This window comes from Equus przewalskii, unplaced genomic scaffold (genome assembly GCF_037783145.1).
Source record: "Equus przewalskii isolate Varuska unplaced genomic scaffold, EquPr2 ChrUn-13, whole genome shotgun sequence".
Classification (NCBI taxonomy): domain Eukaryota; kingdom Metazoa; phylum Chordata; class Mammalia; order Perissodactyla; family Equidae; genus Equus; species Equus przewalskii.
Window position 1 is genome coordinate 13,560,821 of NW_027228750.1, and position 72,089 is coordinate 13,632,909.

Here is a 72,089-nt window from a genome sequence, read left to right on the forward strand (position 1 = left end):
CAATTGTTGGAGTCAGAGCATGAGAAGAACTCACGTGGTAAAATAGTGGCTGACAATCTGTCTAGAAATTGAGATTAGGGAAGAGAACAGCTATTGTTAATGACAAATCTAGGGCATCATTATAGATAGGACTGAGTAACTCAGTGTACACCTCAATAAGGGTTTATAACTAGGACAAGGCATAAGGTAAACAACGTGTCTGGATATTGAATTGCGGCAGGAGAGGTATTCGAGATCAAGGTGGAGCCAGCTACTAAAATCTCCAAGGAATGGAGAGGGAGGCCTGGGCAAGTAGTCAGTGTATAAATGCTGTTGGAGAGTTAATAGGTGATGTAGTTTGATGATATAAGATTCAAAGTGAAGTGACTTCATATCCCACTCTGGGAGACAGGCTCACTAAAAACAATTAGAGAGCTGCATGGGGATTAGGAAACTGAGATTTTTGTAATAACCAAAGGAAATAGAAAACATACTACAATAGCTGAGGTAAAGATGATGAAGTCTGGAGTTGCATAAATAAAAGTGAGAATGAAAATATATACTTAAAAACATACCTGACAAAATTAGGTGACAGAATGGATACGGTCGACTAGAGGATATTGAATAATCTGTTCAGTTTGGGACATGTTGAATTTGGGATGCCTGTAGTACATCCACTTGTTAACCAGTGCACAGCCTGAAACACGTGTCTAGAACTCAAGGAGGTGATACAATATTGAAAATCAGCGGTGGTACCCAAAACCACAGAAACCCATGGAAAATCCTTAGGTGAAGCACGGGCTTTGAGGCCTTAGCAGAGAAGAATGGCCCAATAAAAACTTTGTTGAAGGAATTCTTATTATTGAAATCGTATCGGGAGCAGTGATAGTGATATACAGATGGCTAGTGGTAGTGGTAACAATACAAATAAAATACTAATTATAAAGGAAAAGTTAAATCAAGAGCTGTTGTCCCACAGTTTTATTAAAAATCATGTCATATTTTATTTAGTTGTGTTAATCTTGATATCAAGTGCGTTGTCTGAATCCAAATAGGCATGCAATAAAGGAGTGTTGAGGGAAAAAAAAAAATGAACATTTTCCCCGAAAGAGTTGACCAAAGCTGTGTGTAACTGAAACATCATGAATGAAGCTTAAGGATCTTTGACCTTGCCCTTGGTCCAAAAGTTTTGCCACTTTATGCTCAGAGTAATTCAGAGACCCGTGTGTTACTCGGATCTTTCCTGTCTTCTTGAAGCCAGTCTCTAGGGTCATCAGAACGATGTCAGGGGAGCTGGACAAGGAGAGCAGCACCAAAACAGCAAAGGGGTCAAACTCGCCATTTCTGACCGCAACCACTGTGACTAAACCAGCCCGTGTCTCAATGTTCTCCGCGGATTTGTCCTATTCTTCTTCTTCCTGCCACATCTCCGTACCTGTGGAAATCCCAATGGTGAACATAGTTTCGGCTCAAGCTGAAACTCTCAATACATGGATTTTGCAGATGGGGAAAATGAAATTCAGAAGAGTAGTTACTTGTAAACAGCCAGGTAACTGATAAATTGTAGAGCCTTCATTTTCAGTTAGACTTGCTAACACCACAGCCTAAGTGTTGTCCATAGAATATATGGCATTTACAACTAAACAAAATTCTTAAAGCATACTCAATTTATAGTGATTTAAAATTTTACTAATTTGTTCTCAACACATGTTCCTAGCAACTCTGTTGGCAAAAATAGCATTGTCTTAAATATTGTAAACTAACAACAAATTATCTGTGTTCTACAATACCAAGCTATTTTAGAAATGTATTATGCAATGGGATTTGTCCTACAAATTATGCCTACAATAGAAGGTAAAGAGCTGACATCAATAATTAGCAAAAGACAGAATTTTGATTCATTGGTTCATGTCTGCATTGTTTATATAATGTTACTGCCACAATTCAAAACAACATGCAAACTATGTTAAAGTCCTGTTTAAATTATATAAATAGAAATTTGCACTCTGCCAACATATACTAGTGTGTGTGTATGGTGATAACTTTTGTTACTATCTATAACATACAATATTTTGCAGAGTTTAATTCATTTTTAAGAAACGATTAAGAACATAGGTAACTGGGACATGTTTTAAATTGTTCTTGACTTAGAGATGCTTGACAAATTAAAAATGGAAAAATGCCATTCATTATAACAATATTAAAATAAGCATGTACTATATATAAAAAAAACTTTTAAGTTCTAAAATGAAGTTTGCTATCCATTTGACATTTATTTTATAATTATTCTTAAAATTCACTGGAAGAATCTCCAAGGCTTCCCATGTAACAAAATTCTCTCTGAAGACTGCTATTTTGTTTCTGATAAATTATTACACAGGCTTTTAAAACCTGGAGGAGAATATCCAAGGGGGTTAACCAAAGTCAATAAATTAAGTATTACCAAGTTCAATATCTAAGGGAATAGTAGAAAAGTTCCATTTTCTTCGTTCACCATAGTTTGGTTAATTTTCTGATATATTTTAAAATGGTGACATTTCTTTTCTGGTTTATAGCAGGTCAATCCAGATAGTCTAATCTATCATAAAGGGTTTAAGGCTAATGGGTAGCAACTGGATAGGTTATGAAATAGAATGAGGGAAGAAAGGATCTGAAAGGAGCTCAAATTTGATAGATGTTGGCATAAAAACTTCTTTAAAATCTGAACTGTGCAGAAACTTGATGGTTAAATGGAGCAGATTTTATAAATGAATGTGGCGGTGTGATTGAACACAGTGGGGAATCATTGTATTCTTCTTTTTATTATGGCCCTTATTAAAAAGAAAATAGTAAAGGCTGTTACCTGGTAAAATAAATCCAATACATGTGCCTCTGTAAGTTTTTAAACCTGATAAGGGGGAAAGAAAAGAATATGTCAGTAACGAAATGAATCGAACTTTGGCAATGAAGGTACATTTGATACTTTGAATGAACAGACATCTTGTTTGACTAGAAATGATCATGGTTCCCATTTCTTGTCAAACATGTTAGCTTCTTGCTGTCAGAGAATGCTATTCCATTTCTGATATTTCAGCATCAGTCTTTTGCTATTAGAAAACCAATGCCGTTGGCTGTCAGGACTTTACAGTTTCAATTGGCAGACTTATCTGTCTTCAGCAGGATTAGACAGAAATATATCTCATTCAGAGGCTGCTCCTGTGGAAGACGGCTGCAGCCGCAGGAAATCTGAGTACATTAGCTTCAAAGGACCTATCTGCCACTCTTCTGACAGTAGGCTCTTCAAAGTACCTTCCAATCTCCTGCTCCTTGGGCGGTTTTCTCTGCATCTTAAATATGTATTCTTGGCATTACATATAAACTTCAACAATCTCTATGTTTTAACATTATTTACATAAATACAAGAACAAGTCATAGATTTTTACTCAGTTGGCACTAATGTTTATGATAAATTGCATAAAAACCATGGGAAAAGCTCATAGACAGTGTATCTCAGATAAAATCAATGTCTGTAGGACAGATTAAAATATCAGAGTGAATGAGAATTTTATACGAATGGCCTGTAAGTTTAAAATAGTGCTCTCCTTTAAAAAAAGTGTTAACTGGTAGTTTCAATTATTACTTAATATTTACAATACAGAGGAGTTGTCAGAGGAAGTCATGGTGCTTTAGTTATTTGAAAGAAAAAAGTGGTAATTTCTTCTGTTTTTCAGAAAGGGTGCAGACTGTTTCCAAGGATCCCATCTACATTTTCTCTTCCTATTCTGTCCTTCCTCCCTCCTCATCTCACTTCTCTTTCCCCTCCAAAAAAACCCCAATGAAGCTGCCAGAGGGTGACGGTCTGCATGTGTGTGCGTATGTGTGTTTCCTTTTCCTGAGAGACTACATCTCTTGGTATTTATATGCCTCTAAAATTTTTTATCAAGTGCTTTATAATCTATTCATTGAGTATTTTATTACTCTATGAAATCTGCAAACATCTTTACTCAGAAAATCCCAACTCTCTCTCTAGCATGGGAAAATAGCCTATATCACTGAAAAATGTCAGTGGCTCTAGTTGGGTTTGACTTTTTATTTTTGTGGTGACAAATAAATTCTGTAGAGACTATTTCTTTAATTCTCGATTTTAACACACTGTGTTGGTAAATCATAAGACATTTTTGGTTTATTTTATTATTTTTTCTCTCATTTCTTGTTTGTTTTGGTCACTCTTTCAGAAGGATACCAACGGTTGAGTAACTAGTATTGATAAGTAAGTCTTACTCGATGTTTTTGCATAACATAGTTTAGGGTCTTCTTTCTTTATTTGGATAAATTTTCGATAGACTTTTAAGGCATAGCCACAAAAATAGTTGATAGAACAGTGATAATCAGAAGCCCCTATGGTCCAAAAAGAAAAGTTCATTTAGCATCCTATATGCTTTGCTTCAAAGAGAGGTGAAAGCTACTCTTTTGTAATTAACACAGAATTTTTATGGTGTAAGGTATACTACAATCTATGGCTTTATAGCTCAAAGTAAATGGAAACCTAACAAACAACTGCTTAATTTGATCACTGGAAATAACTATACTGGATAATTGTTATTTAATACTGATTTATTTCCCTTGATGGCCCAAGAAAATACACAATGCAAACATGTGGGCCTGTCCCTAAGGGGCTTACTTCACATTCACAGATTTGACTATTATTAAGTACCTTGCCCTCACACACATTTGCAGTTATCCTCACTAAAACACAGTTACTAATTACAGAAGGATTTTCTCGTAGGAATTTTGTTTCCAATTTTATAATTATCTTTGGTGCGTTTCTCTGGCAAAGTCTTTCACATCTCAGTTAAGCTGCAGAATCTAAATTAAAAACAGTACAGTGATGTCATTTAGCATATTGTCCACTATGAAGTCCTCATATCTCTCCTTTATCTAGCATAAATCCAGGTAATTTATTCAGAAAGCATTTATTAAGCATTTAGTTTCTGCTAGGTCCTGAGGATTCTATCTACTTCTGCGAGAAACTCACAATTTGCGAATGAGAGAGGACATGTAGTGTCAAATTTTAATAAGGTTTATGTCTAGCTACCAATAAGAATTAAGCATTACAAATCAAAACTACACTAAGATATCACCTTACACCCATTAGAATGGCTAAAATAACCAAGACAAAAAATAACAAATGTTGGAGAAGTTGTGGATAAAAAGGAACCCTCATACACTGCTGATGAGAATGCAAACTGGTGCAGCCACTATGGAAAACAGTATTTCTCAAAAAACTAAAAATAGAAATACCATATGACCCAGCCATCTCACTACTGGGTATCTATGCAAAGAACTTGAAATCAGCAATTCAAAGAAACTCGTGCAACCCTATGTTCATTGCATCATTATTCACGATAGCTGAAAAGTGGAAGCAACCTAAGTGCCCATCAACTGATGAATGGAGAAAGAAGATATGGTACATATATATATATATATATATACACAATAGAATAGTATTCAGCCATAAAAAAGGATACAATCATTGCATTCACAACAACATGGATGGACCTTGAGGATATTATGTTAAGCGAAATAAGCCATATAGATAAAGACAAACTCTGTATGACTCCACTCATATGTGGAAGATGAACAAACACATGGACAAAGAGAACAGATAGTAGTTACCAGGGAAAAGGGTAGAGGGTGGGCAGAAAGGGTCAAGGGGTGCACGCACAATATAACTGACAAATAATAATGTACAGCTGAAATTTCACAAGGTTGTAAACTGTCATAACTTCAATTAAAAAAAAAGAATTAAGCATTATGGGAGTACAGAGGGAGACCAATTCATTCTTCCTGAAGGGGTTTGCAACGATTTACACAAAGTTCTACCTTAAAGGAAAAATATCAATGAATTTAAAAAGACATTTCATCTTTGAGTGCATTTCTCGTAAAATGAAATTACTCTTGTGTGTGTGTGTATATGTAGTGTGTGTGTGTGTGTGAAAACAGAAAATATTATTGGACAAAAAATCAGGGAAAATTATTTTTTCTTTATGGACCATAAACTACAGTATGTATATTTAGTCTTGTAAGAAGAATGACTTTAGATGGAGATGTTGGCATACCCTTTTGTACTCCTGGATAAACAATCAGAATCAGTTGTCTATCCACTAAAGGGCAGTGGTACATAATGCATCAAACTTTCTGAAAAATTGGCATAGCCAATTACTTCATTTATGTGTCTCTGAATTTACTACAAATATGTTTACTCATACGTATCATCAAAAAGGAAAACACGAATGAATTAGAGGTGTTCTGCTCTTATGTTTATCTAAAGGTTCTATGCTTGAATAGAGAGAAGTTCCAATTCAAAACAATATTTAAATATTTATCAGCCTGAAAATAGTGATATGCACATTGCTAGGCTTGTTACTTTTTGTGGCCATTGATTTATATAATTCTAATTTGTCTATTTTAGAAACTGACATTGCAGTGAAATGAAATCTTTGGGTAGGAGAAAATAAAAGCTGCAAATGAGACACAGTTCTAATACTATCACAGAAAATTATCTATTTTCACTTATGATACCTTAACTGTCATCCCCTAAATAGTGAAGCAGGTTATTCCCTAATATTTAATGCCTCACTAAGTTGTTTCTTATTAGAAATTGTATTGCTTAAAACAGACATTTTCCTAACGGTGTCATGGTTTTTCCTACATTTTATGTCATTAAAAATTATGCATGCCTCAACAACAGCATATCCCAGTTGAGTCATATCAATGTAAATAAAAATGCAAAGAGGCAAAGTCGATAATAGTACCAAAAAATTGGTGTTTAGGGTATAATCTGGAGATTCATACTGCACAGATGTTCAGCAGAAATGAGATCTGCACCTCAATTGAGTAAGAGTATTACCTGTTTTATTGCTCTGTCTATGTACAGCAGGCAAGGGTGCAGAGACTGTGACCTTGAATGCATCACAGAAGAACACGCTGCTTCAGGAAAACAAAAAAAATCCCTACTCAAAGGCAAGTATGTTCAAATAGTGAGAAAATAAAAGTAATAAAAAAAGTAAGAAGTTAAAAAAATTAAGCTAACAAATATTGCAATATCTAGTGTTTAGATCTAGGGTGGCAGCTGTGAATGCATCAGTTTAGTCAAGATAAAAAAAGTGAAAGAAAAGATATTTTATTTCTGCAGCGAGACTGGGGATTCAAAGAGCATGTCAATCCCTTCAATTTCTGCTGTTATCCGCAATGTGATTATTGTGCAGTTGGTCAGGGAGAGTCACTCAAAGGTACTTGATTTTGTGTAGTTTACAACCAACTTACTTTCTTCCTGAATGTGTCTGTTTATTTATCTTAGTTTAGATGTCTGGATCCCTGATGCTTTGAAAATAGTAGAAACAATAGTTACCACTTAACTTCAAAAGGAGCAAAGCTAATTTTTAATAAAATTTGAGCATCACCACTTCACACACACACACACACACACACACACACACACACAAAGCCTCTGATATTTCTCCAAATCAAGGAGAGCCACCTTGCTAAACTCCCTTCTTTAATTCAGCTTGACCTTCCTTCCAGTGACTACATATCTGGGGGAATTATAGCATTAATTGGGTTTTAAAGACGTACAATTTCCTTCAATTTGGCATTTCCTTCAATTGTGGGTAGAGGCTCTGTCGCCAAGAGGCAAAAGCAATATTTTTATATCACAGTATAGATATATCTTGCCAGAATGAAGACTGGAGCCCATGTTTACTCAAGCAAAAATCAGACTTTTTCTTCCTCTCAAAAAATTTTATCTCAACAACCATAGTGGTCCAGAAGAGTGTTAACAAATATCTTATGCATTTCCTATATTGATCAAAATAAATAACAAGAGCAAAATTGTCATGTCATCACAATATGCAAAATGTAGTTTACCATGACACTTCCCATCGTGACCCATTTCAAAACTCTTCTTAGCCACATTTACTCTTCTTCAAACGTAGAATTTGAAAGAAGGCCACTACTCCTCCAGGTGTCCTCTTTCCTTCTCACACTTCTATCATGAAATGTCACAAACTTATTCCTCATTTTCTATAACAAATCAATTTCCTTCTAATCGCAGGAGGAACAACTTCAACATTTTCATTAGTGTAGGCATCAGTTTATTCATCCCAGTATTCTAAAGGCTCAGTTCCATGTGAAGATAAGTTTGTCAAAGCAAATTTTAAAACAGACATATGGCTTCCTATTTTAAGCCCATACACTGCTTGATAAAAAATATTATTTTCTTTGTCCTTAATTCTATTAAAATTTTATATATTCATTTTTATTCATAAAAGAAATATCTCCAAGGTATTATGGGGAAAAAGAAAAAGAGAAGCAGAGAAAGAGAGAGAACGAGAGAGAGAGAAAAGGAAAGAAGTAACGAAAGAAAAGAGGGGCCAGCCCCATGGCATAGTGGCTAAGTTTGCACGCTGCACTTTGGCGCCCTGGGGGTTGTGGGTTTGGATCCCAGGTGCAGACTTACACACCACTCATCAGGCCGTGCTGTGGCAGCATCCTACGTACACAATAGAGGAAGATTGGCACAGATGTTAGTTCAGGGACAATCTTCCTCAAGCAAAAAGAAAAAGTTAGAAAGAAAGAAAAGAAAATTTGAAACACCTAAATATGTAAAACAAGCCTGATTTTAAAGCATGTTCTTCCAATTAGAAAATACAGATTTCAGGGGCTGGCCCCGTGGCTGAGTGGTTAAGTCCGTGCGCTCCGCTGCAGGCGGCCCAGTGTTTCGTTGGTTCGAATCCTGGGCGCGGACATGGCACTGCTCATCAAACCATGCTGAGGCAGCATCCCAGGTGCCACAACTAGAAGGACCCACAATGAAGAATATACAACTATGTACCGGGGGGCTTTGGGGAGAAAAAGGAAAAAAATAAAATCTTTAAAAAGAAAATACAGATTTCAAATTCCTTTGAGATATTTTGGATCTCCTGCCAAAAAATTCAAATAATGATTTGTCTTACTCTTGAAATCTTAAATATTATCCTTTAGTGTTATGTCATCCTCACACGTGAATATGTTTTTATCACTTTAGTATTTATTCTTTTGAAATGTATTACAGTTACCTATAGTTTGGTACTTGTAACTAACTAGAATTTTCCTTGAAATCCTTATGAATGAACAACTGTAACATTGTAGCTAGAAGGAAAAATTCATAGCACTTTTTAAACAAATCACAAAGTTTGCCAACAAAATCATCTACGAACAAAAACATTAAGATTGTTCTTGACAACGCATTTTGCCACAAATAAAAGATTACTTATTTGCTTATATGCATTCAAAATTTGGTTCCTCTGTGCCTAAATAATACCTAGGCACAAAATGTATTTTTTAACTTTAATCCTTTAGCTGTTACTGTCTCCTCATGCTTTAAATACCTTTCATGTCCTTTTTACCATATTGAATTTCTATTCACTGTGCAATATTTAGTAAGCGCTATAATCTATGAAGTGTTCAAAGATCTCCCTGTCAGAACGAATTATTCTTTCCTCTGGTTTCACTCAGCATCCTACATGTGCCTGGGTTCAGCATTTATATTAATTTGACTTTTAATTATTTTATTTATTTATATCTCTATATCTGTCTCTGACATATATTTAAAGACAGTAAGACTTATTATCTATGACTACCTTACATCCATTACTAACACAACATCCAGAATGATATGTTTTCTAAACAGACTATTTTTTAGAACAGTGTTAGATTCAAAGCAGAATTGAGCAAAAGGACAGGGATTTCCCACATACCCCGGCCCCCATCAAGCACAGCCTCCCCGACTATTCACATCCCACATGAGAGTGTACATTTCTGACAATCTATGAAATCACATTGACACATCATTATCACCCAAAGACTATAGTTTAAATTAGATGTACAATCTGTGGGTTTTGGTAAATGTGTAATGACGCAAATAACCCACTATTATAGTACGATACAAAAATAGTTTCAATGCCCTAAAAATTCTCTGTACTCTGTTTATTCATCCCTCCTGCCTTCACCAAAACTCTTGACAATGACTGATCTTTTTACTGTCTCCATAGTTTTGCCTTTTCCAGAATGTCATAGAATTGGAATCATATAGTATGTAGCCTTTTCAGATTGGATTCTTTCCCTTAGTAATATCCATTTAAGTTTCCTTCATGTCTTTTCATGGTTTCATAGCTCAATTTTTTTCATAGTTCATTGTTTTCTTTTTGATTGATTTTTTCCTTAGAATTCTATCTCTTTGCTTACAATACCCATCTGTTATTGCATGTTGTCTACTTTTTCCTTTGGATCCCTTAACCTTTTAATCATAGTTATTTGGTCTGATAATTCTAACATTTCTGCTCTCTCTGACTCTGATTCTGATACTTGCTGTGTCTCTTCAAACTGTGTATTTTTGCCTTTTAGTATGCCTTGCAATTTTTTGTTGGAAGCCAGACATTATGTACTAAGTAAAATGGACGGCATTAAACAGCCCTTTGATAATGTGGTGGTAAAGTGTCAGAGGAGGGGAAGCAGTCCTCAGTTCTATGTTCCATAGTTCTATGATTAGGTCTTAGTCTTTTAGTGAGCCTGTGTCCCTAGATTGTGAACTTCACAAGTGATTCTCAGATTTTTTTCCCCCTTAAGGGGGACAGGATGGTTTGAAGGAGCTGGAGTGGGGTATTTCTCTCTCTCTACTTGGAAGGTTAGACCCAGCTGGGGTTGGGTAATTCCCTCCTCCCAGGTCAGTTAGGGTCTGATAAAACTACAATAAGTTAGTCTCTGTTACCATAGTTTCTCTTGAGGGCAGTCCTTGTTAAGAAGAACAGAATGCTCTGGTGAATTTCAAAGTTGCTACCTTTCCCCTCCTCCTCCTGGAAGTATGAGAGTACTTTTCTCTCATCGTCAGTGAGAGAACCTACTAGAAATCCTGAAGGTAAAATCCCCAAAAGTGTGAATTTATACATCCACCTGTCTGTGTCTCCAATTTGGGAGGCAGCAGTTTCCCCTGTGACCTCAGTTCTCTGGAAAATCTAAGAAGAGTTTTTGTTTGCTTGTTTGCTTGTTTTTCCATTTGCCCAGCTATTTACTTCCAAGCTTCTTACATGCTGGGCTGGAAACCAGAAGTCCAAAATGATATTTTAAAACACAATAATTGGAGGTTACTCCCGTGTGTCAAACTCTTTGTGGTTTCTTATCTTACCAGAATAAGATCTGAGACCCTTACCATCCATTTAAAAGCTTAACATGTTCTGTTTCTTGATTGATTCTATAATCTCATATCTTATCACCTATCACTTTAGTCTGTAGATTCCCACAACACAAGCCTTCTTTCCAATCTTCAAACACACCAATATCGTACCTTATGGCCTTTGCATGAGTTCTTCCTGTTATCTTCAATGTTCTTTCCCCTTATCTTCAAAGGGTTCCTTCTTTTAGATTTTGCCTTGTTTCGAATATCAACTATTCAGAAAACTAACACAATGCTACCAATCTAACACACTACTTACCCAGACACTTGCTATTATATAGCTGTTTTATTTCCTATAGGATTTATTACTAACTGGTATTTTGCTGTTTATTTTTTTACTGACCTTAGTCACTAACATGAAAACTCTATTAAGCAAAGACCTTTCTTCTTCTGTTTATTGCTTTATCCCAGTACCCAAAATAGACACTCAAGGAATATTTTCTGTAAATTAATTAACTAATTAATGAATTAATAGCAGCACTGTGGCAGATTGGTTTCATTAATGATCTAATTTCTTCAACCTTCCCTCTATCTACACACTCTCCATGTGAATTTTTAATCTTCTTATATTAATGAGACAGGGTTTATTTCCCTTTCCTTGATTTTGGACTGACCTTTAACCAGCTTGGGCCAATAAAATATGGAAGAAATGACTTTGTCAGTTTTAAGCCTAGGTCGTGAGGCATGTGAATTTCCACTTGATTGCTCTTGTCCATCTAGCTTTGCCATAAGAACATGCCCAGGCTAGATTGCTGGAGGATGAACCACATGGAGCAAAGATGTGTCTTCCCAGTTGTCCTAGCTGAAGCCATCCTGGACAGGCAGCAAACATATGATTGCCAGAGATGTGAGAGAGTTCAGTTAAAGTCAGCAGAGCCTGATCTATAGCCAACCACATACATAAGTGCTCCCCACCAACACTCAGGCAATCTACAGATTCATGAGCCAAATGAATGACTGTTGTTCTAATCCACTGAATTTTTGGCGGGTTTATTTTGTAGAATTATTATGGCAAGAGATAATCCATATAACCACATACCACCATATCTTGCATATCATAGATTCTCAGTAAGTATTAGCTGAAATGCCTCTAAATTATATACTAGGCTGAACTTCTTCTTTTAGCTAAAATTTTGCATCTACAACTGCCTGCTATATTTCTAAACCGAAAAGAACAATTTTTATCAAAGTCAGCTTCCTTTCTCCGTTTACATTTCTCTTAGTAGCAGCACCATTGCCTCAGGCATGAAGTTCCAAACATTTTATCAGCATTGACTACTTCTTTGTTATCTCCTTATTCAATGTCACTATGTTTTATCAATTATTCCTACCTGGAAACTTTTTAATCTATACCTTCTTGTTTACTTTTATTGCTACCATGGTAGCCCAGTGCCACCAGACATCAAACCTAATAGACGTGAATAATAGCTTACATTGCACAATGTTTTACGATTTTCAAGGCATTTTCACACAGTATTCTATTTAATGGTTACAACCATCCTATTAAATGTTCCATGTAGACCTTCTTATTTTCACTTACATAGTCATGAAATTGAAGCTCTGAGAAAATAAGGAAAAGTCTGGGACTTCTAAGTTTTAGTTCAGAGTCAGTTCTACCGTGCTATACTATATCTCGCCAACTTCAATAGCCATACTAAAATGTCTTCTGCCTTAACAAGACATATCTTACTGAACACTGTCAGCACCTTTGCTAATAGTCCTTTAATCAGTGCATCCTTAAGTAATTTAGGGTGTATCTTGTTTTTAATCATAAAATGTAATGTCTCTGGGCCTATCTAATATGTTCCTTAAATCTTCCATCTTCACTGTCTCCCTTATGGCTCTATTCTAAAAAGATATTTAAATAGAACAAATCACATAATGAAGGACTTGTCTCAAAATTCTGAAGACGGTGCCTTCTGTTTCCTGCGAGGGACCTGACTAACACCGTCAAAGAAGTCCGTTGAGTTCCAATTATTGCATCAGGCAATTAATATCATTAGGTTGATGACACAGGTCCCAAATAAAAGAAGAGATATGGGAAGTGTCAGAATTAACATATCTTAAATGTTAACAGTAAGCAAGAGAGCATGGATGACAAAGTCTGCAGGTTGCAACTTCCCAGGACACAGAGTAGAGCAGAGAAGGATGAAGAGCACATCATGAGGCACAAACGTAAAATATCTACCCCAGTTTACCATTTTGACACTTGGCATCGCTTTTTCTTTCCTTTCATCTGAATTAGTTCCCTTCCTGAACACAAAGACAGAAGACCTTTCACCCACTATATCACGACAAATAATGCCAATCCAGTCATACTCCCACCTGGAGTACTACACGCCACTAGTATCATCTACACAAGGTAAGAAAGAAAATGACAGGAAGAAAGAAGTAATTGCTGATAAAATAAAATGTGCATGGTTGCCACAGTCCAGGTTTCTGCAACTTATTGAAGGCTAGCATGAGAATTATGAGCTCTTTCTTCCACACACATTCTAGGTTCTTGAACCAGCACTTTCCCAGCTAGGATTTTTTATCAGAAAGATTGCCCAAAGATCTTTAGAGATCCTGTCTTTACGGAGTAGCCACAGTCTTCCAAAGAGTTTGATTGCTGAGCATGAATATTAAGCAGGGCCTTACCAAAGCCTCAAGGTTATAGACATAGTTCTACATGACTTCATTGGAGTACATTCTCCCAATTTCCCCTGGATAATTGGAATAAATCATCCAAGCTTGTCTAATAATTCCTTTCTATGACTGTTGGTTTAATGACAGGAACAATCTCAGCTTCTAAATAGCTGTGCTTCATCATTGATGTGTTACTTTTGGGGAACAAGGACACCCAAACCAACCAAGCTCAAGTCTGCAGAAAGGTGAAACAACCAAACTGTAAGGGGATTTTTAGGTGTAATAGTGAAAGGAGGAACTCCCAGAATATGAATATTCAGTCTGTGGAAGAAACAGCACTTTACATTGAGTGTTGATTAAAAGGAGATTCCACGTCCTATGGAAAGGAATTTCAAACCTCTATGTGGGATCACTATTAAGCATTTAGTAGGCCATTTCATCATGTTATCATTCCAGTCTTTTCCCAGTGATGGAGTACATGTTAAGAACAGTGAAGTCCATGGGCTTTAATCTAAGTCCTTTGATCTGAAATGAAGTTGCATAGAATACCATGACTGTGAGTAAGATATTTTGTAAGTCCACACTTGATGGTGCCGGTAGAATCATTGCACACAGGGAAGGAAAATCCACTTTGTAAATGCCTATCTCTTACAATGAGGAAAAATCATTATCCTCTTTTTGATGGAAGAAGTCCAGTATATTCAGCCTATCAGATAGCTCCCCAGGAATGATGCTTAACACTAACCTCTAACATTAGTAAGCTAAGCACTCAGCACATCTAATAGCCAGACTGGCCTTGATGAGAGGACTTGAGGCTTTTGAGTGCATTCTCAACCTCTATCATTCCTGTTGCCATGACCATTTTGTATACAAGTCTTTATATCAAACACCACGTTGGTTAAAGAAAGAACCTGATTGACAGTTATAAAATAACTACCTGATTATCGATAGCTCCCTTTGCATTAGATGCCCTTTGGTGTGCAACACATTGGACCAAATAACTTCATGCTTTGTGCCTATTCCAAGAGGTCTTTCTGTATAACTGTCCCACAGACATTTTTGTCATCAAGTCTATAAATCTGGTTCTTTCAGAATCCCAGGAGCCTGCAGGCAGGAGAGTCCAGATTCTGTATTCCACAGCGGCCAGCTTTCTCAGGCACAGAGCAAGCCTCAGAAGGGCAATGACAAGGAGGGACTGAGGATGAGGTGGGGTGGCGAAAGGATTTTCAATAAGAATAATCAGAACAACAAGTAATTGCGTTTTCTTTAACCCCAGGCTAAACTTCACTTCTGCTTAGCTCAGGCTATATTAAATTATATTGCAGTAAGACTAATAGGATGGAAAATTAGCCCAGTTTATCCTCTTCTCTCTGCAAGTTCAGTGGTCTTTTTTCTTCTTTCCTGCAGCTAGCTTCTAAGTAACTCAGCACCAGAACATTTTAGAAATCAACCTTACATTTACTCATAGCTGCATCATACTATCACCTCTAATTTATAACTGTTTAGACCCTTCAGGAAAAGTTTCTAGAAAATGTGTAAATTTTTTAAGGTATTCTGTATTTTCTTAGATGATAAAAATTGCTACTGACTTCGCAGAAGTATGCATTCTTATCTCTATTTGCTAATTTTTGGTAACAGTATCCACTAACTGAGGGACTTCTAGGATTCTTAGAATGATGTAAAGCTAGGTATATCACTGTAGGAATCTTTGGATGTAAATCTCTCCTCCTGAGACTTTGCTTACCAGAGTGCTTCTCAACCAGGAGCGCGTATTAGAAGAACTGGGTGAGTAAAAACAAGCAGGCAAACAAAAAACTGATTGAACCATAACCTCTGGAAATGGAATTAGGTATCAGTATTTTTAATAGCTCTTTTTAATAGCTCCCTCAGATATCTTAGCATTTGACGTCATTTATTCACTTAAAAACCTCCAAATTCTCTATTAAGCTAGCCTCCCCAATTCACAAAATGATTTTAAAATTTATTTTATTGAAATATGTTGTACATTTTTCCCTAAATTGTGATCTTCCTAAATTATATCTTTAATTGTATCACACCAGTCACTGAATCTTTAATGTTACCAGCTGATCTTCCTGCTTGCATATACTCTGATGTCATTTCTCGAAGTAAAAATAATGACAGTTGTATAAAAATGATAATTTACTTACTGGTGATGGCAACACTTAACTTTTCTTGAAGTAAATCTGCTGAGGGTTCTTTCTATTGAATTTTATGATGAAGATAATTATAAATTTGAACTAAAATCTACGTCATGGATAGATTCTTTCTCCTGAGATCCAATAATAAAATTAAAAGTTGCTAATTCTCTATTAAACAATATAGTAAACAATGTTAAAAGTTTAATTTTCAGGTTGAATACTTTCATAATCACTTCAAAAACGCCTCATAAGTTCTTTCTTATCATAAATACAATGATTGTTTTTTAAAAAAAGAACAGGAAAAGCAGAAGAGCACATATAAAAAAAATCACCAAAATCCCAAAATTTAGAGATAAATATTTGTACAAATTTAGTATAAATTATTACAATACTTCTAATGAAGTGATAAAGTTCCTAAAGACTCTAAAAGTTTTTCACAGAACTACTTCCTCAGACTTTATAGAGGCATTTTGACAAATATATCCCTATCAAAACTCTTTACTCGCTGTCATCTGACCCTAACACCCACCATCTCTGTTTTTAGTCACCAATGATCTCTCTCCAGCAGTACACATCAAAGTCCTTTTCAGTAAGCAAGTTATTTGAATAACTGTGTAGGTAACCCCTTGATGTGCCAGCCTCTCAGATACTTAAATTCCTCCAATGAAATTTTTCTCACCCTTCCTTACCCACTCATTCCAAGGGCCATATATTAGACCTTATTATTGCCAATAACTACAACCCCTTCATCATATAAGTTTTGAGTATCTGATACTTAAGGCATCATCTATTTTTCCACCTCACAGTTTCTAGTTCTCTAACTCCCACAATCCTTCAACTCTCCCAGGATCTGTATTCCGTTAATCTACTAGTTTTTCTATTTTACCAGCTTTTATGTTCTTTTTCCTCTTTCTAAGTTACACTGAAGCATTTATCCAAACTCCTATACACCCTCCTTGTCCTCACTTGACAAAAATCCAATATTGATTAAATACCATTTCCCCACACTTATGCTTATACAGTTAAACATGCCTAAAGGGGGAAAAATACAGCCATGCTGATTGCTCTTATTTTAAATACATGGTGGTCTCATCTCAGATTGCTCTTTAGGACTTTATGGCAGTTCTATGATGTTTTCTCATTTTATCCACTCTCTCACTCTCCTAGAGGATTATTTCAAATGTCTTATCTCTCTTCAAATGTCCTAAACCTCCCACCCACCATCCTCATTTTCAGTTCCCAGTTCACTATGAAACCATAAGAATTTAGAAGAGAACACATGCAATCTAGTTCTAACACATCTACCTATCTCTATGTGTGCATTACCTCCATTCTGTCACCATGAATTAACTGTCCTTCATCTTACTTAAGACCATATTCTCACTTGTGCTCTGGATCCATCCAATATCATGTTCACAAAGTCTTTGTTCCTGCAATTTTTCCAACTTTATCCTGAATCATCTATTTTTGTTCATTTTTTCTGATTATTATCATTAGCATTAAAGTATGCAGTTGTTTTATTATCTCTGAAAAAATTGTCTTGACTTCACTTTCTCCTCCAGTTACCAGTCTATTGCCTTGTTACTTTCACACACACACACAAATCTAAAAAGAATTTCTCTTGTCTGCACCTCTAATTTATTTCATCCTCTTCTTTCTTGAACCACTACAGTCAGGCTTTCATCTTCCACCTCATTGACCTCGCATTTGTAAAGGTCACAGTAATATCCACTGCTAAATCCAATAGTTAATATCCAGTGCTCATATTGCAAAAGCAAAGAAGACTTTATTCAAGACTATTGCAATAGGAGAGAGAGACTGAACTTCACTAAAACAAAAGACAGCAGGATTTTTAAGCACTGAGGGGAACTAATGGAAAGTACTGGAGGGCTTTGTGGGTGAGAGGTGGATCAATGGGATGTGCCTAGTACATTGAGTGATTTCTGAGTTTTCAAATGTTTTCTCTGTGATTAAGCCATCTGTATTTGCTAATTGGCACCCATTGAAGTCAGGATCCTACCCTCCCATAGACACTGGGAAATAAGGATGTTATATCATTTGATGTTTACATTTCAAAGAGATGGTTCCCAGGTCTTTGACAAAGACATCTCCCAGGGTGTAGTATAGGCAAGAGGTTGGGAGACTATTTAGATATATTTCAAAGATGCAGAGAAGGAAAATATAATTGCAAGTTTCCTAAGTTAAATGCTCTAAGAAAAGGAAGATCAAGGGTTGCAGTCAGAAAGCAACCTGTCTAAGTTTAGTCAAGCTGAGGGGAATGTTAAGGCCATCTTGGTCAGTTGCTGTTATTCAGTGGTCACCACGAGGAAAATTTTTGAACCATGGTAATTTATTGAGCAAATTTTGATATTCCCTTGCCCAGTTTTGACAGTAAAAGGACAATTGAAGGATCTCAGATCCCTCAGGCATAGAGGTCTGAATTATGACATAAGGTAAGTTAACTAGAACAGCAGAGGCGCCAGTAAGAGAGAAATCTGGGATGGATAAAGATAGGTCAATAATTAGTCTCTGTCGCAGCTTTTAGAAAAGCAACAGAACAGAGTCTGTAGTTTGTCTCACTAATCCTTCTGTTATAAAATCCTAGGAAAAGAGGCCACTATGGCCTTTGGAGAAGCAGCTCTAAAAAGTTTAAAGAAAAACTGGATCTAAGCAACTCAACCCTATTCTGGGCTACCCTGATCTCCTTTTCAGAGTCGAATGACCTATTACACCAGCTGCCAGGAGTGCTGCTGATTGACAGCTCTCATCTCCCGGCTTCTCTTGTAAACTGTGCTCAGTTCAAGAGATCCACTTTGAAGAAAGCCAGGCTTTCTATCCAGGGCTAGCCTTCATCCAATGACTAATTTACACAGGAACATAAAGTTTCAGTCCCCTCACAGTAGCTTGAGATGATTCCAAAGGGCTGTCCTAACTTCAGCTCTTAGATGGGATGAAGTCTTTCGACTCCATTATGGTCCAACCTCTCTTTCTGCTCTATCAGCTTCCTTTCCTCTCCAGATGGATGACACTGCTGAGAGTAATCTCCATTAAATTTCTCACATGCTAATTGTCATCTCAGAATCTATATTCCAGAAATCTCAATTTGCAACATTGCTAGATTTTCATTGGTTTTTCACAATTCCAGCTCTTCTAATATTCTCCACAATAAAGAAGAAGATTCATCAGAATACTCTTTGGATCATGGCGTTTCTCCACTTAATTATCTATGCTGATTCTCCATTGTTTATAATATTGCATTCAAATTTCTTCACTAAAACTGAAGTTTTAGAAACTGATGCTAGTCTTTGAAGCCAACCTCAAAATCCGCTATTTTATAACAATGCCTTCTACTTTTACTTTCTACTTTAATTTTCACTATCTATTCTTATATATCAAGGTCATCTGTCCCATGCACTCGTGACTTTGTTTATGATGATTCCAGTTGGAATACACCCAAACTCATACCTTTCCAGATTCTACCTATCTTTTACTAACCCTCTCTGATTATTATTAGTTATTGATCATCCTTCATCTTACTCAGTATTCATAATTATCATCTTTATTATTCATTATTTCAGTCTGAGAAACAAGAATTAAACATCTTATATGCAGCAATTGTTTTATTAGATGGAGTGAAAAAGAAAAATATCTCAGTCAAGGAATATGAAAACTCTTTCAAAAATAGTATAATTTTGTCATCAACGTTTTCAGCTAGCTTATGATTTGTTCTGTCACTTTTCTTTCCTAATTTTTTTAATCTGTGTAAAGCTTAGACTTCCCAATGTATTAACAATTACCTGAGGCACAGTGACGAATATGCTCTCTCTCTCTGCCTTACTTGCTTTGATTTTATGAAATTACAGTGATCCAAAAATATGCATTCAAAAATTGCTTGTTGATTTGAACTGACAGGATATAAATTAGTTTTGATAATGTATGTATATTTTATTAGGGAAGAGGGAAATAATCCGATAAAATAGCCCCCAAGAACTTTCCATGTATTAAAAAATTAGAATTAAAAATGATCTATGAAGAATATGCCTAAAGTCTCCTTTATGATATAGAAGTAAAAATGAGAACCAGATCAATGTAACAATGATCAAAACCTATTTTGATAAAATTTGGAAAGTATAGAAAAAGATGATTGTCATCAAAGATCAATACCTTTTTATACTCAGGATAATATTTCTTAGAATGCTAGATGCTATTTTAAGTTTTATCTTCAATAGTAAAATAAGTACAAGAACCGAGTGTCATCAATAAGCTATATGCTCTCAATCCACCTGAGAGTAGAGTAAATAAGATAATAAGACATTGGGTAGCAACATCAAAAAATAAATTTCCGTAGTGCTTACTTCACAACTCATCATGCATGTTTAATATGAAATCCCTAAATCATGAAATAAACATTTATCATTTCTACCATATCACTGTGAAGAAAGTAACCTCATTTATGAATAGAAAAAGCAAAATAAAGAAAAAGAAGAGAGAGAATGATTGAAGGAAGGAAGGCAAGAGTGAAGGAAGGAAGGAAGGAGGGAGGGAGGGAGGAAGGGAGGAAAAAAAGAAGGAAGGAGAGAAGGAAGATAATTGCAGAGGGTTGGCCAGCACTAAAATTTCCCTGGGACTGCCAGGAAGATTATTAAATTTGATCACTGCATTCTATCACATTAAAGCACTACTTGAGAGTAATTTCTTAAGATGAATATAAGAAAGTACCGAAGGAATTCAATTTCTTTTCTGCTGTATAATGAGGAGTCTGACTCCAATTTTTTTTTTTTTTTTTTTTGATATATGACTGCTGACAGCTTTTAAGCCTTGTTTCTTTCTGTCTGTTCCCCTTGTGCCCCATATCTAGACAAGCTGATGAGAAAGTCTAAGCACTCCCTCCTTAGGCACGAAGCAGATGGGTATTTAAACCGTGCAAACCCCACCCTGTGCCCAGACTCTCACCTGAGCCACACTCCAACCACAATAGAAACCCAGACCAGTTTCCTTTCCTCGTTTGCTCAAGCCCATTTATAGCCTTCTTAAGAGGCCTGCCCTGCTCTCCCCAGAGACCTCAATTATGTAAATAATAAAACTTTTCATACCTCCCTGGTGTATGTGCTGTGTCATTAGCCTCGACATATGAACCAAACTTTGGTTAAATGTCCGTTTGCCTCTACTTGTGAGTAAAAAATGCTGCCATGAGTAAAGCCATAATTTTCTTGACAAAATTTATAGCAAAAATGCTCAAAATGAAGCATTAAAGTCACATTTTATAAAAAATCAAAATGTGGGCAATCCAGCTAGGGATTAGAAATTTGGAAATTTGTGAATCTTACCTACCCTGAACCATTTAACAATGGATATACTCCTTGTTACTTATTTTGACTAGTCTAATAACAGCTAATAATGTTGGGCCACTTACTATGTGACAAATACCATGCTAAGAACTATGTGCATATTATCTCATTAAATCCCGTGATAATATTCCCATGTGGTAGGTAATGTTATTATTTCCATTTCCTGGTAAGGAAATGAACCAAAAGTAGATTAAGAATTTGTCCAAATATGCCCTGATCAGAGATTATGGAGCTCACTCATTTACCAAGCTGGTTTAAACTTTGCCTTCCTGACTTCAAACTTCATGCTTTTAATCACTCTGCTTTATTTCCTCATCGTGATCAATAAATAGTCAATTCAACAAAAAGCCAGAAATAGAAAGTTCCAGGAATATTTATGAAGCCAAACATTCATGTAAAGAATTGATATATTTTCCAAAAGTATCAAAGGCTAAAAGCACTCTTTTCTTTATAATTATGCAATTAAAATATAGTCAAAAACAAAATTCATAAAGTTAACAGATATATCAGTACTTAGTCTATATTTTAAAAGTCTTCCAAGAATCACCACATTTGGAGATCGTAGTGACCACCCTGCTTATCAAAAAAATAAAAATATTTTGTTGTAGGAAAGTCGACCAAACCTAGACTCCCTTCACAATTGGATCATTCTAATTCTTTCCCTTTAGTGTAGCCAACAATACTAGTTCCAGTTTTCTAGGTGATTAGCATTGTTTAAAAAACTGAGACTTTCTGGGGATTTTTTCCCCATAGGAAAAGAAGCTAATATTTGCATCTACTATGTGTATTCACACTGATGTTTTAAAGTCACTATCTTGTTAAATTCATAAATTAAAAAAAAAATAACATTAGGTTTTACTCACAGTAAGGATGTCTTTTATTTGTAATTTGTGTTAGCCAACAGGTCTTTTGATATATCTTACTAATGTGGAATTTATTTACATATAATAGTTTAAAATCGCTTTGTTGTACAGATAAGCAGTTCCAGCATTCGTCATAATTCTTCATATATATAATATATATATATATATATATATTAACTTTTTCACTTTTAGATGGATTTTAGGTATGTTTGGAAAATCATCCAACACAATATAAATTCATTTTTCTAGTAACACTGGATTTGTCACAATTGTCTTTATGTACATCCATATTATAATTCAAATTATACAAGTCCTTCCATGTAAGGAAACCAGAAGTCAAAACTGATTATAAGGTGAGGATTATACCAAGGTCACTGTATTTGTACCTGTTATGAATTATTATGTGGTGCCTTTTATTTTTAGCATGTGCCATTTTGCTTTTTCAATTATTGAAAACCACATTTTCTGTTATATCGCTTGCATCTACGGTAATCTCTGTCTTATATTTGCGTGGTTTTTTCTCTTGATGTGACTTTGCATAAAAAACACAATTTTTTCAAATGAGGCAGAAATTAAATTCAGGCTTTAGAAACAGCATCTGTGACTACACATTTAAAAAGCTTTATTAGACATTTGAAAACACGCTTTCCTTTGGAAGTAAAAAAATAAACCTGGAGCATTCAGACACTTGCAAGTATCTCTACCTCATTTTAAACTAATCAAAGGACTTGTTATTAAGTAACAGAGAATATTTATAAAAAGAGTGTAATCTGAATCTATTTTCCAGAATGCTTTATAAAACCTATTTAGACAGCAATTAACATGGTTTTGTTTTGAGTTTAACAAGTACAATTTAAACAAGTTCAAGTACGGCATGATTTTGTTAGTTTACATTTGTTTTATCTTTAAAAATCTATAATATGTGTGCACATTTGGTGAAAAACTTCAGATGCATTTATATATGATGTGTATATGTGTGCATTTTTATAGGCACATTTGTACATGTTTGTGTATACATCACAAAGAGAAAGGATACACACATAGCTGCAAGTGGAAAAATGACACCATTCCCTTCGCCCTGTCAGAAATTGTAAACAAGGATGGCCCTTGATTAATTACTGAATTTGCACACGCAGTAATTTAAAGAATCCCCGGGTCTTCATAACTAAGAAAGTAGTTATTAGAAATTAACTTCACTCATTAATAGGTTTGTATTTTCGTATTCCTGTCATATATTCAAGGGTAAAATTTGAAAGCAAAAGTGGAGGTTCAGAAAAGTTGAATCAGTAGATGAGGACTTTTGGCCTGCCCAGCTGTAATTTATTTTGTGAATGGTGTGAAGAAGAGATTAGAAGTATCCTTGAGATCAATGAGCATGTACACTTGCACTAAGTAGTTTTGATCACAAAGTCCATTTGAATTATTTCTTTCAAAATCAAGTTTGAAGAGGAGCTTTGCACCACACAAAAATTGCTATTTTCTCTTTATGTTAATGATTATTTCTATTTAAGACCTTTAAAGTAGTCAAACAATTTGAAAAATTCAGTTATAATATTTATGTTGTTCCATAAGTTGTGTGTGTGTACGTGCTTGTGTGTGTGAGTGTGTTGCATACCTTTGGCTTATAAATACTAATTTAAACTCTGGCTGATCTTGACTAACTGTTATATTTGGAGGTGTATGAATGACACAGTCAGCCACTTATTTCAGTGAAATTAAGTGAACAGCACTATTATTTGGTGATACAAACATGGGATTTAAAACCTTTGCTAGGTTTTTATCCCAGTTCCACCTTGAATTACCTGTCTAACCTTGTATATCATGTCAACTTGGGCCCTCCTAAAATAAGATTCCAACAGAGTTAGACTTGCATGGTTATGGAAAAAAATCATCTCAAAGAATAAAGAGGAAAGGAAGCAGGAGAAAGCAGGGAAAGACTCAGACCATGATGCAGGTCTGATGCCTCTGAAAAGAGAGTGAAAGGTGGATAAGCTATAGAGAGATTCAGACTGCAGTGTGGCTGTGAGAAAGTCTTGACCAGGATGATTGGGAGCCCCAAAACAAAGACAGCCCCTTAGAGGAGTCCTGAGTAAAGGTATGAATGGCTGGGCTCTAATACCACCTTATCAGCGAGATCAATTACTTCTGCTGACGTGATGAATCTCCTCTCCTGCTAGTCCAAGGACATGAGGAATCCAGACTACACTAGCAGCAGCCACAGCTTATATTTCAGTGGGACCCTATCTATGTTCCTTGGCAAGAATGTGCCCCCTGTGGCACATTCTAACCTGTTGGAGTTCAAAGTTGCAGAACAGGAAATACAAAGTCTCCCACTGAAAACCAGGACAGTAAATGGGTCCACTCTTTCTTCTACTTCTTGTTCCTTAACCTATGTATTCTTTTTGGGGGGACATAGAGCCACACAGGAGTCTCTGGCTTAGTGCATATACTGTGTCTTGAAGGAGGACACCAAACAGTTGCAGAGTGTTTTGTCCTTGAGCTGGTGCTTCAATGGTGCGTTCAATAAGACAATCCAACATTCTCCTATGCCAGCTGCTTATGAATGGTGCAGTGTGTGATATGATCAATGAGTCCTATGATAATTAGCCCATTCCCACACTTTTTTACTATGAAGTAGATCCTCTTGTCAGATGCTAGGTTGTGTGTGATTCAATGCCTGTGGATCAGGCAATTTGTAAGCCTCAGGATGGTGATGCTGGCTGAGATTCTGCGTGTAAAAAGGCACATCCCACAACTGGAAAATAGGTTTGTCCTTGTGATGATAAACTGCTGACCATCCAGGATGAAGGAATCGCAACACAGTCAACTTTCCACCCAGCAGCCGATTAGTCTCCTATAGGGATAGAACCATACGGGGGCTCAGAATTGGTCTCTGTGGCTGTCAGGTTTAAATTTGGTGGCAGTAGTAACTAGATTAGCCTTGGTAGGTGTAAATCCATGCTGTCAGTACCATAAGTGGGCTTTACCTCCACCACTGTGATCACTCCATGGACATACCCACCATGCAATTTCTGTTTAAACTGGCCTTGTTCAGTGTCCCTTCCATGGTGGATGCTTTCTGGTGGCATTAACATTTGATACAAAAATCTTTACATTTGTTCAAACTCTCATATGTCCATATACATGCATACCCAGATCTTCTTGTCTCTGGTCTTCTAGGCTTTTGATTCGCCTTTCAAATTTTGTATAAAATTTAAATGGAGAAAAATTAAATTATTACTTTTGTGTGAAAATAAAGGACTTCTTTTAAAACCTTGTGTCTTTAAGGAAAGAATTACTATGGTTTCAAATATTTAGAAAACAATGTTTAAAGTGCTTTGACTATGAATTCAATTGGCATGGATTGTTATTTTCCAAGTACTAGTGAAAGACATTGAAATTGTTTGATTCTAATTAATTAACAACCAAATAAGAGTTCTTAACATAAACACAAATGCCAGATGTTTGAAGAGGCTGATAATCCCTCAAAAAGCAAATATTAAGTTATGAAAAGTAATTAAAGTTATTATCTTGCGAGTGATTCTAGATTTTCTCCTTTTATGTTACATTGATAATTGTTTTTGAATAAACATTTGTTATTTAAAGCAGGCATTAATACTGAAATTTTCTTTGTAAAATATGCCTTTTATAAGAGTATAAATTATCTGAGAAGACCACTAATGACATCCAAGCAAAATTGAAGTTCTTTCTATTTCTTCTGGCCATTGGGCTCTGCTATGCTCAGTATGCCATTAAATACCAAAGTAAGCCAGATGTCCAGTGTCCACCTGTTTGAACAATACTGGATTGATAGTGCTCTTAAGCATATTATATGGAACCCTAAGGACTTGGAGAAAGGGGATTATAGGTGGGAGTTTTCAAACATTTTTTAAAATATTCGTGTGGTACATAGTAATAGTATTGTTAGTGATCTCCTTATATCCTTTGGCAAAGGGACTTTGAGCTCTTCCTAGCACTAGGTGGAGTCCTCTTTGCTGAGACCTGAGTTTGTGTTGCCCTTGTGACTTTCCTTGGCCTAGAACACTGCAGGCAGGGATGGTGTGGCATTCCTGAAGGATCCTCCAGAGGTTTTGTGGGATTTCATTCTCTTGAAACTTGGCCTTTGCCATGAGAACAAGCCCAGGCTAACCTTTTGGAAAATCAGAGACTTTGTACAGCAAGGACAACTTGATCCAGTTATGTTAGCCATGGTCCCAGACGTGTGAGGTAGTCTATCCATGAGAGGCAAGCTGCCTATCTGACCTGCAGCTGATCACAGATGCAAAAATTCACCCCCCTACATTAGCTGAGCCTATTTCTCTCCAGTCAGCAAAACTGCCTAACCAAGTTGCAGACTTGTGCACTAAATAGATGTTTATTGCTTTAGGCATTTAAATAAATGCTCGTGGCTTTATTGGAGTGGTTTGTTACACGAGAATGCCTGATACAAGCATTTTATATAAAATGTTTTATGTTAAAAATTATGAGGTAGAATCCAATTTTTAATTTTTTGATGTTTATAATTTCTCTTTGGAAGCACATTTTTAATGTTCAGAAAATATTTTCATTGTAATAGTAAAGGTTCAGTAATAATTTTTGATTACACATAACTAGATTCCATAGTATTTTGAAGACAACACAATTTGTCTATTGCATAATATATGGTATAGCCAAGTTTCACTTTTAGATCTTCCTTCCAAAAGGAAATATATTATTTACCAAACATCCAAGACCTTGTTGGGAAAAATAATAGTCAGCCAGTTATAAGTTACATAAAGTTCCTGGAAATGAAAATGAATTCAAGGATGTGGGACTAGATGCAACTATGACTTCCAGATTCCTCTAAATCAGTGATTCTCAGTGGGGAGGGTTGGGGATTTTGCCTCCCATAGGACATTTGACAATGTCTGGAGACATTTTTCATTTTCTCAACTGGGGCAGGGCATGCTACTGGCCTCCATTGAGTTTACAGGTAAGGGACGCAGATAAACCTTATACAAGGACAGAACTTCAAGGAGATGGTGTGGCTGGAACAGAATAATCAAGTGGGAAATGAGTAGGTGATAGGTCAGAGATGCAATGAATGATAAGGGCGCTGTTGTGTACACCCCTTATGAGGACTTTGCATTTGAGGTAAGAAAGAGAGTCGTGAGCAGAAGAATGATGCGATTTAATTTCTGTTTAAACAGCATCATTTTATCAACTCTATTGAGAACAGGTCATCAGAAAGAGAGACCTTGTGTGACGCAATTCCAACTGTCCAGGTCAGAGATGATGGTGATTCAGACCAGTGCGGAATCAGCAGAATTAGTGGGAAATGATCAACTATATTTTGAATATAAGGCCAAGAGTATTTCCTGTCATATCAGATGTAGGGTGAGAGAAAGACACTAATTAAGAATGACTTCACAGCCACAAAATCAAAGAATATGTCAAATAACTCTTTAAAATACAATAAACGGAATTTACACGAAAAATAACAGATGCTTGTTTTTTTCTAATTTTCTAGTACACATTTAAGTGACAGTCATAGATAGTAGTCTGTATGAAAGTAGAGGGAGTGCAGATAGAAGGTGAGCAGTACCTGTAGAATTTACTTTAATCTTGGATTGGGGGATTTTTTTTCTATACTCTTCTAGGCAGGCTGGATTGTAATGAGGGTAAATTTAATAACAGAGTTAGATAAATTAATGAATACAATAAAACCTAAAAGGTAATTTTTATGGGGAATCTAGAAGCAGAGGAGGAATTAATTTTCATTACCTATATATTTTTATCTGAGCTAATTTTTTTAGCCTGTTTGGATTCCTGAGGAGGTCATGCACTATTCTGTATATCTGACAATTATATTTATCATATTACACCTCAGATTTTCCATCTTTACACTGAATGTTTATTCAAATGTACTTCAATATTCTCAAATTACATTATTTGTATCTATTGGTAACATAATTGCTATACCTATAGGCGGGTGCTGTCCCTTTCTTGTTTTTTGTTTGTTTTTTGCTGAGGAAGATTTGTCCTGAGCTAACATCTATTGCCAATCTTCCTTTTTATGCTCGAGAAAGATTCACTCTGAGCTAACATCTGTGCCAATCTTTCTCTATTTTGTATATAGGTCGCCACCACAGTGTGGCTGCCGACGAGTGGTGTGGGTCTATCTGTGCATGTGTCAGTCTTGTGATTGTGGTCTGGGCTGGCCTGGGCCTGTTTAGCACTGCTGGGTCCATGGTGGTTGTCGTTTAGAGCTTCTTCCTGGAACATAGCTGAAAACTGCCTAAGCCCAAGGTTCCAAAGTGTTAGAGAAAGGAACACTTACACTTGGCAAGAAGACAAGAAAATCAGGTCAAACATAAAAGTTAGATTTTTAAGCAGGACAAAAGAACAGGGTTAAGGTCTATGTCTGGTGACATGTGCATTAAATGTTATTATTAATCAGGAAAAAGTCAGAAATAGAGGAAAATATGTCTTTTATGAATGTTTATTATTGTCGATAAGAGAAAAATAGGATGGATGTTAATGAGAAGCGTGTAATGATGTGGCATAAAAAATTCTAATTTTACTTTGAAGTCTTCCTAGGATTTGTGTGTAGAACTTAAACTCATTGCACCCACATTCATGTTGTCCATTTAAGTACACCAGCTCCAAGGCTCTTTGGTTTTAAAATTCAAGATGAATAAGAGAATATCAAAGTGACTTTGAACTCAATTATATTTTGGTGGGCTGCTTGCCCTTGGTCAGAGGGAGAACATTCCACTCTGTATTGTCATAGGTACTACAGAAGTTCAGAACACTCACTCAAGACTTGCTGTACCAGCCACTTGCTCTATCTCAAAGAGCTAATTCTGAAATTGCAAGTATTTGCATAGACCAACAACAAATCATGTAGACGCCACATGCTTTAAACACATAAGTACTGTATCCATCTAAAACAAAAATGACCTACTTATTAAATAAATCTTAAGCAAAATTAAAAAGTAAATTTTTCAATTTGAAAATGACTATGAATTTAATAGCAGTTTTAGAACTCTCCTGAATAATGATACTATTTTCCATATTTGTAACTCTCGATTATCCTGGACGGTAAGCCAATGAAAAGAAGTGAATACTTTGGTAATGGTTCCGTGCCAGAACTCAAATACGGTGCAAAATTAAGCATAATTTCCCTAAATGTAATAAAGACAGACAGCTAATTTTAAGATAAATAAAATATGAATTAACTTTTGCATTATTTCAAATAGTGTATTAATGTCACCCTTATTTTGTCTTTTTATATTTGAAATTTCTCTATATCTTTACAACTATCAAATTGTATATGATTGAGAGTAAATTTTATAGTTCCAAACATATTGAAAAACCATCTTTATTATGCCAAGTTCCTTTAGAAATTTAGAGATTTTGATGTCTTTGTTATATGGTTATATTATATTTGACTAATATTCTGTTATAATATGCTAAGATAATATTATTAATATAATTCTAATTGAGCACCTCAATATGCTAGGCTCTTTACTAAGTAAACATATTATCTCAACTAATTAATTTGAAAAATAAAAGTTTTTACACCACAAAAATGACACCACATAAGCACATTAGTAAAATCCAACTGACATAATTTTGGATCTACTGTATATTATCAAAATCTTGTGTGGTATCAAGATCCAAAGAGGTATATTGCTAAAATTACTAATTAGGTACTTTTTATAGCAAATGTCTCACCTAAGCATGAATGGATACCAACATTTCACCTCTCCATAGGTGGGTGTATCAATCACATAGAGTTCACTAATAATGATATAATTACTACAAGGATATAATTTAAGCCGTGCTATGTGGAGATAGATGCAAATTTAGAGAACTCTGAAACAACCATAAGAGAAAAAGTATTTATATACTGTATATAGACACTAGAGAGAAGATCAGTAATGTCATGGAGGACAAAGTTTCCCATGTTTCCTTTCCTTCTAATGATTGCGCAAATATATAGTAGTATTTTATGCACTCAGATTTTGTAAAGTGGGAGTTACGTATGTGCAATGCTCATTCTTATGCGTTCATAAAGAATATTAAGCTTTCATTGTCCAAGATCTTTTGAAAATAGAAAGATAAATTTCTGATTTGACCAAATAATCCTCCCATGCAAAATGATGCAATTATTTTTAGTCCTCCTGTCAGTAGTTGAACAAGAATTTGCTCAGTGTTAAAAGAGTTTCTCAGCTCAGCTTTAACCCTATTGAGGCTAACAATTACTGTCATGAAGTATGGAGCTCTCTTGTCGCAACACGATAGACCTGCCTCTGTCCCTTCGTGTCTTTGTCTCAGTCACTTTCACAGGGCTCTCCTATTTAACACCACAGCCCATTCGCTGGCTCTCTCCATCCCACTTCCCAACTTTAGTTCTCTCCTTAACACTTATCACCATCTGACATAATATATATTTACTTATTTTATTTACCATCTCTCCCCAATCTTTAGCATTAAACTCTATAAGAGTGGGTATTTTGTGTGTTTATTTTGTAATCTCCTAGAACTGTGCCTGGCACATAGTAAGAGCTTAATCAATAGTTTTTAAAGGCTCGCTGCTCAAGTGTATCACTCTAGCAATTTTCTTCTCCCACCATTCTTTTTAATAATTCCTCTTGGATAATTCCCATCTAAGTACAAAATATGCTGTTCACATATTTAAGTGATACACTCCCAAATAAAATACGCAAACCCATACTCCCGACCTTACTTCCTCCTGCAACTACCTCCCCATTCCTCCACTCCCTATTCAAAAATTGTTTAACAGATTTGTCTACATTTATTGTCAACAATTCCTTTCACTACCTTCAGTGTAAATACCAGTCTAACAGCCATTTTTGATGTCCTAGATTACTCTAGTAAGTCTCAACTTTTCTCCCTATTTCAAATTCTGCTTCTCTAGTCTCTTCTCTTCACAGCCACCAAAGTGAGCCTGATAGTCCTTAATAAAGAGAAGTCAAGTCATGTAATGTCTCTAATAGGATATTTCTAATGTTCTTTTATCCCACTCAAAATAAAACCAAACCATCAACCTTTTCAGGTTTAAAAGGCTGTACATATTTTGGACACCGAGTTATTCCCATGTCTAAACCTTTCTAGGCTCACTGGTCTCATTTGCAGTTTTTCAGACAAGCTAAGTTCCCTCTCACTTCAAGGTACTTTCATCTACCTTTCCCTCTGCCAAGCAGACACTCCATGGCTCAGTCTTCCCTTCATTCAAGGCTCAGCTCAAATGTTACTGGAGCAAAAGATTTTCCTTAAACATCCAATTTAATATAACATTTTCATCCCGAACACACTGACTGATTTGTTTATTGTCTATATCCCCCTACTAGAAGATAAGCTCCAGGAAAACAAAACAAAAAGTTTTCTCCCTCTCTCTCCCTTTCCTTGTCCCTCTCTTTGCCATCCACTGTCCACTCCCATTCCATCTACCATCCACTTCACTCCCGTTCCCTTCTCTCTCTCTCTCTCTGTCTCTCCTGTTTTATAATAGACAATAATTAGTTATTAAATCAAAAAAAGGCTATAAAAGGATTCGGTCTGTTAAATCTCTTTGAACAAATCAGATGAACATAAACGCACAACTCATTGACACTTAGATACATTGATTTGTGTTTCCCAAGATTTGGCAATTCCCCTCTTTACCTGTGGGCTTTCCTTGTTTATCTTTTGAAGACTGAATTGATCCATTGGGTTTGGTTTCCTCATATTCCTCTTTTACTCACGACTTCCCTTTCATCCTCCTCTACTGGTTTTTCTCATACGCTTCTGGCTAATCTTTCTCAGTCTCCTTTTCAGATTCCTCTTCAGCTACTTGAAGAGTGAACATAATCATTCCTCTAGGCATCGTCTTCTGTTCAATCCAATGACCCTTAAGACAATATGCCTGGCCCAGAGCTCAAAATGTGTTCAAAATGAAACACAGACCTGTAATCACAGCTCCTTCCCTCCCTCAAAAAAGACACAAACTCTAATTCTTCTCCCGTATTGAAATCTCAATAAATAGAACCCATATAAGTAAGAAAATTAGAAGATACGAATTTTCTAATGTTAATTTTACCTTACAATGTATCAAATCTGTCTTCTTTTCTGCCACACTCTTCTTTTCAAAATAATATCTTTGGAATATATTACTGTATGACATCCAGTCTGGACTTGCACATTCCTGCCTCCTTTCTCCAAATTGTTTGTTCCTCTGCAACCAGAGTTACTTACTTTTGTGTGTGTATGTGTGTGAGGAAGATTGGCCCTGAGCTAACATCTGTGCCAGTCTTCGTCTTTTCTATGTGGGTGGGATGCTGCCACAGTGTGGCTTGACGAGTGGTGCTAGGTCTGCACCCGGGAGCCAGCGAAACCCGAGCCACCGCAGAAGCAGAGCACACAAACTTAACCATTACATCACCAGGCCAGCCCCGCTTACTTTTTCTTACAATGAAGGTGCAAAATATTTAACATGGCCCACAATGCCTTGCATGATCAGGGCCCCACCCAGTGTTGGAATTCCCACTAGGATGCTTGTTCTCAGGAAACCATAAAGCATTGACACCAAAATAATTTTTCAAATATTCTCATATTTTGAAAAATGTATCAATCTAATCTCCTAAAGAGAATTAAAACTTTGTTAATCTTTTCTTGTTTGTGGATTAGCATATTATGTAATTACATTTGAGAAGAGCAAATATTAAAGTATTTCCAAAGCTTAGGCCCTCTAGAGATCTGAATCCAAATCTACATGTCCACTTTCATTTTTCCCCTTTTTCCTTGAGCAAATACACTAGTTTTCTTTCACTAATAAATAGCCATACATACATCAGGTACCATAAGGCCTAGGTCCCTATTATTCTTCCTATCCAAATCCTTTCTCCACCCTCCTCTCCTTTATTTATTAGCTAGTGAAGGACCTCAATCATCTCAGCTAAAGTCTCTTCCTTAAGTTACCTTTTTCTGACCTCCAAAGACGGATTCACATTTCCCTCTTAAATACTCTCATGACACATAGCATATATCTTGGTCTGTAATTACCCAATTATTTGTTTCATAATTTTGTTAATTTCAATTTCTCCAATTAGATTGTAAACCCCATGAAAACATGCCACATAGCTGGTGCTCCATATTTGTTGAAGAAACGAATGACCCTTTGTGTAGGAGTTAATGGATTTGATACTGCTTCTCAAGTTATAGATTCTTTTAAACTTTTAAAGTTAGCTATTGAGTTAATTAAACCTTTCTTTGTCCTCTGTCAATATGTTAACATAGGTAATGCTTTGCCTCCTTGAACACAGCTGAATTCCCTAGGGCGTAATTTATTCCTGCTCTGCCAGCTGAAATACAGGTTCTATGACCTTCTCTTTCCCCTAGTGACTTGGACATTTATTTAGTCATTTATGGTTATTTAAGTGTCAGATTATGCTATTCTCTATATTTGCCCCATGGGACATTGCCAAAGATACCTCAGGATCACATTTCTAAAGGAATGGCAGCAGCATTTACAAAAGTACAAGAAATATAAATGGAAAGCATATTAAAAAAATCTCATTTCTACTATTTCTACTACAAAACCATTTCTACCACAAAACAAAATGATCTCTAAGGCCAGATTTCTGTCTAAGTGAATGTATATTTTATTTAAACAAAATAAAACACCTTATTTAAAAAATACAGAGGAAACTAATATGTATTTTGACATTCTAATATATAATATAATGTTTTATTGTACCATTATGTAATCATCAATAAAATTTTTATAGAATATAAAAATTACATGCAAAACAATAGTAAAATATATTAAAATCTAATAAAAATATATTCATAAATCTTACCACTTTTCTTTCAGATTATCCAGATGGCTTAAATTATTCTTAACATTAAAAAAAATAAATTTGCCAGTGTATACAGGATACTCAAATAATTTGTTTATTATCATTGCTGAAATACCTAACATATCAATGTAATATGGTAATTCCTGAAATATACTAAGAGAAACTCTTATGTGCAATTGGTATTATAAGGATTAATTGTTAGGAATTTCCCTTTATAGAGATCAGCTTTACGAAATTTTCTTTTTGAAAATAGGTGCAGCCTCTAATAGCTTCCCAGGAAACCAATAAGACCTCAGAAGTCTCTCTCCAATCACCTAGTCCACCCCCAACATGTTACAAATAAAAGATGGAGACCTTGAGAGGTTAAGAGGTCACATACTGACTGTACAGTCAGTGGTCTCCAATGCTGCAGAGGAGAGGGATGGGCGTGGGGGAGCAGTAATGAGAGCTGGCACTGCCTGACTGCAGTGTAGTTTTACAATTCAGTAGAGCAGAGAGGGCGAAAACCAGCCAGAACTGATTTCTCTCTTCATTTAAGTATGATGTTACTTCCCCCAGAAATGGGAAATAATAAAAATGGCAAATGACAATTTTTTAAAAACTTCTATTTTCTGGTTTTACTAATAAAGTTTCAATTACACTTCAGTTTGCAGAAAAAAAGACAACTCTGTTATTTGCAAGTTTACAGAATTGCTGTATATGCTAGTGGATAATTAATTACTTCATATAAAGAAAATAATTCCTAATACATTCACATATCACATAACGACAGGGATACTTTCTGAGAAATGCGTCATGAAGCAATTTCAGTGTTGTGCAAACACCATAGAGTGTACTTACAGAAACTTAGGTGATATAGCCTACTACACACCTAAACTATATGGTACTAATTTTGTGGGCCCACCTTCCTATATGTGGTCCGTCTTTGACCAAAATGTTATGTGGCACATGACTGTAGATAACTTTTGTATTTTATTTTACCAAATGTATATTGAATCCATACTAAGGGCCACTCTGAGAAAAAATTATAATTCTTACTTCTCGGTAGGAGTGGTACTTATATTATTATCAACATTTTTCCAGAAGAAATGAGGCTCCCCAAAATTAATCTGCCAAAGGTCACACTTCCAGCAAGCAGCATAAATAATAGAAAACCCCAGGATGTCTTAAGTGATTATAATGTGCTTTGTATTATGCAATAAATACATCATCATCAAAGTATGACAGAAATTCTACCAAAATTGTTGGAGGAGAAATGCAGTAGGCATCCTCTAAATGACTATCAATAATCCTCGCCACTTGATATTACCCCTTTGTGTTAACCCCTCCCCTTGAGGGTGAGATAGATGTATTGACTCTCTTATAATGACTAGAATACAGCAGAAGTAGGGGAACGGCACCTTAGAGATTAGGTCACAAAAAGACCGTGGTTTCCATCTTGGGTGCTCATCCCCCACTCACTCTTTGGTTCATTCACTCTTAGGAGAGCCAGCTGCTATCCTGTGAGCTCCTGTTGAGAGACTAATGTGGCAGGCTGCTGAGGGAGGTTCTAGTCAACAGTCAGTGAGAAACCGAGGTTCTCAATTCTATAGCCTGAGGTTCTTCTTACAGGGTTTTGTGCTCTTGAGGCACTCAGATTCTCCCCTAGTTGAGCTACAGAATAGACTAACTGCAGCTTGACTGAAACCTAATGAGTGACTCTGAGCCAGAGGCACACTGCGGAGCCAGACCGATGCTCTGGGCCATAGCAACAGTGAGATAATATTTGTTGTTTTAAGCCACTCAGTTTGGGGATAATTAATTATGCAGCAATAGAAAACTAGTATGAGATTTCTGTATAAAGTTCTTAATTGATTCCATACAAACAGCTTAAAATAAATGTATGAGTATTTATAAACTATAAAATATACTAATTAGACTATACTATTTATTGTATGCTATACTATATAAAATATGCTAATATACTAATTAACAGAATATATTAATTATTAATATAATACTTTCTTGAAAAATATGCCTATTTTTATTTTAAAGGACATTGAAAAGATGATATGTTTTAGATAAGTCAGAGAGTTATCAATTATATATACCTTCTTGATAAGAGTCACAAAGTCTGTAAAGGCAAGTATGAGGAGGCTTAAGTCTTTCAGGGTTCAAAACACATGAAAAATTATTTCTTTCAGAGAAGGACCCTTTGCAGCCTAATATCAATGTACTATTAACCTAACAACACATCTGATTTGTCATTATTTCTCATACCAAGGGTAAGAAAAATAAAGAAGGTTACAATAAGGGGGGAACAAATCCTCATATTATAATAAATGTAACAATGCCCATGAGCTTTAGCTCTCAAATATATGGTAGACAAGAGGATCAGAGAAATCCATCTATTGAAGAGACCTTGAGTGACAGAGCTGAATACAACGTAAGGAAACTTTTGAAGGTCAGATTCCTTGGAGGTAAGAAAATCTTGAAGCCAGCCAGTCCTGGCAACAAGAACCTATTCTTGTCATAGCGCCTAGTGCCCAGCATGAAGTTGGGTCCCATTTGTAAATACTTTCCTGAGATGATGACCTCTGAAAATGCCCAAGTGGAAATAAACTTCTGTGCCAGTTTGCAATATTTAGGCATTCAAAAAGTATGAAAAGGAGCAATGCCTACAATGACACTGGCCTAGGTTGGTAAGTACCACTGATGACCCACGGAAGGATAATAAGAAACTAAAGTTTGAGAGACGGTGTGAAGATAGAGAAGTGTAGGAGACAGAGTGCCTTTTTGAAAGCTTGTAAAGGGACAGCTGTCTCCTGCAGTAGAAGAGCTGTTGCAGCTGAACAGCATACTCAGAACCTGATAGTCGTAGCTAAAGATCTCCAGAGACTCTAACTAAGGCTGTCTGTTATGCTAACAGCAGTGTTCCAATGAGGAAAACCTAAGACCTAAATCTAGAATGATTATATCAGACATATTATGCAAGAGAAGTAGATCTATTAGAGGATCATGTTCCAAAGGAGGGCCCAAAGGACATGCCATTCTTCAAGGCCATCGGAAATGGGCTGGTGGGGGCCCGCCCGGTGGTGCAGCGGTTAAGTGCGTCCGTTCCAAATCGGTGGCCCGCAGTTCCCCGGTTCGGATGCTGGGTGCAGACATGGCACCGCTTGGCATGCCATGCTGTGGTAGGTGTCCCACATATAAAGTAGAGGACGATGGGCACGGATGTTAGCTCAGGGCCAGTCTTCCTCAGTAAAAAGAGGAGAATAGGCAGCGGTTAGCCCAGGGTTAATCTTCCTCCAAAAAAAAAAAAAAGGAATGGGCTGGTGAAGGCACATGAGCATCACTAAAAAGTTCAATAGTGGCTCTCTTCTATAGCCTAGAGATGACAGTAGGAGCAGTAGTCACAGTCTCAGTTACGTTAATAGCAAAGGAGGCACGGGGCACCAAAGTAATAGAAGCCAGATTTTGATATATAACCTCTGTAAGTTAGAGGCCCCAATTACTCTAACAACCTGAAAGGTCAGAGGAGCATGAAGGGGCCCTGACCTGCAAGAAATTGCAGAGACAGTTAATGTATCATGGACACAATGGTAGTCCACAAAGTTTCTGGGGAACGTCAAAAACCAGAAAAATGATAAGAATAAGGAATCAGGATACTAAGGATGATTGCTGCCCCAAAAGTCATGATACCTTGCTCAGTTCCTACATATTAGCCATTTTTTTGTGCAGAATCCATTGACTGAAAAGCTGCTCAGGTTTCTAGGAGGAAGGAAGGACCCTGCAACCCTGCAGCATTTTAATGATTCCTCCAGTTCCTTCCCTAAAGACATAGGATATTATTTGAGAGACTGAACATTGTGTAAAGGAGAACACCCAGAACTTTCAAGGGATTGAGTTCGTACTGCTACCCACAGACCCAAAGTGTCTTCACAACTTGCCCTCCCCGTTAAAGGTAAGCCTCAGAACAAAAAGTATTAAGTGGACTTCTTGCTAAAACTTAGGCTCACAGATGACTCATTAGGTCCATAATCCTACCCATTGGTAATGTCTCCAGTCTCACAGTATAATTTCATTTGATACACTTGGCATTTAGAGGAATCTCCATATTGGGTCCTTGCCCTACTGGATAAGGACTATGATAGATGAGGAAGGCCAGGTAAAAACCTCTGAAACTGCCCCAACCCCTGGCTAAGACAGTATTAAAAACCATAGTGCATCCCCAAAGGGATGGCAGAGATTAGCGCCACCATTTAAAGACCTAAAGTATGTAAGGGCGGTGGTTTCTTTCACATCTCTTTCACTTACATCTCCAGTTTAATCCATGCAAGAAATACAGGGATCTTGGAGAATGACTGTAGATTATTACAGCTCTCTGAGTTGCAACTAGACTGACAGATGTGTAACCACTGATAGAGCAAATTCTGTGTCACAACAGTTAATTTGGCAAATGCGTTATTTTTAGATTCCAATTAGAAAAGAGAATTCTTTAGAAAGAATTTGCATCCACATGGAATGAAAAACATTCATTTATGGTTTTGCCTCAGGGCCATGTTAAACCTACCACCCTCTGTCATGATGCAATCTGGAAAGATCTTAATAACCTGGGCATCATACTGAATATCATACTAATCCATTACATACTAATTCATGGCATCATGGTGATTAGACAGGACAAGCTAGAGGTAGCTAATATGCTAGAAGCCCTGGGAAAACACTTGTACCACAGAGGGTAGGAGGCAAATGTTATGAACATTCAGGGACTTATGACTTCACTTCAGTTTTTAGGCATCCAGTGGTCAATAGCATGCCAGCATATTTCCTACAAAGTTGAGACAAATTGCTGCATATTTCATCTCCTCCTACAAAGAAGGAAGTACTGCTAGGCCTCTTTGGGTTACAGCTAAGAATAAAGAATCTGACTGATATACTACATGGCTTGTGGAAGACTTCCAGCATTATATGGGGCCTGGATGAAGAAAGGTTTCTGCAGCAGGTCCACATTTTAGTGCAAGCACCCCTGCCACCTGGGCCGTACAATCTACCAGACTCTATGACATTGGAGGTGTCAGCGGTATCAATAGATACAGGGCAAAGCATGACAACATGCTCCAGTGGGAGAATCACAACACAAATTCCTGGGTGTCCTCGTAAAAGAATTGTGTATCTTTTGATAAACATATACTGTATGTTAAATATAGAATGCTTGGGCATGCAGCACCCTGTGAAAATGTGTGTAGTACTGCCTATTATGAACTGCCTCTGTTCAACTCATCAAGTCGTAGAGTAGGATGGGCTCTGAAGCAATCCATTATAAGATGGAAATTGCACATCTGGGAGAAAGGATGAGTAGAAACAGAGGGCACAAGAAGTTGCATTAGCAGGTAGCCCAGACGTCCAGTTTCAAACTACAATTGCATCAATGACAGAGAAAGCCTAAAGTACCTTGAGCAGACTGTTAGTAGAGATCTGCACTTCAAGGACATTGTTGGTGAGAGCTCAAAAGAAAGTGAGAAACTTATTATTGGAAAGTGAAAGAATCGTTATGTGGTGTCAAAAAGCTTTGCAAAATTCTATCCTGAAGTTATGTGGAAATCAGAACATACAAGCATTGAATTCAATTATCCAGCTAAGGAGATATCTAAGCAAAGTGTTGCCTGGTTTCTTCCTTATTATAGGAAAATATGAGAGGAGAGACATAAATTGAGGGAAAAACTATTAAATAAAAAGACATCAGGGCTTGACTATTTTGAAAATTCTCAGCCTCTCCGTATAGCAAAAGATGATAAAGTCAAGAAATAGTTTCCAAGCATTATTAGGAAAAGTGAAATTGAGATAAGCCCTGGACTAAAGAACAAGCTGAGGAAGTGACTATAAATTTTGTGGAAATCTTAGAGAGATCAAAGGTCAGAGTACTCAGTCACACAGAGGACCCAATAAAGAGATAAAAGTGTGCCTCACAGAACCTCTCAATCTTCAATAGAGCCTCTAGGACAAATAACCATGCAGTTTCTCAGCAGTAGTTCAAGGTAGAGCAGGGCTGGCCTCAAAGAGCTCTGTGGGTGTGGCTCTTATCTAATGGAGTGACCCCCAGTGTGAAATCCACAGAAGATGCATAAGTGTTAAAGAAAGTTATTTCAGTCAAAAAAAAAAAAAAAAAAACAAACCAAAAAGCAAACCTTGAAAACTTGGACCTTGGACTGAAAGGAACAGAGAGAGAGCACAAAATGAAAAGAGGCTATTGGGCCCCTAAAATTCTGCTATCAGGAAGCAGACTGATAAAACCACTCAACTTCGAATGCATGCCACTTTTTATATAAAAGAATGACTCAAAGGGTAAAACCAAGAGCCACAGATATTATTATCAGGCCTTTAAAATCCTTGTAAAGAATATCCAACTTCTGCCCAGTTGTATTTCAGAATTGCTGTGGACCGATGACTCCTCTATATCTCTCATGTCCCCTATTTTTGAACATGTTTGCCTATTTTCCTATCCCTGTCCCACTATTGTATTTTGGATATGGAGGAGAAAGAATTTGTCTCTCCAGTTTTACCTGTTTATAATCAAAAGGAACTACACCAAAGGAGCCTCATCCACATTTGAACATGATTTAGATAATGACATTCTGGACTTTGAGCAGATGCTGTAACAGGATGAGACACTTGAAGACCTTGGGAGGAGGTGATTGTATTGTTCAGATGGAAAGGACGTGAATAATTAGGGGTAGACTAGAGCGGACAGGCGCTAGGCTGACCCCCTAGTATACTTCCTTGCATCACGCCTTGTGTAATCCCCTGTTCTAGAGTGTGGGCAGAGCTTACAACGTGCTTCTAATCAATAGAATACTGCAAAGGTAATGGGGTAAAACTTTGGTGACTACGTTACATAAGATCATAGTTTATCTTACTAGTGGACTCTTCCTTGCTAGATTGGATGAAGGAAGCTGCTATGTTTTGAGCTGCCCTATGGAGAGACCAGCATGGTAAGGAAATAAAGGAAGCCTCCATTTGACATCCAGCAAGAAAGTGAGATGCTCAGTCACTTGAACCACAAGGAATTGAAATCTACCAACACTCACATGTGCTTGAAAGTGGATCCGTCCTGAGTGGAGCATTCGGATGAGACTGCAGCCCCAACAGAAATCTTGGTTGCAGCCTTGGGAGACCTGAAGCAAAGGTCCTGATGCAAAGGACTCAAGTAAGTTGTGCTCTGACACCTGACCCACACAAAGTATGAGAATAAATATGTGTTGTTGTGAGCCAAGAAGTTGGTGGTAATCATTTTATTTTTCTACTATAATTGTTTTATTTTGGGTTTTTTTTGAGGAAGATTAGCCCTGAGCCAACATCTGCTGCCAATCCTCCTTCTTTTGCTGAGGAAGACGGGCCCTGAGCTAACATCCGTGGCTCATCTTCCTCTACTTTATATGTGGGATGCCTGGCACAGCATGGCTTGACATCCGTGTGCAGGTCTGCACCCGGGATCTGAATCAGTGAAGCCCAGGCTGCCAAAGCAGAATGTGCCAACCCAACTGCTGTGCCACCAGGCCGGCCCCTTACTATAATTGTTTTTTAAGTGCTGTGCATTAAAAATTTTTATGTGCATATTATATTTTGAAACTTTAAAAAGTCTTTTTTTTTTTAACATGATAGCAGGATAATAGATATTTTGTCTGAAGTAAAATCTGGGGATTAGTGAAAGTAGACTTTGCTGGTCATGCAGAGCTTATCCTCTTGTAAATATTTGATCTAACAAAGACACAAATTGTCTTTCAGGAGAATATATATATATATTTATATTTTAAATGATTACTTTGTTCAAAACAAACTCATGTGCTGCTTAGGAAAAATTTAACCAAACTGTGAGCACTTGCCCTAAAGCAGTGGTTTTCTCTTTGTACTCCTCTAGGTGGGGAAGTCTGAGCTACCCCATGGCATAAAGGCGAGTCTCAGATTTGTTAAGAGGATTTCACCAAATTTCTTTATCTGAAGATGACCCACAATCAGCCTTCTCTGCGTTTTTTAATTCTTGCTTGTTACATGGCCTTACCAATCCTGTTTGTGTTTTAAATCCAATCCTCACCATTTACCTGTGAAACTCATCTGAGGGAAAACACACGTCCAGGACCCCGGAAAATATGGAGGTATTTCCTTCTCTCTCTCAAGGGCAGCACTTCTGATGAGAAGAGCAGCTCATTGTGCTGGAGTAGCTGTTGTGCTTGATTTTTACTGGGCAGATTTATTGTTTCAGTATCGTGCTATTATCTAATAAACCTCTCATGGAAAGGAGGATAAATGGCTATTTTAATTTTCAGAAATGCTGTAGGGAAGGAAACATTTCACATGGCTTTGAAGAAGATGTGATAACCAAGATGCAAGAGCTGGAATTTGGTTCCATGGATCATTTAGAAAGAAGCTATTTTGTTTTTATTGTATTATTAACACCTAAAACAGTACTTGACACTGATTATATATTTATTGACTAAATGAATAAGCTGGAGGGTACCAGAACTAGTGCCTAATCTCTCAGTACTTGCTTTTCTTGTGGCCATGGCAAGGTTTGGCTTAGAAGGAAATATAGCTCCTTAGAGTCTCTACCAGATCTCTTCCTAAACCATCCTATATAAACAAATAATCCAATTAAAAATAAATGCAGCTTCAAGATAAGTCCCATAATGTCTCCTTTCAACCAAATCCCTAAACCCTCCTTATATAGAAAGGCATCCCTTAGGCTTCAGTACCCCTCCCATGCTGAGCGGCTTGCCCACAAGCAGTGTCTTATCCTCAGGACTCAGGCTTATGAACAGAGATAAAGGTGCTGATTAAACTCATTCATAACAAGGTACTTTTGAATTAATGAATTAATATATTATCCCTTCCAGTACATGAAACCATTTTAAGAGATGGTTAGCCAGAAAAGTCGATGTTTGAAATATCTAAAAATTTGTTGGGAGGAAAAATTTCAGATATCATTGATAGGCTGAAGGGAGAGGGCTTGCCTATTTTCCCATTTGCTCACACATTTCTACTTTATTTTGTGTAAGGAACAAGAATTGAGGAGAAATAGTGAAGAATATTCTTGAATGTTCTTTTCAAGAATTTAAATTTTGATCGAGATGAAATGGGGACATAAAATAAATCTAAGCATCTTTATGTGATATAGTTATGTCAAGAACAGATTGGAGTAAAAGGGAGGTCATAAGTTTACGGGAGATGGGGCCATGCAAAGTAAAAGTTAGTTGGCATGTGCTACGTGGAGGGGAAGTGGATTAGTCACGCAGGTGCCGGATGAAAGTTCACTTGAAATTGATCTGAACTGTAATAGTCACTTACTCAGGTTAAATGGGAGAAAATAGTCATTGATATAATGAAGAACCAGCTGCTGGGAAACCGTGAAAGTAATAATTTAAAAAATATCTATTTCATCTAGAAAGTGAAGATGAGTAGCTAGAAATCTCATTAGGTATCATTATTTCATTAGAGACTGTCATCTCCTTTTTTGATGTTTCATTCCACCAATATTGAATTATCAATTATTTAATGATTTCTGTGTCATATATCTTATTACAGAAAATTTCATGTAGAGTCTGTACCCTTTCTCTATTTTAGTGACTCAAAAGCACACGATTATTTTAGCAACTAATGCTATAGCAAAAACAGATATTAAAATAGGAATACATAAACCATAACGCTACAAAAGATTTTTATTCATGACCACAGCTTTTCATTTTCTTTAAAAGAATAGCTGCTCATACTGCCATTTTATGCCTTTGCCCCCTTTTTATCTTACTCATTGGAGGTTATAGGGAACATGTTTGGCCATTTTATATTGTTGATGAGGTCACTGACCCTCTCCCCAAATGGCCAATTTGGTATCACATGAAACATTACATAAGGTCAAAAAGTAAATCTACAACCAATAAGCAGCAGGAGGAAGCCATCAAACACCGTGGTCTCAAATCATGTGCTACATAACACATTTATAGATGACCCAGACAAAGGGCTTGCCCATGGTACTGATAACGGAGCAGAGCGGGGAAAGCAGAAATTTGAATATAAGGGAAATCACAAAGAATACAAGAGAAATGTTGCTTTAAAAATATCAATCATTGTCCACATTGTGGTATTTCTGGGAATCTGTGATCAAGTTAAATAGCCAAAATTCAATTTCCTAGGGAACAATCTTCAGTGACTTGTTTCTTGTCCCATTATTACTGCCTATATATGGCCTACATATTTTTGTATATTATATTTATAATAGGATACATAGGCTGAACTGGAGTGAATAATAATTAATGCCTATTGGTCTTAAATGTGTATATGCAGAATTTGTCGTTGAAACCATATAAATTTTCCAGCTCAATAGGCATTAATCAAAGAATGGCTGAATTTGTGAAACAAAAACAGATTTTACAAATAGTATAGTTTAAGATGTTCATTTTACAGAGAAAAACACCACTGTCCAAAGAACTTAAGGAATTTGTACCGGATAGAAAGCACTGCTAACTTAGATCTAATTCAGTGGCATTTATTGTCTGGTAGTTATATCCTAACTGAGAGCTGAAAAAGCTGTCATTCTATGTTCTCATAAACCATAGCACCTAGACTATCACTATCTTAGGTGACAAAGAATTTGATATACAACCACGGGTGTTGCCATTTTTCATTTGTGGCAGCTCAGTTTTTTGAGAACCTCCTTAAATTTTGAAATTTTCCCACATTATGAGTTCTGCATTGCTAAGGTTAGGCCTCCCTTGCCATGAATGCAGGCATGTGAACTAGGATCGTCTATCCGTAGTCATTCACGAAGAACCTGAATGTTGGAAGTGAGCAAAACAGTCAGTCACGTTTCCCAGAATTTACCATCTGTCAGATACACTGTTGAAAGCACTAGTTTTCCAGGGGTGGAGATTGCAGAGCCCCTGCTATAAAATGGCTAGTGTTGTGGCAGTGGCAAAGAGGGTAGTGTTTCCGTAGATGAACTTCGAGGTTGTGATTGGATGCTGTTGCTAACTTTCTGACTCACAGGCCCTCCCAGGTTTCCGTGAGATAACTAATGCCATGTAGCAAATCTCTCCTCTGCTTCTCTGCTTCTTGTGACTAAAGTCAATGAGCCATATGTTGAATACTGGTCTTTGAATTTATACTACGGGACAACTATGCCACTCGCTATGGGGAATAAAAGATGTAAAGATATTTCACAGCTCCTGGGAGCATACTCACTGCTAAAAATACAAGATATAAAAATTACCAGCAATTACGTAGACCATATTAATGGTCGTAATAATTGAGGAAGGCAAAAAATAAATAAATAAAATACCTTAAGAGTTTAGAGAATAGAAGTAAGTTAATACTAGTGTGGTTCTTAAAATTTAGTGTGGCGTTACAGTTCTCTGAAATTTTCATGCAGAGTACAGATTCTTGGGCTCCACCACAAGAGGTCATAATACTTATAACTGCATTGGGGCTCAGCAATTTGCATTTCTGTTAAGACTCCAGCTGATCCTGAGGAGCCTGGTACCCTAATTTCACCTATTTAAAAAAACGAAGGATCGGAACAATTTTATGAAGAAAGTAATCCTTAAAAATCATGCTTCTCAATTTTCCCCAATTTCCTTTGATTATTATGGGCTTCCACATCCCCTTTGCTTATGTCTTTTCAAAATGTTGAATGATTTTTTTTTAAGTTCTAAATGTAATGTGGTATCATCCAAAATGATATTGGATATCTCAGGGAAAGCTGGAAGGACCCTAGAGCCAGGTGTTGTAAAGTTAGAGGATGGCCAGAACATCAGAGGATGGAAGCACAACAGTCTAAGCAATATCATATCAATAACAACCTCATATCTGTTAGTACATTTCTCTTTGCCTCACCGGATGCTAGTCCAAATTCTAATTACCTTTCACTAGGTCAGTCAGGATAGGCCAGATTATAGTGAAATAAAAACCAACGCTCAAAACTCAATGCTTAATTTTTTAAAGACCAATTTCTCATCCATGCTACAGGTCAAGTCCCAGCTAGATGAGGGCACCACTTTGCATGAATGTCATCCTTAATCCAGGATCAATACTAATGAGGCAGCCACTTTGTGAAATGGCAGAGGTCATGAGAAGTGGCAAATCACGTCCCGATTCTAAAATTTTCTGCTCATATGCTTTTTGATTGTTTATTGGGTTTTTTTCCTGTTTTTGTTGGCAAAGCTAATCAATGGGTGCTCTGACTTCAACTGGCCAGGGGAATGGAATTTTACCACGTGCTCAGAAGGAAATAGCCTGCTTATTTAAACAGCCTGTCTATCAAAAAGACCATTGCAAAAGCCTGCTAATTGATCTTTCTGCCTCCAGGTTTCTCCTCCAGAATGCATTCTGTAGACTATAGTCAGATTGATCTACCCAAAGTAGGGCTGTAACTGCTTTGTTCTTTCCCAGAAAACTTCAAGGTTTTCTCCTGTGTGTGTAACAAAACACAACATCTCTGAAGCCTTCCATATTTGGCCTCTCACCCATCTCCAATTTAATGCCTAAGACTTACCTTACATCAACTCCATGGGCCAAGCAATTTGTACTATTGACTATTCCTCAAACTTGTTTTTGTTTTTTTTTTCACTAACTCCATTTCTTCACTTATGTTGTCTAGAACCTAAATTCAGACTTAATTAACTTTTATTAAGTAGCAATTATATGTCAGATAAGTTTCTTGTACGGTAATTATTTTGTTCTCGTATCTACTTATCAGAGTACTAGCAGTTCTTGAACCTTCATTTTAAATGTTACCTCCTCCAAGTAGCCTTCCTTGATGTTCCCAATTATTTAAGATCTTTAGCAGCTCATAATCCTTACAGTCTTTGAATAAAGCTTTATTTTAACACAGCATATACTGTGCCTTTTATTATAAATACCTGATACTTATCTAACCTTCAAGTGAAAAATGCCCACTTTTTTTTCCTAGAAATTGAAGTGCTTTTAAGTCATCTTCTGTGCAGCACTGTGTAAATAATAGTATTTATTTAAAAAATATTGAAGTGTATGGTTAAACAAGTATACATAGCATCTGGATATCAACCAATGACATATTTCACTTTGGAAATGAATTTGTGTGTGTGTGTGTTTAATTTTATCATTTGAGGGTTCCTTAAGGCACTGTTACAGGGTGATCATTAACATTTTCCCAATATAATCAAATATGTAAGCTCGTAAATGTAATTCTGAGTAGAGACACACACATACATACGGTAGCTCTAACGATGTCTAATTTTCACTTTTATTCAAATTTTTTATTTTGTTGGGGGGAACAATATGGAACTGAGGGTGTATTTAGCATAGCTCATCCAAGTTTGGTAAGTAGGCCTCTCCTTTGCAGCCCATCTGAAAAATTCTTCATTCGTGGTTCAAAATAGTCATCAGCTGTGCTAACAACAAAAGGAAAAGACAGTACGGTCAGCCACCAGATGGGAAATTATTTCAACTCAATGTTACATTTATTCATAACATTCAGGTTATAGCATAAAGCAAAAATGGCCACAGAGGATTTTATTTTACTGCCTATAAGGAACTCCTCTGTCTTTTAGAGGATTATATTTTTCCCTTGGTGTATTTTAGGCCTACTTTACCACTTAACAGGCTTTCTGTAGCTCATTCAAAGTGCTTGCCAGTCCCCCTTTTCAGGCACCTATTATTGAGGTTATCACTGGTAATAGCAGTCAGATTAATATATAATTCTCACGTGTGTAATATAACAAATGAGATAGACTCACAGTTTGAGGGTCATGCCGTTCTAGAGTTGATGGTGTGATTTATATCTTCTCCCTAAAGTGTAATATCTATATTTACAGAAGGAACATTATTCAGTTCGTATTGAATAGAGCAGTTCTCCTGTCAAGGAGATTTGGACGACATCTCAGACCTCATATATAATTTTCTATTCTCTTAAGAAATAGTACTGTATTTTGATATATTAATCTAACATAGTATCCTAACAGAAAGTGAGTTAATGATGTGTTTTATATCATATAGATAAGCTTATATATATACAGAAACTGTCTACTGATGATGGATTCCTGTTAACCCAATTATGCAATCTATAGCAGCATCCGCCGTGGATAAGCAACATTCATTACCAAGCCAAGAACAGCTGTGCTAAAAGCGGAGCTGGCGCTATGCTTACAGATGAGATAAAACAGGGAGAAAAATACTATAAGGACGTGAAAGATATTGAGAGATCTGCACACACAGTCCCTCCTTTTCTCCTATGAAAAGCTCTTCTACTTTGAAGCTATCTTATCCTTATACACTGGACGTGGTTGCTAGATTTTAGGGTGGCCAACTGTCTCAAGCAGGCCTTCTGATTCATTTAAACTGAAATGGAAAAAAAAATATGCAGATCGTCTCTGGAGTTGGAAAATAGTTGTAAAATTTGGTAGTTCCTTGTGTTTCCAACCGTTTTAACTAAGCCAATAAACTGTGAGAAAAAATGAAACCCCCAAAGAGAAGCAAATGAGAAACAGGTAAATTTCTGGCAGCATCTGAGTTGCTGGATCCCATTGTTCTCAAGGATCAGCTGCACACTTTTCTTCACATGGTTTGGTTGTAAACTATTCTACAGATTACATGAGCTAATAAATTTCCCTTTGTCAAGCTAGTTTTAGAGACTAATTACTCACAACAAGGAGTTTTGGCAAACTCTTCTTTCTTTCTTTTCTTTTCTTTTTGGCAAACAAAGAAAAGATAATGGGACTGAAGGAAGCTGGATGAGACTGGGAGCTGAAGAAATAGCAATGAATTTGCACTGTTGCTAAAGAGTTAACCAGACAAGATGGGTATACTAAGTAATACAGTAGAAAGAAAGGATAGTGTGATTGTTTGGATTATTGCTTAAGGATATCCCCCCTCTGTTTAGTGGTAAACTGTAGATCCCTTGGCTACTGCTTTGGGCAATGAAATGTAGAGTGGATATGCTGTGACCACAGATTTTGACTTGTCCTCTTTTGTTCCTTAGATCCATGATGAGAAGGTTTTGCTCTATTTGTTGTACTGGCACATGAACAATGTGGAGCAGACCTGAACTCAATCCAAGCTGAAGCAGAGCCACTCCAACCAATATGCAGACCATTAGTGAGAGAAAGAAATACTGGTTGTTGTGAGCTGAGTTTTGGGCTGTTGGTTCCATAGCACTTATTTTGGTAATCACTAACTAACAAACATGGGTAATGAGTTGTAGAAATTAAAGCAAAGCAAGCACCAGTATGAGAGACAATAGAAGGTGAAATAAGAGGGAAGGTGAAAAACGAGGAAAACAAGAAAGGACTGCAAACAGAAAAGCAAATAAGGAAAGCTGAAATATGACAAGTAGTAAAGAAGAAGAAAAGATGAAGTTTCAGGAGTAAATACCAGTGGGCTGACACTTATAGGAACTAGAAGAAGCAGACAGATTAAAGTATACAGGAAACAAAGAGAGTATGGGATATAGAGTAGAGATAACAGGATTATATGAATGCAGGGAAGAATGGGAGTCAGAGAGGATAGTGCTGAGAGAAAAGAACATGGGACAGGCTAAAAATACTCTAGAAACAGCATAGATTAGATGCAGAAATGAAGGGATGTGGGATGCGTATGACATGGTAAGAGGAAAACAAGAAAGAAAAAATTGGGGAAGATTAGTATAAACCAGTTTAATTGCAATTATCAAATTTTATTTTCACTTGTCAGGATTTTGATCAATCAAATTGTCTTAAACCCGTACCTTCAATAGATATCCGGTGTTTTCAGAAAATGTCCTATTCAAACAAAGCAGGCTAAACAGCAATAGAATGTGTAGATTTTATTGAGAACACTCAAGATGTTGTTATTGATGGTTTAGGATTAGGTAGACTCAAGTTAAAATTTCAAAATTTAACCTGAAAATGAAATTTTTTTCTCTACTGAAGGTATTTTCTTATTAAAAAAGGAAGGAAGCAAGGAAGAAAGGAAAGAAGGAAAAGAGGAATGAAGGGGAAGAAACCAAGTCTATTCTGGTCTACGGTCAAAAAGAGTCCATGTTGACTCAAGTCATCTGACTCAAAGCCACTTTTGTGTTGGTCTGTAAGACCAAGGTTGACCAAAATCTTAATTTATTAGACTCATCTTCATAATTAGAGTAGAGAAGTAAAGCCAATAATATTTACATCTTCTCTTTTCTGCCTGGGTCATTAGAGGAAACAACCTAATAAGATATTAAATACCTAGTCCTTATGGAATGGTTTTGAGGAAGGGAATCAATGATGAACTACTCCCATTTGGATGGACAGGAGTGGGAGTGTATACATGGAGGTGGAATGAAGCGATTTTTAACCCAGAACACAAAATTTGACTTCTAGAACACATTACAGTCACTCTGCATGCATGGGGCTCTAAGCGAAGTTTAATCATCTTGCTCTTGACAGGGATAAAAAAGATGAGACCAAGGTAGTTGGGCCAGAGTCTAGGAAAACCTAATAACATTATACCATATACTATATCTGTCTCAAGAGGAATCATGTCCCAAACTAGAAGATCTGCCAGGGTAAGTCCAGGGAAACAGGTATTTTGTTCTATGCCTCCAGCAGGTACGCTACTTTTCTTATTGCCAATTGTTGAAAAGAGCTGCTGTCAATAGAACCATGTGCATGGTCTAAGAGAATTAAAAGAGAATGTAAATTATGTGTTTGATGTTTTACTATTTTCTTTAGTGACTCGCTATTTATATGTATTATGAAATGATCACCACAATAAGTCTGGTCACCCTCTAACACCACAAAGAGTTATTACAATATTATTGACTATATTCCCCATGCTGTACATTACATCTCTATGACTCATTAATTTTATAACTGCAAGTTTTTACCTCTTAATCCCTTTCACCCATTTCACCTGCCCTTCAACCCCTACCCCCTCTCGTAACCACAAGTTCATTTCCTGTATCTATGAGTCTGTTTCTTATTTTATTTGTTCATTTGTTTTATGTTTTAGATTCCATATTCTAAGTGAGATTATATGGTATTTGTCTTTCTCTGTCTGACTTATTTCACTTAACATAATACCCCGTAGATCCAGCCACAGAAAAGAATAAAATCCCACTATTTGTGACAACATGGAGGGCTCTAGTAATTTCATTAAAATTATGTTGTATATCAATTACATTTCCAGATTCTGTAGGAAAATAACTGAATATTTTGAGCAGTTAGGCTATTTTATATTAAAGAGTTTAACATATGGGCACTGTAACGATTATTGTTCTCTACTTAATTTGATAGATATTGTGTCAAAATTTTCCTCAAAAGGAAGAAAAAAAACAACTACTTCAAGAATAAAACTCAAAGAAGATTTTCATTGAAAATTCTAGAATGTCTATTTGGATATTAGATACATTTCCCTTTTAAAAACAATATAAATTGGAACTTTATTGTTTTCTAAAAACATATATTTTAGAAGAAAGTGTCATAGTGATCAGTTTGCCCAACGTTGCAATTGAATATTTCGTAAACATATGGCATGGTATGGTTGTCAGTTCCTCATATAGAGATCATCCACAAATAATTACACTTTATTGCATATTATTTACATAGTATTCAGAGTGCCAATATTTAAATTTATAAAGAAAATGAATCAGGATAAATTAAAAGTTAGTTTAGCGTAATGACTAAAGCTTAGTAGATACACAATAAGTACTTATTCTGGAACTAAAAATTTGCCACCAGGTAATATCTGATATGGTCAAATAAGCAATTGATGTATTTATGAGTATAGTAAAAATCCAAAGAAGAGTAAATACACCCTCAGTCAGACTGTGATAGGAAAATAGGAAATTTAGCCAATGTCTCAATTCTGTTTAAAGTCATATAAATACACCTTGTTGGTTAAACGAAAGAAAAAAAAAACACTTCTCTAATTAAAAGGCAAAATCTTTGTTACAGTTGAAAAAAAGTTATTGAAATAGTTTTTCTTTGATGCCCACAGCACTTACTATTAGCACCTATTTTAAAAATTATGAGTAATTGTAGATATTTTATATTTGTAGAGTAGGAGGTCCATGCATGAGTCACAACTTTGATCAACATCAGAATGCAGATTTGTTGAGGCACTTCTGCTGAGCCAGCAGGTGTCTAATTCCTCATGGAATTAAAGTGCCTACAGTAAAAATAATTCTAAAGCAAAAGAGATTCTGATATAAAAGCTTTAATCAACAACAAGAATGAAAATGTAGGAGAAAAGATGTTCTTCGTACAGCCTGTGGTGTTGATTTGGCTCATATCTGTGTTGTCACACATTTCAGTCCTCAAAAGAGAGATGTTTAAAAGTTAAACTTGAATTAATTCTTTTCAGATAACCAATCTGTGATATGTCGGGTCTACAAAACAGCAGTGCTGTGTGATCAACACAGGAGAATATGGCACAATTAGGGTGCCCGGGATGCTAATATGAGTCAGTTCTGTGGGCCACAGGTGTTCATGGCTACTGTAAAGATGGTGAAATATGCAGTGTCACAGAGGCATCAAGGTGGGTCCTGTGGCATTTAACAGAGCAGAATTACATTGATAGTAGTAGTGAGCATCAGCACATAACTGAAAATCTTATCAGTTGGTGGGGGTGTGAAGGCTTGTTTCTGAGCCCAATTCCAGGGAATGGAATGGGAGGGACCTTGAAGTGGGGTGAGTCAATAACTATGAGATTTTACGCTACCTCAAAGCTAACAAGCTAGTCTCCTGTAGTTTCATGGATTCTGGCAGAAGAACTCGTTGATCAGGAGGACAACGGATACTTTATTCATTGCTCAGTAAGCAGAAAGCAGCATGAACATGTTTGTGCAGATCCCCCTTGCCTCCCTTGTCCCACGGAAGCAATAGGAAGGAGCCCAGGAAGATGCCTCACGGAAAGTAGGTTTACATCAGCTAAAGAACCCAAAGCTCAGGGAACCCCAGTGTTACGGACTGAACTGTGTTCCCCCAAACGCATTTGTGGTAGGTCCCTATACTTAGAGAAGAACATTTAAGATACACACCCCCTCATGGAAGAACATAATAAGTTATTATTATGTAAGACCTCCTCCTTCCCAGCAGGGAGATGAGCAGGAATAAAAGGAATGAAGATGTCAGAGTACTGACACACACACACACACACATTTGTATTTGGTCTCTGGAATTCAAACATTAGTTTCAAATGATTTTATCAGGCTGATTTATTTACATGAATACAGCCAAGAATAAGCATTGATTCTCAAATGCTTTACTTCCTGGAAGTCAAAATAATGGATTAAATAAAGATACTAACTGAAATTGAGCTTGGTAATATTACCATTTTGTTAAAGATAAATGAGAGTTGTGATCATAATAATTTATCAATTGCTACTTTCATCCAAAGGAGTAATTAGGTCATCGCAAGCATATTTTCATACAATTTGCTTACATTTACACAATTTTTTTGCTCTTATCTTTATTATTAAACAAAAATGTTTTTTTTCAAAGGGCAGATTGTTACCCTCCCACAATCTAACAAGGAAAGATTCAGGACAGCTAAATTGAGAATCAAGTCGGCCTATAACATTCTGAGCATTTTAGGAGTCTGCTGTTACAAGAAAATATTTATTTATACTATGACAAAATGATATATTTACTTTCAAGATATTTAGGAAGACCTCTGTTGCTGGAAATAAATCTCCTGTAAACCTAAGGCTAAACAAAATCAATGTAAAGGGTTATAGAAAACTGAATTTTACATTAAAATTAGCAAAATAGAAAACAAGTTTTGGAATGTAATGGTGGCAGTTGTTTGCATTTATAAATGTTTTGCCTTCAAAAGAATGATCATAATACAGCAAATACATACTAAGAGAAAATATCTTGCAAACTAAAGTATACTTTCACTGGTGCAGGTTCGGGGTGGGGTGTGGAGCAGGCTGTGATTTCTTTATGTGGATTGTTCCCCTCCTGCCTCTACTGATACAAATCCCCCTTCAAAACCTCAGTTTTCCAATCAGTTCAACTCTCCTGGTTGTCTAAATGATCTCTGGGACGTCTCTAAGGTGCTAACTACTGCTGCATTTTTGTAAGGGTTGTTCACTGAGAGCGCTGAAATATTCCAGACCTGATCAGGGTTGGGACAAGGGAGAGGCAGGGAAGCACTTACCTAGGGCACAAAATTTAAGGAGGCACCAAAAAGCCTCATAATCAAAATAACACCATTTACTGTAATATTTCAAAAATAGAAATTAATGGGGGCTGGCCCCGTGGCCAAGTGGTTAAGTTCGTGTGCTCTGCTGCAGGCGGCCCAGTGTTTCTTTGGTTCGAATCCTGGGCACGGAATGGCACTGCTCATCAAACCACACTGAGGCAGCGTCCCACAGGCCACAACTAGAAGGACCCACAACGAAGAATATACAACTATGTACCTGGGGGCTTTGGGGAGAAAAAGGAATAAAATAAAAAATCTTTTTAAAAAAAGAAATTAATGACAAAAAAGCCCACAAGAAACAAAATATCAAACTTTTACACAAAGATGGGAACTTGCCCTGAATTTCAACGACCCCACCTCACTTGCCTCACTCTAATACCAGCCTTGACCCTGAGTCTTCTAGGAATCTGCGCTCACTAGTAAGGTGCCCTTGACCAAATCACTTAACTCCTTGATCTTTTAGCTGCCTCATTACAAAGTGAATATTAATAATAGTATTTCCCTAAAGTTCACTGTATGTTTGAACAAAATAAATGAGATGCTTTCAAAGACCTTGGCACAACATCCAGAACATAGAGAGTGCTAGATAAATGTTAGTTATTAGAATAATTAGCTCAAGTTTAGCATTTCTTGCATATTTTTAAATTCAACACTGTGTTAAATGAAACAACTTTGATGCACTAGACTCATGACTGGCCACTGGAAGTACAGTCTAAGTCAAACATATGTGGTCCCTGGCCTTAGAGAATTCAGAGGCAGATATCATTTAAATATTTATGAAAATTAATTTAAAAATAATGGTGACTCCTCTGTAATTCCTCAAAATGTGATGCTTGCTTGTTTTTTAAAATCGAAGAAAATGTCTTTTAATAATCATCTCTGATAAACATAAATTGATCATTTATTGTGTTTCATTTGACCACTGTTCAAACACGTTTCACTTGACCGCTGTTAAAACATTTAGAAAATTTGACATTTTGGCATCTGCTGATTTTAGCAAGTATGAATTAATTAATCCACATAATTAAAAATCCAGAATTTATAATTTTTATTATGAATTAATGACATATCACCTACACACATATTTGGCTTATAACCCTTGCTGCATCTGTTTTTCTCTCAGATCAATCTTCTGATTTTAGTCCATCTAGCTCTGTCTTCTGTATGTGTCCCTGCTGTTTCCTAGGTGGGTCTCTGCCCTGATTACCTGTACGTCTTGTTCCAGATCTCTTAGGGTCTGCTCTCTAGCTAAATATGAAAGCTGGTTACTTTCCTGCTTAAAATGTTTTAATGAATATCTAATACCAACAAAATTAATTCCCACTCCTTAAGGTGGCCTAAAAGATTTTATGATTTGGCAGTCTCCTACTTTTCGGCCTTATCTCTGCCTTTCTCCCTCATTTTTTTTTTTTTTTTTAGGAAGATTAGCCACGAGCTAACTGCTGCCAATCCTCCTCTTTTTGCTGAGGAAGGCTGGGCCTGAGCTAACATCCCTGCCTATCTCCCTTTACTTTATACGTGGGACGCGTACCACAGCATGGCTTGTCAAGCGGTGCCGTGTCCGCACCTGGGACACAAACCATCGAACCCTGGGCCGCCGAAGCAGAACGTGCGAGAACGTGCGCACTTAACCTCTGCTCCACAGGGCCGGCCCTGCCTCTTTTTTTTTATTGCTATATAATTCACATACCACAAAATCATCCCTTTGAAATGTACAGTTCAGTAGTTTTCACACAGTCCCAGAGTTGTGCATTTAATTCCAATCCCCAAATATTTTACCAATCCCCAAATATTTTACCAATCCCCAAATATTTTACAACCCATGACTTGTCGGCAGTCACTCCCAATTTCTTCCCCACTCCCTTAGCCCCTGGCAACCACTAATCTACTTTGTATCCCTATGGCTTTACATAATCGGCACATATAATATTAATAGAATCCTACAATATGTGGCCTTTTATGCCTGGCTTCTTTCATTTAGAATGCTTTCAAGGTTCATCCATGTCGTAGCATGTATTAATACTTCATCCCTTTGTATAGCTGCATATACTTCATTTAGTGATTTTCACATTTTATTTAACCATTCATCAGCTGATGAACATTTAGGTTGTTTCCATCTTTGAGCTGTTATGAATAATCTTGCTATCAACATTCAGGTACAAGTTTTTGCATAAACACGTTTTCAATTGTCTTCAGTGTACACTTACAATTGGAACCACTAAACTTTTTTGAGGAATGACCAAATTATTTTTCACAGTGACTGCACCATTTTCTGTTCTCACCAGCAATATAGGAGGGTTCCAATTTCTCCACATCTTGGCCGACACTTGTTCTTTTCTGTTGGTTGGATTTTTTTTGGTTTTTGTGTTTTTATAATTATTGCTATTTTAATGAGTGTGAAGTGATATCTCATTGTGGTCTTGCTTTGTATTTCCCTAATGACTAATGACGTTGAGCACCCTGTCATGTGCTTATTTAATGTATGTATATCTGCTTTGGAGAAATGTTTATTCAAATCCTTTGCCCAGTTTCTGATTGGGTTATTTGTTTTTTAATTGTCAAGTTGTAAGTGTTCTTTATATATTGTAGATAGTACACTCTTACTGGATATAATGTAAATTTTTCTCTGATTCTGTGGGTTGTCTTTTCATGTTTTTGATAGCATTCATTGACACATAAATCTTTTTAATTTTAATTTATCTGCATTTACATCTAAGTTTTCTTCATATACTTTTGTAGTCTTATTTCTTATTTTTAGGTCTTTGATCCACTTTGAGTTAATTTTTGCATAACGGTGTGTGGTAAGTTTTCAAATTCCTCATTTTGCATGTATATCCAGTTATCCCAGCACTATTTATTGAAAAGGCTATTCTTTCCCCATTGAATGGTCTTGGAACACTTATCAAAAATTAATTAACAATAACTGTATGAGTTTATTTCTGGACTCTCAAATCAATCTCATTGATCCATATGTGTCTCTTTATGACTGTACAACATTGTCTTGATTACTGTAGCTTTGTAGTATATTTTTAAATTGATAAATGTGGTTCTTCCATCTTTGTATTTTTTTTCAAGATGTTTTTGTTTATTCTTATTCACTTGAATTTCCATATCAATTTTAGGATTAGTTTGTCCATCTCCACAAACAAGGAAGAGGGGATTTTCGTAGGGATTGCAACAAATCTGCAGATCAATTAGGGAATTACTGTCATCCTAACAATACTAAGTCTTCCAATTCGTTAGGATAGATGACTTTCCATTCACTCAGGCAGTCTTTTCTAACATCTTTGAACACTATTTTATAATTTTCAGTATATAAGTCTAGTACCTCTCTGGTTAAAATTATTTCTAAATATTTTATTCTTTTTGATGCTATTATAAAAAGAAATATTTTCTTAATTTCATTTTTGGGGTGTTTGTTGCTAACATATAGAAATGCAATTGATCCTTATGTATTGATCTTGTATGCTACAGCCTTGCTGAGCTCTTTCGTTAGCTCTAATAGTTTGAGTGTGTGAGTATGTGTGAATTCTTCAGTATTTTTTTCTAGATTATATCATCTGCAAATAGTTTTACTTCTTTCTTTCCAATCTAGTTATCTTTTCTTTCATTTTCTTGACTAATTATTCTGACCAGAACATTCAGTAAAATGTTGCATAAAAATGGTAAGAGTAAAGATTCTTGTCTTGTTACTAATCTTAGGGCAGAAATTTTAATCTTTCACCATTAAGTACAAGAGTGGCTACATGGTTTTCTTACATGCCCTCAAACACGCTGAGAAACTTTCCTTCTATTCCTAGTTTCCTAGTTTGTAGGGTGTTTTTATCATGAAAGGATATTAGATTTTGTCAAATGCTTTTTCTGTATCTATTGAGATGCCATGTGTGGTTTTTCCTCCCCTTTATTTTATTAATATGGTATGTTACATTGATTGATTTTTATATGTTGAACCAGCCTTGCCTTCCTGGAATAAATATCATTAGATTATGGTATATAATCTTTTTAATATGCAGTTGGTTTTGGTTTGCTAGTATTTGATTAAGGATTTTTACATCTATAATCATAAGAGATATTGGTCTGTAGTTTTCTTTTCTTGTGATGTCTTTGGTATCAGAGGTCATAGGATGAGTTAGGAAATGATCTTTCCTCTTCTATTTAATGGAACATTTTGTCAAAGATTGATGTTAATTCTTCTGTAAATGTTTGGTAGAATTCATTAGTGTAGCCGTCTGGTCCTGGCGGCTTTGTGTGTGTGTCTGTGTGAAATGATTTTGATGACTTTAACTCAGTTTTCACTTGTAATGCATCTACAATATTTTTCTTTATTTCTTCTTGGGTAAATTTTAGTCTATGTCTTCCTAGGAATTTGTCAATTTCATCTAGGTTATCTAATTTGTAAGCACACAATTCATCATATTATTCCTTTAATTTTTAAAACACTTCTGCAAAGTTGCTAGTAATATTCTCTCTTTCCTTCTAGATTTTAATAATTGCATTTTCTTTCTTTTTTGATTCGTCAGTCTGAATATAATTTGTCAATTTTGTTGATCTTTTCAAAGAACTAATTTTGGGTTTTGTTGATTTTCTATTCCTTTTTAAATTTATTTTCCCTTTAATGTTTACTATTTGCTTTTTCTTGCTATAGATTTAGTTTACTCTTCCTTTTATAGTTTCTTAGGATGCAAAGTTAAGTTACTGCTTTGAGATATTTCTTCTTCTATAATATGGGTATTTAAACTCTGAAATTCCCTCTGAGGATTATTTTAACTGAATTTCGTTAGTGTTGATATGTTGTGTTTTCCTTTTCATACATCTCAAAGTAAGTTTTAAATTTTCCATTGTGATCTCTTCTTTGACCCATTGATTATTTCAGTGTGTTGTTTAATTATACATATGTGTGAAGTGTGTGAAGTTCTCAAATTTCTTTCTGCTGTTGATATCCAATTTCATTCCATTGTAGTCAAAGAACATACTTTGTGTGTTTTAACTTTGTTGAGGTTTGTTTTATGATCTAACATATGGCCTATTATTAAAAATATCCCATGTATTCTTGGGAAGAATATGTACTCTGCTATTGTTAGTGGAATGTTCTATTTATATCTGTCATGTCTAGCTCTTTTATATTGCTGTCAAATCTTTTATTTCCGTCCTGATCTTCTGCCTAGCTAACTAGCCCATTACTGAGAGTGGGAAATTAAAGTTCCAAACAATTATTGTTAAGTTATCTTTTTCTCCCTTTGCATTTTGTTTTATGTCAGCATTTGCATTTTGTCAGCTTTTGCTTTTTGAGGCTCCCTCAGTCAATGCATATAAATTTATATTGCTATATCTTATTGATGGGTTGAGTCTTTCATCATTATAAAATGTTCTTCTTTATCTGTAGTATCAATTTTTGTTAAAGTGTATTTTGTCTGATATAGGTATAGACACTCCAGCTCTCTTTTGGTGGCTGTGTTCATGGTATATGTTTTTCTGTCCTTATACTTTTAGTCTTTTTTGGTCTTTATATTTAAAATGACTTTCTTATATACAGCATATAGTTTCATCATGGTTTTTTATCCATTCTCCCAATCACTGCCTTGTAGTTAGAGTTTAATCTATTTACATTTAATGTAATTATTAATAAGGCATATGTATTAGTTTGCTAGGGCTCCTACAACAGGTTACCACAAACCAAGGCTTAAAACAACAGAAATGTATTCTCTCACAATACTGGAGGCCAGATGTCCAAAATCAAGGTGTTGGGAGGGTTGATGCACTCTTGAGGCTCTCTGAGGGAGAATCCATTCCATACCTCTCTCCTGGCTTCTGGTGGCTATACGCAGTCCTTGGCATTCCTTGGCTTCTGGCAGCATAATTTCAGTTTCCTACTCTGTCTTTACATTAGCCTTCCTCCCTTTGTCTCTGTGTGTCTTCTTTCTTTCTCTTATAAGGACATCACCCGTCATTGGATTTCGGGCCCATCTTAATGCAGGATGAGCTCGTTTAGGGATTCTTACCTTAATTACATCTGCAAAGACCTTTATTCCAAGTAAGGTTACACTTTGACCTTCCATGTGGCCATATCTTTGGGAGACACTATTCAACCCACTACAGTAGAACTTAATTACGTCTACATTTATTTACATTTTGCTCTTTTTTATGTCTTATGCCTTTTTTGTTCCTTGATTCTTCCATTACTACCTTCTTTTGTGTTAAATATTTTCTAGCATACCATTTTAATTCCCTTTTGTTTCCTTTATTATATGTCTTTGAGTTGCTTTCTTAGTGGTTGCCTTAGGGATTACCACCAGCACCTTAATTTACAGCAATTTAGCGCATATTAATATTAACTTACTTTCAACAGTATATACAATCCTACTCCTAAATAGTGCTATTTTCCACTCTCCTCTAAGCTGTTGTCACAACTTATAACTTTATGCTTTAAATTTCCATCAACATAGGTTTATAGTTACTGCTTAGTGGTTGTATTTTAAATCAGATAAGGGAAAAAATTACTATGAACAAAAACAAAAAACATATATTTATTGTCTTTTAAATTTTTCTACTTTATCATCCTTATTATTGCCCTTTATTGCTTCATTTGAATTACTGCCTAGTGTCCTTTCATTTCAACCCTTTAGTTTTTCTTGTAGAGCTGATTTGATAGTGGCAAACCATCAGATTTTAATTATCTGCTAATGAGTTGTGTCTCTTTCATTTGTGAAAGATAGTTTTGCTGATATACTGTTTCTGGTTGAAAAGATCAATGATTTTTTGGATGTGACACCTAAAGAACAAGCAACAAAATCAAAAGTAAACAAGTGATACTACATCAAACTAAAAAGCTTCTGCAAGACAAAAGAAATTATCAACAAAATGAAAAGGCAACCTACAGAATGGGAGAAAATATTCGCAAACCACATGTCTGATAAGAGTTTAATATAAAAAATATATAAGAACTCATACAACTCAATAGCATAAAAAAAAGAAACCCTAATAATACAGTTTAAAAATGGGCAAAGGACATGAATAGAAATTTTTCCAAAGAAGACATTAAAATGGTCAACAGGTACTTGAAAAGGTGCTCAATATCACTAATTATTAGGAAAATACAAATTGGAATCACAATATGATATCATCTCATATCTTTTAGGATGACTATTATCAAAAAGACAAGAGATAGCAAATGCTGGTGAGCATGTGGAGAAGAGGGAATCCTTGTACACTGTTGGTGAGAATGTAAATTGGTACAGCCACTATGGAAAACATTGTGAAGATTCTTCAAAGAATTAAAAATAGAGCTACCGTATGATCCAGCAATTCCATTTCTGAGGGAAATGAAACTATTATCCTAAAGAGATATCGGCACCCACATGATCATTGCAGCAATATTTACAATAGCCAAGACAACAACCTCAGTGTCCATCAATGAATGAATGGATAAAGAAGATGTGATATATATATAGTGTATGATCTCATTTATATGTGGAATCTAAAAAAACCAAACTTATAAAAACAGAGATCAAATTTGTGATTGCCAGAGCCTAGGAGTGGGAGGAGGGAGAATTGGGTGGAGTTGGTCAAAAGGTATAGACTTCCAGTTCTAAGATAAATAAGTACTAGGGATGTAATGTATTACATGATAACTATAGTTAACAATACTCTATTGCATATTTGAAAATTGCTAAGAGGGTAGACTTTAAAAGTTCTCATAACAAGGAATATTGGTCATTATATGAGGTGATGGATGTTAACTAAACTTATTACAGTAATTATTTTACAGTATATACATATATCAAATCATTATGTTGTACACCTTAAACTTATATAATGTTATATGTCATATCTCAATAAAATTGGAAAAAAATTGGGTAAAAACAACAACAAAAAACACTTTAATATGTCATCCCATTGCCTTTTGACCTTCATGAATTTCGACAAGAAAATGTCTGTTATTCTAATTAAGGATCCTTTTTATATAATGAGTTCCTTCTCTTTTGCTATTTTCAAGAGTCTTGTTTTGGTTTTGCCACTTGACAATTTGATTATGATATTTCTAGTCATTGTTCTCTTTTATTTTATCCTCTTGAAGTTCATTGAGTTTCTTGGGTGGGTTGATTAATATTTTTCATCAAATTAGGAAGGTTTGGGCCCATTAGTTCCTCAAATATTCTTGCTGACCTTTTCTCTCTCATCTCCTTCTCAGACGTCCATTACGTGTGTGTTGGTATGCTAAGGGCTGTTCCACAGGTCTCTGGGGCTCTGTTCATTTTTCTGTGTTCTTTTTTCTGTGTGTTCCTTAGACTAGATAACCTCAATTGATCAATTTTCAAGTTCAAAGATTCTTTCTTCTTCATATTCAAATCTGCTGTTGAGCCTTCTAGTGAATTATTCATTTCTGTAATTGTACTTTCAACTCCCGAATTTCTATTTGGATCTTTTTCATAATTTCTATCTCTTTATTGATATTTTCTTTGGTGATACGTTGTTCTCATACTACCTTTTAGTCCTTTACATATGATTTTATTTAGTTTTTTAGTGTGTTTAAAATAGCTGATATAATGTCTTTTCTAGTAAGTCCAACTTCTGGACTTCTTCAAAGACACTTTCCATTGACTTCTTCTTTTCCACTTTCTTGTTTTTGCATGCCTTATAAATTTTTATTGAAAACTGGGCACTTAAAAGAATATAATGTGACGGCTTTGAAAATGAGATCTCCCTCTGCTAAGCAGAATTTGCTCTTGTTGCTGCTTGTGGTAGTTGTCATTTGTTTGCTCAGTGACTTTTCTGAACTAATTCTGTAAAATCTGTTTTCTTTGTCATTTGTGGCTACAGAAGTCTCTACACTGCTTAGTTAGTTTAGTTAGCTTAGTTGTTGAACTGGATAGAGATTTCTTTAGATCCTTCTTTAAATAAATCTCTGATTCTTTGCTGAAGGGACTGTGCACATACATTGGACCATTTTTTCAGTACTCAGCCAGACAGTTTAAAACTCTGCCTCTGCCTTTCCTTTCTGGTTGCGTGGAGTCTGAAGTTCAGTCAGAGATGAGAGCTTAGAGCCTTTTCAAGTCTTTCCTGAGCATCCACACAGCTAATACATGTGCATGGCCTTCTATATTCTGAGCTTTTCAAAGGCCCTATGGACATCTCTTTCCTCAATTTTTATTTTTAAGCTTTTGGGCTAGTCTATTTCGGTCCTCAATTGTTATCCATTTCCTCAGGCAGTTGGGGCATTAAAATATTTATCTGTTAAATTCTCCCTGGGAAAAGGTTTTAAGTCCTGGATGCAGGTCAAATAAAGACAAGTCTTTTTAGTGGGATTTTCAGTGAAGAGCTATAGGTCAAATAAGAATAATTCTTTGGGATTAAGGTCCCATTCTGCTTCCTCCAATGCCAGGAATATGCACTATTTTTCAAGGCTCCACTGAGCTGCGGAGAAGGAGATGGGACTCGAACAAATTGAGATGCCACAAAGCTCATTGTTATTAATGAAAATCAGCCTTTTATCTTGAATAAATGCTCAAGGATTTTGGCAAGACTTTAGTTGATTTTTGGAGTTCAGAAAAAATTGATTCTGACAATTTTTATCAGGTTTTTAAAATTGTTTTTATGGAGGTACAGCTTTTCAGAGGTCTTTACTCTGCCATTTTTGCTGACATCACCCCAGTCTTACCTCTTTACTGTGGTTACAAACTTCCTTCACCTCATCCCTGTCATACTTGAATGTTACGCCCCAACCACATGAAATTACTTACATTTTCTAAATTGTTCTGTGGGTTTTCAAATAACATCAACCTTCATCCTGCCTCTACTATTGGAAGGCCTTTTTAATGTTCTTCTCTTCAGCTTTCTAGTCAATCTTACTTATCATTAAAGGTTCCACTCAGATTTCACCTTCTTTCTTAGGTATTTCTTAAAATTTCTCTTACTTCAAGGTGAAATGAAAACTACCCTCATATTATCCTCACTGTTTTACACAGGCTTTGGTCATAATGCCTGTAACACTTGATTTATCTGGTCAGTGCCTAGTTTGTTCACATTTTGCATCCTTTGTACTAGTCATTCTCTCTGACTGGAACGGTTAACTTCTTGATAATTTGTGAGGCTGGCTTCTTCATAACCATCTGGGTCACCTCATCAGAGACACCGTCTCTGGCCATACAATCAAAAGTAGCCATTCATCACTCCTTATTACTTTATCCTATTTTATTCCTTTACTTAGTACTTGTCATTATTTGACATTTTCTTGTGTATTTATTTATTCTGTATCCTTCTACTAGTATTTAATCTCCTAAAAAAACAAAAACAAAAACAAAATTCTACTTTGTTGTCTTCTCTGTCAGCTGTACCTAGATAAGTAATAAACAGAAATAGAATAGATAGAAAGCAGTAGAAGAAAATGCTGCATGAATTGAGTGAATCATCACATATCTTCACTTAACAACGTAGAGTTTCATTAATCCTACAAATTAATTAGGGGTATATATCTGAAAAATCCATTATGATTCCCCATCCTTTACTCACTCTAACTTCTCCATCTTTAACTGTACCACCTGTTATCACTACTATCCTTTATTTACAACTTCTGGTAGTGGAACACCAGCATGAGGTCTAGCTAAGCCTTGAGCAACAAGTGCACGAGTGAGCAAATTTTTGGAAATGTCTCCTCACATCACACTCTCATTTGAGTACAATGGGAAAAATGCCCCACAAGGAATAACAATAATAATATGGATATTATTTAATAAATAATTACTAAAGACTTTAGTGATTTACATAGGCTATTTCTAATCCACATAACAATATAGAAAGCTAGGTATTACTAACCTCAATTTTCCAAATGAAGAAATTGAGGTTGAGAACGGTTAGGAACTTTCTTATGGGTTATAGGCTAGTTTTGTACAGAGACAATGTTAAAATGCAGTATTGCATGGGTACATAAATTTTAAAGTGATGAACATTTTAGAACTGGTACAACACAGATATCGGCACTGAGAATAGACCTGTGTGCACAGGCAGAAAAATCAGTCCTCAATATTCATCTAGATAAAATAATTGCAGTAGAAATAACAAGATGGCAAATTTAGGAAAAAGACAATTTATTGGATCAGAGTTAAATGCATCTATAATTAAATATATATGTTCATGTATATATATATCTATACATGTTCTTAATATGTACAAACATGTAAAATAAATACAGAGGGGTGTGTGTGGTAGAATTATGAATTGTCTTTATTTTCTTCTTTATGTACATTTTACAGTAAAATGCATTGCTTTTATAAACAAAAGAAAAAACAATAAACACAAAGCAATTTCAGTCCTCCAATTTAAGCAAGTAGTAGAAATAGAATTTTATAAACACAGCAACGGTTTAGTTCATGGAATATTTCTTAACATTTCACAGGGAAAATAAAACATTTAAATTATACATACATTTTATCTTCTAAGAAATTTCCATTTTAAAACAAAGAAACTAAAACTCCTTAAAGAAAATAGAATACCCAGAGTCACACAGTAAGACAAAGGCCTAGAGGTGTTAATTTTCCACTTACTCGGCTCCAAAATTTAAGCTCTTTCTATCAGATCCTATTGATATAAAAATTCTTAATACATTATAAGTTTAGCCACAGGTATTCAATGAAAGTTACTGCATCCTTCCAATGCAGCTTTTCCTTTAAACTGTCTAGTAAGGAAGATAACACAGAGACTTAAAAATATTTATTTATGACATGTAGGGTAATAAATGAGACTTAAAGTTTGGATTTAAAGAAAATTTTTACAAGAGAGATGATAGATAATGAATTGTACTGCAATAACATGGTAGAAAGAACATTTTCCTTAGAGCTAGAAGATCTCAGGTTTCGTAAATATGGCATTAATACATTATTTTAAAGTAAACCCGTGTAAGTGATCACTACCTATCTTCTATTGTTCATGTTAAAAAGCCAACTGTTAATCTTTGAAACCAGTTTGCCTTTATTTATTTGTGCTTTTAAAATATTCTCTTTGCCTTTTGTTTCCAGACTTTTGCTATTATGTAAATAGATTTAGTTTTTGTTTTGTATTTGTTCTACTTGAGGCTCATAGAGTTTCTTGAACCTGTGGCTTCATATTATCAGTTTCTGAAAATATCTCAGGGGGACGGCCACATGGTCTAGTGGTTAAGTTTGGTGTACTCTGCGTTGGTGTCCCCGGTTCGGTTCCCAGGTGTGGACCTAAATCACTCATTGGTGGCCATGCTGTGGCGGCCCCCATACAAGATAGAGGACGACTGGCACAGCTGTTAGCTCAGGGCGAATCTTCCCCAAGCAAAAAGAGAGAGATTGGCAACAGATGTTAGCTCAGGGAGAATCTTCCTCAGCCAAAAAAAAAAAAAAGAAAGAAAGTATCTCAGCCATTATCACTTCAAATATTGGTTCTTCTATACTTCATCTTTTCTCTGCCTTGGATTCCAATTATGCTTCTGATTTTCCTTGTCAGCATGTTCCTAATATAGCTTACCCTTGTAATTTTCCATCATTTTACCTCTCTGCTTTGATCAGGCAGTTTTCTTCTGACCTATATTATAGTTCAACAGTTTTTCCATTAGCTATTTCTTATATGCTGTTAAACCCTTTAATTCTTTTTTTTCTTTTTTTGAGGAAGCTTAGCCCTGAGCTAACATCTGCTGCCAATCTTCCTCTTTTTGCTGAGGAAGGCTGGCCCTGAGCTAACATCCGTGCCCATCTTCCTCTACTTTATATGTGGGACACTTGCCACAGCATGGCTTGCCAAGCAGTGCCATGTCTGCACCCAGGATCCGAACTGGCGAACCCTGGGCCGCCAAAGCAGAACATGCACACTTAACTGCTAAGCCACAGGGCTGGCCCCAAAACCTTTAATTCTTAATTTCAGTTATTGTATTTCTTAGCTTTAGTATTTCCATATAATTCTTTTTCATATTTTCTAGTTATCTGCCATTTTTAATCTTATCATTAATCACACATTTTTAGAAGTCATTATCTGATTGCTCTAATATCTGAATCTATTGTAGGTCTGTTTTCGTTGTCTCTTTTTCTTTTTCTATTGATATTTGATCAGTCCTTGCTTTCTTGTATGCCTCATTGCTATATTTTTAAATTGAATGATGGACATCAGAGTTGAAATAATGTAGAGAAAATTGGATTCTTTAGATGATGTTACTTCCTCCAAAAGTGTTTATCTTTTCTTCCTATAAGATAAACAGGCTGGAATTGGGTCACATTAATCCAATCAGGGACTGAACAAACTCAAAGGATGGCCTCCTTATTCCTAGGATTTTGCCTAAAGGGCTCTATCCAAAGGCATAGAACTTTTATCAGGGCCTTTCCTCCTTATCGAGTCTTTCATTCCAACCTTTTCTACTGCCTGGTGAAACTGTCAAAGTTCTTCTTAACTTAGCCTTTTAACTGCACTGTCAACTGGCAAATTCCATGGGTAAAAAATGATGTCAAATATCAGGCTCAGTTCCTGTGTTTTTCGTCTCTTAGACAGATTCTTGCTGCCTTGGTAGTTTGACAATGCTTTTAAACAGACTTTGAAAAATATTTTTCCCGATTTTCTGGTTGTTCTCAATGGAAGATTTGATTGAGAGCAATTACTGTGCCATTGCTGGAAGCTGTTTTGCTGTTGTTATTGTATTTGAATATATAGAAGAGATACACCTTCATTCACCGACTTATGCATTGGGGCTTCACGTAAATATGTAACTTTTCTAAAGTCATTTGAGTTTATTATCCTTGAAAGAGCAAAATCATGAAATTAAATATGTTGGACACTTAAATGTAGCTTTGTGAAATAGCTGTACAAAAACTAATCCTGGGAGCAAGAAGAAAATAAAAGAAGGCATGCAGAAGCTGTACGCTATGACGGCTATGTTGTGATTTTAAAGTTTCTTCTTAAGGAAAAATGGCTTTTATAGATCATATATAAGGCAGGCATTTTCATGGTAAGGACATGGGCACTTCTTAGGAGTGAAACCTGGGGCTTCTCACCAGCATGCAAGGAATGAATCAGATATGGGGATCAGAAAGTCTCAAGCCACGGTGGGCAATGTCAGATATGATTCTGAAAACCATAAATAACCAGGGAACCAGGGATGAGCAGAGAAGAGAAGCTGAATATTCCAAGCAATAGTTGACATTGAGAGTCAAGTGGACTGTGGCAGAAAGAGTAACTCTTCTGGGATACAGGGTAGGAAGAACAGCCATTGTGAACAGGGCTGAGAGAAACTAGGTCAAATGCTGGAAATTTATTTAAGATTGAGTATTTAGGTAGGTAACATCAGTGCTTCTGACATAGAGGATTTAAGAGACGGGAGAGACAGTGAAAGAATTGAGTCTGAACATTAACAACCAGTATTTTAAGATAAAGTAAAACCTAGTAAAAGCCCTAGAAAGGTGGTAATTTACCCCGGCCTGAAGCAGAGTAAAGTGGAAAAATGTGTAAAGCTAGCTAGCCAAGCATTAGGTAAACATGTTGTTGACATAAAGAAGTCGCTGCTTGACAGATAAACTGCTGGGAAAGGGCAGGGACAAAGACTAGGAATCTAACATCCAGATTCCAGGGTGACAGGAGCTGCTCTGTCTTGGATGGTTACATAGCTTTTAGCTTCTTTCTCTATGTCTTCACTATCCAGTCACATTTTAAACTCTATCTGTGTCATGTTCACATCACACTCTTATTAACATGCCTTCAGGAACCTTTATGGTCCATAACTAAAACCAGGCTTCAAATACGACAATGCTCCGGCCCATCTCACTTCCACCTTCCTACTTCTTCTACAGTCCACTTTGTGCTGTAGATTGTCTTATCCTTAACAGAAGGAAGCAACCCTGTCTTCTTCATTTCGAGATACCCACATCTTCTTTCACAGCACTGAGTACAGGGGCAGTGCTCAAGAACTGTTTATGAATAAGCAATTCAGTTGTGGGTATCAATTCACCTGTGGGCAGGCTTAAATAGATCTCTAACCCAAGACGGAACAAGAGCAATAAGACAGATCATTACTCCAAACACAACTTAAATGTAGCAATAAATTATGAGCTTCTAAAGAAGAAAAACACTGTTCTATGTATTCTCTTGTCCATGGAATGATCCTCTTCTGGTGAGAACAATTCTTCTTGGGGGCCAGCCCTGTGGCTGAGCAGTTAAGTTCGCGCACTCTGCTTCAGCTGTCCACTGTTTCGCCGGTTCGGATCCTGGTGCAGACATGGCACCGCTCATCAGGCCATGCTGAGGTGGCTCCCACATAGCACAGCCAGAGGCACTCACAACTACAATATACAGCTATGTACTGAGGGGCTCTGGGGAGAAAAAGAAGAAAGAAAGAAAAAAAGAAAAAAAAGAAGATTGGCAACAGATGTTAGCTCGGGTGTCAATCTTTAAAAAAAAAAGGCCAAGTACATTAAAGTAAGTGTTTAAAAAAACATTCTTCTTTACCCCACCTAGCAAACGAACACTGGCAATCAACGGGCAACAGATGTTGCAGCCAGATGGCCAATAACTTGGAAGTTGTTAACTTGTACTCAGGTGGTTATATTTCTTTAAAAGTGTTCTATAGTCAGTCCCTTTCTTGTTTTACTCCATAGTGAGTGGGCAGTTAAATACTTTATGATATTATTTTAATTAAGGATGTACTTTAATGAAAAATAAAGAGATAAATGATTGGATTTCTAATGCCTTGGTGTAATTAAAACAACTTGGTCCAAGCCTTCAAACCTTAAATCCTATTGCTGACCTTGCAAAACCAAATTTATTAAGAAATAGTAAATATTGATTACTGAGTATCTCAGCAAAATATTTTTATTTGATACCAGAAAAAGTTTAACGTTGAAATGCACAGGTAAATTTGGGGATGAAAGTTTCAAGGTTATGTGAAAAAGTGATTGCAGTGATATTAAGAATGGATGCTGCTGCAATATAAACCCTCCAAGGTTACTTTCCCAACGTGTCTCTTGCTTTCCCTGTGTGTCTTTTCCATAAGACACCTAGAAGTAACACTTCTAGAGCACCCTCAAGCACTTTTTCAACAAACAACATCATCAGTAGAGAAGAAGCAATAGCAGGCCAAAAGTATAGTAATTGGAGATGGTCTCTCATTTTGAAGAAACAGCAGGCTGAACCTAAGGCTGAAAGGAAAGGCAGCCCTACTGGCTACAGCTACCAACTTTTTGTAACTTTTATTGAAATAACTGTCACTCACACTTAGGTAAAATCATCTATATTTCAAACATGTGAGGTAATGCCTCAAACAATGACACCTGTGAATACATTCTGTGGGTGTATCAATCTATAAAGTAATCTCTATAGAGTTTTATAAAAATTTAGTCCTCAAAGAAATCATGTTATTATCACTTCAAAGAAATATAAATTCAATAAATAGTTCCCAAAGGATAGCAGGCTTATTTCATGTTTTATTACTTTATTTGGCCAAGTCTTAGCTTTACCTCTGCAAAAATATAAACAGTAGCACAATGGTATGGTAGAAGAGCAATGGCCTTCAAATTAAGATTCCAGACAAGCTTCTGCAATTATCAACCAGGTAATATTATGCCTATTATATAAGTGAGGAGAAAGGATTCTGATGCCCTTTTCTGAAAAGAAGAAAAATGATGGTCTGACCCAGTGGTGTAGTGGTTAGGTTTGCACTCTCCACTTTGGCATCCTGGGATTCACGAGTTTGGATCCTGAATGTAGATCTACATGCCACTTGTCAATCCAAGTTGTGGCAGCATCCCACATACAAAATAGAGGAAGATTGGCACAGATGTTAGCTCAATGATAATCTTCCTCAAGTAAAAAGAGGAAGATTGGCAACAGATGTTAGCTCAGGGCCAATCTTCCTCACCAAAAAAAAAGAAAAAGAAAGAAAGAAAGAAAGAAAAGAAAAACGAGCACGAGGTAGGGGGAAAGGAGATGATCTTTGAATTTCTGGGTCTTTTTGATTGCCTTACATTACTCACTTGTATATATCCCCTGACGTAAACACAAAGGATCCTGCACACCCTGGCTTTCTCACCTACCAATCCAAATCAACCATTCTTGCCAAGATCACAGACAAGCTCTTTGCTACTAAACTAAATTGATCCACTTAGTCCTTATTTTACATAAACTTCTAGTTTCTTCTTCACTTTCAATTCTTCACTAATTTTTAAAAAAATTATCTTCTGGTAAAATTTTTCTGACACCTCACATTATTGATTTTTTTCCTTTTACCCCTAACTGCTTCTTTTTAGGCAAATTGCTGTGTGGTTATCAATATAGGCTTCACTGAGAAGATGAAATTTGAGCAAAGCCATCAATAAGGTAAGGATGCTAGCTAAGCAGGTATTTGTAGGGAAAAGATTTCAAGAAGAAGAAATAATTAGAGCAAAGTCTGTAAGAAAGTAGTACATCTATATTTTCTAGGAATATCAAATATATAAGTGTTGTTGATAGTGAGTCAAGAAGGGGAAGAATTGTAAAAGATGGTCCTAGGGTTACCATATTATGTACAACTTTGCTGTGTAAGTTCTTTGACTTTACTCTGAGTCAAACAAGAAGCCACTGAAGAATTCTGATCAGAGGAGTTTCATGACTGACTTAATTTTCTGAAAGGTTTATTTTGGCTTCTTCCTTAAGAAGAGGTTTTACAGGGACAGAGTAAAAGTAGAGATTACAGTCGGGTTGCCATTGCAAAAATGCAGATAAGAGATGAAGATCTTCCCACTATAAATGTAGCAGTAGAGAGGGTAAGAAATAACAGGATTCTAGAAATCCCCTGGAGATAGAACTAATGGGATTTCCTGATGACTTGGATGTGAGATATGAGAGCCAGAAAAGATTTAAGAATGACTTCAAGGTTT

General features: G+C 36.1%; 1 long non-coding RNA gene across 1 annotated transcript; it reads right to left on the reverse strand.

The window, feature by feature from the left end:
- Positions 1–945: 945 nt before the first annotated feature.
- Positions 946–35,622, reverse strand: LOC139081656 (uncharacterized). Its single transcript, XR_011536830.1, has 3 exons — positions 35,472–35,622; positions 2,822–2,866; positions 946–1,414 (listed from the first exon to the last, which is right to left on the reverse strand). It is a non-coding gene; the product is annotated as an uncharacterized lncRNA (long non-coding RNA).
- Positions 35,623–72,089: the final 36,467 nt, after the last annotated feature.